The sequence below is a fragment of the Setaria viridis genome, chromosome 5 (assembly GCF_005286985.2).
Source record: "Setaria viridis chromosome 5, Setaria_viridis_v4.0, whole genome shotgun sequence".
Classification (NCBI taxonomy): Eukaryota; Viridiplantae; Streptophyta; class Magnoliopsida; order Poales; family Poaceae; genus Setaria; species Setaria viridis.
This window is the reverse complement of record NC_048267.2, coordinates 9,336,955-9,397,902: the sequence shown is the minus strand read 5'-3', so window position 1 is coordinate 9,397,902 and position 60,948 is coordinate 9,336,955. Positions and strand designations below refer to the sequence as shown.

The 60,948-nt window shown below is 45.4% G+C and overlaps 5 protein-coding genes across 8 annotated transcripts in view; 4 read left to right on the top strand and 1 right to left on the bottom strand.

Moving 5' to 3' along the window:
- Nucleotides 1–2,258: 2,258 nt before the first annotated feature.
- On the bottom strand, nt 2,259–8,617 carry LOC117857469 (uncharacterized). Of its 3 annotated transcripts, XM_034740131.2 has the most exons (12): nt 8,473–8,617; nt 7,651–7,756; nt 7,498–7,561; nt 7,314–7,374; nt 7,123–7,214; nt 6,880–7,029; nt 6,379–6,633; nt 5,878–6,086; nt 5,236–5,463; nt 4,684–4,842; nt 2,675–3,821; nt 2,259–2,562 (listed from the first exon to the last, which is right to left on the bottom strand). In XM_034740131.2, the coding sequence occupies exons 1-10, from the start codon at nt 8,562–8,564 to the stop codon at nt 4,744–4,746; spliced, it is 1,356 nt and encodes a 451-aa protein (XP_034596022.1). In that variant the 5' UTR covers nt 8,565–8,617; the 3' UTR covers nt 2,259–2,562; nt 2,675–3,821; nt 4,684–4,743. The 3 variants fall into 3 exon arrangements, with proteins under 3 accessions (XP_034596022.1, XP_034596021.1, XP_034596023.1); XM_034740130.2 differs by having other exon boundaries at nt 2,259–3,821; XM_034740132.2 differs by having other exon boundaries at nt 2,259–3,821; nt 7,314–7,371.
- A 19,390-nt stretch (nt 8,618–28,007) lies between these two features.
- On the top strand, nt 28,008–31,610 carry LOC117855062 (galactinol--sucrose galactosyltransferase). The gene is made up of 2 exons (XM_034737338.2): nt 28,008–29,373; nt 30,307–31,610. The coding sequence occupies exons 1-2, from the start codon at nt 28,150–28,152 to the stop codon at nt 31,429–31,431; spliced, it is 2,349 nt and encodes a 782-aa protein (XP_034593229.1). The 5' UTR covers nt 28,008–28,149; the 3' UTR covers nt 31,432–31,610.
- A 590-nt stretch (nt 31,611–32,200) lies between these two features.
- LOC117855064 (uncharacterized) lies at nt 32,201–36,364 on the top strand. Its single transcript, XM_034737339.2, has 3 exons — nt 32,201–32,659; nt 33,531–33,809; nt 34,906–36,364. The coding sequence occupies exons 1-3, from the start codon at nt 32,333–32,335 to the stop codon at nt 36,010–36,012; spliced, it is 1,713 nt and encodes a 570-aa protein (XP_034593230.1). The 5' UTR covers nt 32,201–32,332; the 3' UTR covers nt 36,013–36,364.
- Nucleotides 36,365–49,888: 13,524 nt separating this feature from the next.
- Nucleotides 49,889–54,067, top strand: LOC117855065 (tryptophan aminotransferase-related protein 2). The gene is made up of 5 exons (XM_034737340.2): nt 49,889–51,020; nt 51,504–51,816; nt 52,830–53,113; nt 53,209–53,510; nt 53,639–54,067. Exons 1-5 carry the CDS (start codon nt 50,482–50,484, stop codon nt 53,821–53,823), a joined length of 1,623 nt encoding a protein of 540 aa, XP_034593231.1. The 5' UTR covers nt 49,889–50,481; the 3' UTR covers nt 53,824–54,067.
- An 811-nt stretch (nt 54,068–54,878) lies between these two features.
- Nucleotides 54,879–60,948, top strand: part of LOC117856743 (protein RST1) — a 13,795-nt gene continuing 7,725 nt past the window's right edge. For both annotated transcript variants that reach the window (XM_034739124.2, XM_034739122.2), the window contains exons 1-8: nt 54,879–55,590; nt 55,960–56,043; nt 56,892–57,168; nt 57,901–58,151; nt 58,579–58,753; nt 58,845–59,035; nt 59,577–59,677; nt 60,614–60,689. In XM_034739124.2, coding sequence (XP_034595015.1) covers nt 54,919–55,590; nt 55,960–56,043; nt 56,892–57,168; nt 57,901–58,151; nt 58,579–58,753; nt 58,845–59,035; nt 59,577–59,677; nt 60,614–60,689 — 1,827 coding nt within the window. In that variant the 5' untranslated portion in view covers nt 54,879–54,918. The remainder of the gene's footprint in view (nt 55,591–55,959; nt 56,044–56,891; nt 57,169–57,900; nt 58,152–58,578; nt 58,754–58,844; nt 59,036–59,576; nt 59,678–60,613; nt 60,690–60,948) is intronic.

The window sequence follows — 60,948 nt, the reverse complement described above, 5'->3', positions numbered from 1 at the left end:
AGGATTGATCAAAAAGAAAAATGGCGACGTGTCCTTTCCTGTCCAAACTCCAAACAGTGCCAGTGATTTGACGCGGCTGCATGGCAAGTTTCAACAGAGGTGGTCTGGGCCGTGCTGCAGTGCACGCTCTGGTCAGATTCCAACTGGAGCTCGAGAGTCAAACTCACATCATCTAATGATACTAGTAGTTTTTAGTTAACGGTCTAATCATGTACTAAAAACCAAGCCGGTCATAGTGTTCAAGTAACCTGGATAGACTTCTTCAGGTAGCAAAGCAAAGAAATACAGGTAGACCATCAAAATTACCCAAAAAGATCATCATACCCTCATTGAGAAATTTTGGAGAAGAGATGAAAAGTGCTAGCAAAGGAAAGAAAAAAAATGATATCATCTTCGACCTAAGGTACCCACTATGCACATTCACACTTTGGAACTGTTGGGTATGTTGCACAAATGCTCGGCAAAATCAATATGTTTCTCAAAGTGCATGTGAATCGGAAACCGGTCTGTTTCTCAAAGCACAAGGCATGCAAGCACACAAAACCACATTTCTGAGAATGTACTTTGAAAAAGTTTGAATCTTCCTCACCCTTTGTGTGACATAAAAAAAATCCATTATTAAAGGGTTGAGAAATCTAATAAAGCTCTTGTTTAAGCAGTTTTTCAGTTTTCCTAGATTTTATGATACTTCATTTCTTTTATTACTTTCCAAGTCTGAAGGGGCATAGCGGTGCTTTGGAGGCAAAATTGACACATTGCGGATCAAAAAACAAACTGCAATTTTGGATGGCAAAGGAGAGCTTAGAATTGAAACAATGGCACAAGAAAATTTTGCCTATACGAAGTAACATATGGCTCCTTTGGCTTTCCTATTTACGGCTTTTCGCTGGTCCTCACAAACTCATCAAGAGCCACATAAATTTCGGTCAATCTTCGCAACAAAAAGTTAATCAAAGCAAAATGCCGCCAGGTTGCAGATAATCAAATTAGGAGCATATGACAATTCAAGTATACACAAAAGCAGGTTCACTGTAAAATAAATTGTGGAATATAAAGTTGGTAGATGGTCAATTTTCTGCAGATGAACCCACATATTCAGTGATTACTGGTAGATCAAGATATCGTTATCTAGAGAAGCACATTGGGACTTGAGAGCAGTTCCGGGTTTTGAGGGTGGTGGAATTGAGCCCTTTGATTTCTTTCCGCCCTAAAAAGCAACTAGGCCAAAAGAAATAATACAATAGTACTCCTAACCACTTCCCTCCTCTTTTGGGTGTGATCTCATTACCTTTTATCATATGAAGCTAACAGTATGCAGTTCCATCCAACCCCCCTTCCCCCTCTTTCATTGTTAATCACTCCCGAGAAAATGTGTTTGGCAAAGATTAATTCACACAGCAGGAAGTGCAGAATAGATGAATCTTAGTAAAACTTAATGCTGGGTCAAGGGCACATAAAGGTTCCAGTGCAGCGTTATTATGAAGCTCAACTAGTTGATTTTAAGACAACAGTCAACATACTTATGCTCCATGTCATGAGTTATGACCACAATACGCAGTTTATAAATGTAATTTTCTCAAAAAGTAGCCATAGTGTCATATTCAGATGGCATCAGATAAGATAATGAAAGTGAAATCTAAGGTACAATTCTACTACTAAAACCACATCAGTAATATCATCTCAATAGGACCAGAAACTAGCACCACAGCAAGATACACCTACGAAACTCATATTTGTTCAGCAAGTCTAAAAAGCATTTCTACCACATTACAGATACAAAAAGTGGCAAATAACAATTCCAAGTCATCAATATTCTTTAAACGAAAAATTCATCAAGATTTTATCCATAGATTAACAGCAAACATCAATAATTAATATATAAGAAGTGCTCAAGAGCACCGTGAACTTTATGTCAGAAGAAAATAAACACAAAAAACTGCAAACATGTACTACATGGGTCAGTATTAAGTTTTTTTTTAAACGAACCAGCAGGAGAGCTGCATGTTATATTGATTAGAAGAAAATCCAGACGGCTATGAGTATAAAACTTTGTCTAAACACACAATAGTTACAAGATTGAAGACAACAATTTAGGAGCGACAGTATTAAGTATAATTTAAATGAAAGGCAGGCAAGAGTGCAGTTTCAAATGACAGTTCAAAAATTGCACAGCTAAGGACCAACGGAAACCTCAAACTATGGTAGTGCTAGCACCACCACGGTGCTGAAACCATGCAGCATGCTAGGGTCCCAAAAAGTAGACAAAATCAAGATGAAGTTATCTTGTTTCTCCTACCCTTTTTGTAAAAGGAGTTGTTATTGAGTTCTGTTTCATAAGATGGGCCTTTCATCGACCCAATAATATCTAACCTTGTGCACAGATTTTAACTAGGACAACATCAGCCATACAATAAACTTCCTAGATGCAGTATGTCACAAATCAAACATAAGTCTCTAGGAAGACCTTGCTTTGAATACACTGTCATCCAGAAACGCCACAGTTCGAGCACTAAACGGTGAACACTAGTCAGTTGCATCAATTCTTTGTTGAAGCAGATGCCCCTGGATCAAGGAAACCAAATTTGGTAAGTTATTACACGTAAATAAAGTTGATGTGGAACAGCTTGTCAAGCAGTGCCACACTTGCCACCGGGCCAAGCATGAACACACCCACCCTGGTGGTCTGTTGCAGCCATTACCACTTCCCCAGGTGCCATGGCAGGATATTGCCATGGACTTCGTTGAAAGTCTTCCAACTTCTGATGGTGTCAAGCAATTCTGGTCGTGGTAAACCGTTTCACCACTTCATAGCTTTGAAACACCCATTCATAGCTCAGTCAGTGACCAAGTTGATAGTGGACAGTGCGATTCGCTTACACAGTATGCCTTAATCCTATAGTCTCAGACCATGGAAGGAATTGTTCAAACTCACAGGCACTACTTTCCTCAAAACAGATGGGCAAACAGAGAGAGTTAATCAGTGTTTGGAAATGTATTTGTGGTGTGCCATGCAGGATTCCCCAAAACAATGGAAAAGTTGGCTCCTCTTGCTCAATTGTGGTACAACTCCACCTTCCACACTGCATTAGGATGCTCTCCATTCGAGGCTTTATATGGGCATGAAGCTGAGTTGGGCACTGTAGTACCAGAGCAAATTGATGAACACATACCTGTTGTTGACATGATTTAAGAAAAGAGAAGCTCAGTTCACATCACTGAAGCAACATCTTGCAGCAGCTCGAAATAGAATGAAGTGTTGACAGTTACTGTTCTGATCATAAGTTCCAAGTCGGTCATTAAGTCCTGGTGTTTTCCAGAAGCAACATCTTGCAGCAGCTCAGAATAGAATGAAGTGTTGACAGTTACTGTTCTGATCATAAGTTCCAAGTCAGTCATTAAGTCCTGGTGAAGTTACAGTCGTATGAACAACATTCAAACTGGAGTTAACGCAAGCTTGATCCACCCAGTTTCCATGAGTCCCAACTTAAACTGTTCACGACTAACTACACCCCGGTGTATGCAGAATTGCAGACCTTTCTAAGCTAGTTGACTTGAGTGCCAGTTCGGTGGAACCAGAAGCAGTTCTGGAAGCCATCTTTTGAAGAAGTCAATCGGGCAGTGCCACAGGTGCTGATCAAGTAGTCACAGATGCTGGCTTCTTCAAATACCTGAGAGGATTGGTACGCCGCCAAACCTCACTTTCTGCAGCAGTTGCTTGGGAACAGGCAAACTCCTGGGGCCTGGGGAGCAGCCTGCCAAAGCTACAGTGACTACAAGAGAGAAGATAGCTCTAGGGAGCCATCAATGTCGGTTTGAATTACCTGTAAGCCATCATATATCAGGCACACACAAATTTGCATCATTTGCCAATTGCTTAAATAGAATGAAAATACACAACCAGCAATGTAAACACAAGCAAGCATAACATTGTCTTGGGTTTCAGCTGAGCATACAATCTCTCCATCTCCACCACTCAGCTTGTGTTTGCAGCACCACGACTGGCATCTATTACTTGGAATGTCATTGTGGATAAGATCAGTGACCAACTGACCATGATTAACCGATCTCGTTGATTAATTCAAGTTGTAATCATCCACTAAAGTACTAAACAAAATTCAGAACCCTCCACTCACAAAAGCATACGACACCATGGACGGGTACAACAATAGTAAACTACCACCATGATGCCAGGTAGTCCAAAAGTTAGACCACCAGCATAGGTACCCCTTAAATATCTAGGAGAATTGTTTTTTCTACAAAATCTTGAAAAGATAAACATGTAGGCACCAACTTCTTTTGTAATTTGTAGCCATAGAAGTAAGAAGCAGTGGATATCTAGAACAATGATGGTACATATCACCATTTTTCTACTTTGAAAAGGAAATATGTTGACAAAATAAACATGTAAATGTAATAGGACAATAAAGGGCCTTGTGTAAATTTTAAATACCAATACTCTTATCGTTAATTTTTCTATTATAATAGTGCTAATGGATACATGTCTTCATAGGGTTGCTCATGGTGCATGTTAGACGATAGTTCAGCACATTTCCGCATACCATGAAACAGATCACAAAAGTTTGCAGGTACAAAGTTCAATTTTTTAAAAGTGCGATAGGAGTAGCAAAAATTGAATTCAAGTGCAGTTCTCACACATTTTTATCTAATGCAATTAAAACTTACCTCCAGAGTGCATGAATCTCCAATTCTCCATAGGTTATAGCAGTACAGAATACAAACATCTTAGCGGGTTTGATTCCATCCCAAACCAGCACCATGTTTGTTGATGATAGGCTGTATAGGTTCTACAATACCCTTTCTGCTTTTTCCAAGGGCCTCCCCCTAGGAAAATTGAGAAAATGAAATAAATCAATGGGAGTTCATGCTTATTCCTGATAAAAGATCATGAAAAAAATGGAGATCAATTAGAAACATTCTTCACAAAAAAAAGTAGCTTAATCTCTTATTGTTCACTGGTTCAGCAAAAATATATTAGCATCACAACAATACCCAGTTATAAAGTTAGCAAAAGATAACTGCAGTCAATACTTGATATATCTACCTAGCAAAAAAATATAAGCATTGAACAAAAACTAACAACAGATATATATTCATTTTCTTCCTTATTGTCCTACAGATATGCCTTGTGCAATGTTCCCAGCGTTCTAGAATGCAAAAACTTTTAGCAAGTCAAACAAAAACATAAACAAAAGGCAAACAGAGTGGTACACATGCCTCCTTCCAGCCCATGTTCTCCATTATTCTCTTAGCAGACTGCAAACCACTGGAACGGAAATTCATATCTACTGATGCAGTTCCCATCGAATTAATGTCATCAATTGATTCCTCATATTCATCAAAACTGATGATGTTACATTGCTTCTGTCCAGGCCCTATCCCTAAGCCACGATGTAGGTTCCTTCGCTCAGCAGCTCTGTCCCTGTAAGTGTTTGTCTTCTGTTCCTGAAAATATTACACAAATCACAAATTACAGCTGACATATAGAGCACTAACACTGATGTTTATGTTTTACCATTTATGGGTGAGAAATATATAGCCATACAGGGGGAACAAATGCTACATTAATTTTTCTGTGAAAAGGACATGTCATAAACTAATGTTGTTCATGTGCATTTTGATACAATGTTAAGTTAGTGACTTGCAGAACTTCTGAAACCAAATAGTAAGGAAGTGATAGCGCAGCAATTCAAAGCAAACTTATAATCCCACTGTGTTCTTATGTCCAACAAAAGTGGGTGTTTGGGGTTTATAGCCATAATCTGGAGATGGGTTTATTGTCAGGAAAGTAAACATTTGTTAACAGTTTAAAAAATACTTTAGCAAATGGCAATGCAGTTTTACTTAAGCTTAACTTGCCTTGTCATTATCAGCTGATACACCTTCCCGGACAGAAGACTCATCAGCAACTTCAGATTCGCACTGTGCAGTTGACTGCTTATTCAAATTAATATCAGGATTTGCATATATGTCAGGAAACCCCCAATCTTTTGTCGGGTTAGAGGAGTCATATGCGGACAAAGAGGCCAAGTATTTCCTGCTAGGGTTCCTTAGCCTGTACAGCTTCCCTGATAATAGGACAAGTGAGTACTTGTAAGCTATATATTACATTATCAGGCCCAAGAACTCTGAACAAAAAACAATTAGAAGAAATCTTAAAAATCGCCTTTTCAATATTCAGGGGAACGGGGGATTTTCCACTGGTCTATTCTAGGTGATGATATATGATAGCAAAAGTTTAGTTGATATTATATAGAAAAAGCCTTATGTATTAGGAGGTAAAACCTACCATTTCTTCCTACATGAATAATGGCACAAGCGCCATCTTTGTGGAACCTATGCAGTCTTTTTAAGTCTTACCTGTTGAAACACGCACAAGGTCAAGATGAACTTCACTCACAGAAGCAGTCCTTAGACGGCCACCATGAGCAGGCAGAGAAGGATGAAGCTTACTAGAACCCCTAGATAAGCATCCCACAAGCCTAACCACAGGCTTAACATTGCTAACATTATCTTGGACCACATACCAATCCCATATATCAGTGATTGGCAGCAATGGTAGATCATCATTTACTCTCTCTACCTGACCATACTGAGCGAGCCATTTCTCTTCATCTGGAAAAACATTAAATATAACCAAACATTAGTCAGACTTGACACAACTAAACTGGATTAATAAATAACCAGAAAATAAAGATGCTGATACCATTTTAGTGCTTTGCATTTGCTATGGGCTTCATGGTATTCAATTATCAGATGATAGACCAAGAAAAAACTAAATATACCCCTACTTGCTACGGACTAAAAGGATTTGTTGTTGTGAACCAAGAAAATGAAAGCCGTACGAGAATGGTTCCTCACCTTCCCCTAAAGATTCGTCCACAGCAGTGGAATTCTTAGTTTCCGTTTCAACTTCAACATGTTGTGATGTAGCATCATTCAGAGAAGCTGATGCACCGTCTGAGGTCAAGCTACTTGGTTTGTTTACAGCTGTCTCAGTTCTATCTTCCTCTGGTGATCGTAAAAACATTAGGACTGACTGTATAAACTTTAACACCTTTGACCTTTCAACATAAGGAAGCAAAGCGAAAAATCCATACTAACCAATTGTATGTGTGTTTCCTAGTGAACTTTCAGCATTGACTTCTCTATTTGAGTAGCCTGACAGATAAAGATTTATCAGTGTTTCCTCCATCCTGTGGGAAAAAGGAAAGGGTTAAACACAAAAAAAAGACAGTAATGAACACTAAAAATTATTTATCAAATAAAAGCGAGGTAATTGATTATGCAAGAACCATTCTGATGGCGGTCCTAATGTTTCATTCTCGCCATCAGGTATAGCAGGTTGCCAATCTGCTGTTAAACATGAAAATCAATCACTTCATTGTTACAAGGCCAACTTTTTTTTTTAACATAACCATGCCAGTTAACTGGCTCAATAAACCAAACTCATCCCTTAATTTGAGTCAAGACACGTACAAGAGCTTTCCAAGACATCTTGGTTGGCCTCATCATGTGGATAATTTGCTGTGGGTTCATTGCCCTGTTTCAATATGGATGTAAGACTGCAAAAGTCACATGAGACAACAGAGAGCTGAGGAATTTGGAGGAGCTAGCTCAAGTCCTAATTACCAGATCTGTCGTCAATTGCACGTAATTTCCATTCTCGTAGATGTAGTATTGGCCATCTCTGCTGCTGTAGTACCATCCAGCAACAGGGTCATGGTAAAAACCAGTACTGAAAATTATATGTTCAAGAAAATATCAAAACCATATATTGAATATATCAATGCTACTGGCAAAAATTGAAAACTGAAAGAAAAGGGCGACTTAGGAAGAAAAATATGCTGCACCCAGGAAGACACATAAGAGGCTTAGAAAGAGGATCCCTATTATATATCCTTAATTCTATATTGCAAATATGTTTGGTTCACACAAGCACAAAGAGAACAACGGCTAGCTTAATGACAAGCTGGCCATAAACTGTATCCTGCATGAACCACACAAGTAAGAACTAAGCTAGTATTATATTTCGGCAATTATCACCAAACCTCTGCATACCACAATGAACAGATAGAAGGATGGTTGCATTTTCGCGAGTCAAAGAAGGCATCCATGAGGTTATGATGATATCTTAAAGCACATCCATATGATTAACAAACTGCTCCATGCACAGAACCAACAGCCTCTAGAACTCAGAGATTTCTACTGTTATTCCCAGACAGAAACCTCTGAAATAGGAGCCCAATTTTCTTCGAAGCGACAGCATATGCTGATATCCATCAACTATGTCAGCTCGTACCGGGAGGACGATCAACAACGCCCACAACCCCCGGGTCGCTTGAAATCCCAGACACCACGGACACCAAGCCGCCGCGACCGTTCGCGACGCCCGATCTACGAAACACGGGAGCATGCGGCGAGAAGCGGAACGGTTAGGCGCACGGCAGGAACCTGGAATGGTAGTAGAGCTGCGAGTCGGCGTCCCACTCGAAGCCGGCTCCTGCGCCCTCCGCCGCGTCGCCGCCACCGCCGCTCCCCTCCATCGCCGCCGTTCGGCTGACACGATAGGCAGTACGGCGCGCCGCGGGGGCTCCTATCTACATTGTTTTTTTTAGAAAAAGGGTTGGAATTTATTAAGGGCATGTTTGGATGCCACGTCATAAACTTTAGGACATGTCGTATCGGATGTTTAGATACTAATTAGAAGTATTAAATATAATCTAATTACAAAACTAATTACACAGATGAAGTCTAATTTGCGAGACGAATCTATTAAGCCTAATTAGTCCATAATTTGATAATGTGGTGCTACAGTAACTATTTGCTAATGATGGATTAATTAGGCTTAATAGATTTGTCTCGCGAATTAGTATATGGGTTCTGCAGTTAGTTTTATAATTAGCTCATGTTTAGTCCTCCTAATTAGCGTCCGAACATCTGATGTGACCCCTCCTAAAGTTTAGTAAAGTTCAGTACCTTGTATCCAAACACCCCTAATAAAGTGCTATCACATCCAAGCTCCCGAAAAGGTACCCCTCAAGAAAACAAAAATTACATCTAAGTCCTGCAGAGGAGCACTCCATGGCCTTCGCCGTCGTCGTTGCCGCAAGCCAGTTCTTCTCCATCTCCCGCAATGAAGAAGACCCAGGATGAAGAGCATGGCCGACTCCTAAATCGACGAAGAGTCTTCAAGATTTATGAAGCCCATCATTAGCACATCAAACACGTGCCGTAGAACCGCTAAACGCACTGGCAAACGGCCAAAGGCCGTCTCCTCATCGTCACCAGGGTCAGACGCCAATTTCAGCACTGGCGAATCCCAATCAATGGACAGCCAACCCGCAACACCAACCCGTATACACAAGAAGGTGGCCAACCAATCTCGCAAGAGAATTTCTGGTAGAACTATCTTGGAGGGACAAAACACCTCCAAAACTTCTCCACATGCCCATTACCTTATTCTGGTTTGCAAGACCAACGCTATCGTTGGCATCGTGGGCATCGATGACACCGAGGAAAACACAGAGGAATCGAACACTGGCGCAGAAGAGGAAAATAATGACATACCCGTCAATGTCGAGACCCCGCAAAAGATATCATCGTCAAGCACCACTTGCACCTCAAACAACACCAAGACTCGCTCACCTCGAACAAAGCTAATGGTAAAGAAGGTCCGGAAGTAACAAAAACTTACTGGCGAGATCCTCACCAACAAGTAAACCAACCCTAACCTAACTAAAAACTACTTTATTAGCATCACCTACCGGATCCGCAGTTCCCCAGCACACCGGTGCCACTAAGGCCACCGGCAGCGAGGAAAGCGGATCCGGCGGCGAGAATGGAAATCGCGTCGGAGTCGCCTTTCTCAACTGCTCCGGGGAAACGAGACGCTTCGAGAGAGTGTGGCAGTTACTCCTATCAATAACAGCCCATCAAATAGATCCACAGCCCACAATTCCAAGCGTACGAGCGGCTACGCATGAGTCACGCATGTAGCAGAACGTAGTGTCCATGCCCTTTGAGGAAATAAGAGACACGTGTCACGCCCTTGTAGGTGTAGGTGGTTTTTGAATTTGGAACTTAAATTGTATTTTTCTCCTAAACCGTGAACTCATTTTCAAATTCATTTAAACTACTGTGTTTCTAAGAATTAATGCAACACAATGAGATTCAACATGACTATATTTTGTTATATTTTAAAAACTCAATATTTTAGATGAACTATCTCAACATAATGAATGTAAAAAAAAGTTGGTGAGTGTCAAAAAAATGTTGAGCCAAAATGTTGGTGATTGCAAAAAAATAGTTGGTGCGTGTAAAAAAGTGTTGAGCCATAATGTTGTTGAATGTAAAAAAAGTTTAAAAAAAGTTAGTACATAAAAAAATGTTGGTCAACGTCAAGAAATGTTGGTGACAATTAAGCCAGATTTTTTAAAGAAATGTTAATAAATATCAATAAATGTTGGTGGATGTAAAAAAAGTTAAAAAAAATGTTGGTACATGTAAAAAAGTTAAAGGAAAAATAAATTTCAAATGTTGAAATTGTAGGCCCAAAATGTTGAAATTTTGAATTAAAAATTTTGGACGTTCAACATTTTGAAATATGATATTCAACAATTATTCATATTGGTATTCATTTTGTTAAAATGTTGTATAAAAATTGTTGAAATGTTGTATAAAAAATGATGAAATAGTATAGTTAAAATGTTGTATAAAAAGGTTAATTTTGAAATAGTATAGTTAAAATGTTGTATAAAAAATGTTGAAATATTGTATAAGTAAAATGTTGAAATGTTGTATAAAAATGTTGAAATGTGGTACTAAATATGTTGAGATGGTTTATTAGAAATGTTGAATTTTTAGTAATTCAAAAAATACACATATTGGTACTCATTTTATTACAGATCACGTAGTCCAAACGGTTTTGAAAAGGGATAAATGGTTTAGGAGATAAATGCATTTGAATATAGAATTCAAACTTAAATCAATATCTGCACCAATCCACCATCCACCCAACACCAGCATGTTGCCACGTGGGGCACCACCATGCTACGCCCGCAGTATGCTATGCGTCCATGCTAGGTTGCCAGCCAACCCGCATGCATGCGCGAGAATCTTCAACACCGGAAGGTTCATAATGTTGTGAATGTAAACAGAGGAAGATTCGAGATAGGAAGGAGATGAACAGTGAATCATATGTCATTATTAATCAATGATGATTACATATATATAGGCTCAGTAAGAAGAGGTTAGGGGATAAACTCCTAAAGAAGCCCCACGATGGGCAGCTCCACTTCGTCCATAATGAGGGATGTGCCCACATCGTAGGCAAGACCCGCATGGCCCACTAGCGCATGCGTGGGATTTTTCCCGCCTCCAGCTTTGGACGAGGTCAAAGCAATATTATTTGCAACACTCCCCCTTGATCGAGTCCAAGCTTGATTAAGTTGTAATTCTACTCCTCTGAAAACCCTGTGGGAAAAATTAGGAATAAATTATGCTATGATTACTCTATCATAAATCTTTAAGGTTTAAGGAGTAACTTATGTCTTGTATATCCCTAGAAAAACCCTGTGGGAAAAAAATAGGATATGACATCTTTTGTGTTACCCATTGCCTCATTAAAACTTAATATGAGAAAACCTGATGGTAAAACTCATAAAACAAAAGAGTACAATGTGATGTTGTTAACTAGGCTCATCATTCAAGGACACTCCCCCTTAAGCTTGCAAATCTCAAAACCGTCTCATACCAATGCCCTTAACGCATTTCTCGAATGAGGAAGATGGTAGGGACTTGGTGAAGAGGTCAACGAGATTATCACAAGACTTTGTTTGCAAGATATTTATATCTCCACTTAGCTGAAGCTCATGTGGATAAAATAGCTTGGGAGCAATATGCTTAGTGATGTTGCTCTCGATGTAGCCAGTTTTCATCTGTGGAACACAAGCAGCATTATCTTCATAGATAATGGTGGGTGATTTACTGGGACCAATACCACAAGATTGCTCTATGTGGTTTATCATTCTGCGAAGCCACACGCATTCACGTGATGCCTCATATAGTGCAATGATCTTAGAATGATTCGTGGAGGTGGCCACCATTGTTTGTTTAGATGATTTCCACGATATGGCTGTTCCACCATGTAGGAATACAAATCCTGTCTGTGATCTGGCATTGTGGGGATCAGACATATAGCCAGCATCAGTGTATCCAACTAAATTGGACTCTTGGGTTTTCTGAAAAAATAATCCAAGATCTTTAGTGCCATTCAAATACCTAAGGATTTGCTTTCCTCCGGTCCAATGGCGCTTTGTTGGGGCGGCACTATGTCTTGACAACAGATTCACTGCAAAAGCAATGTCAGGCTTGATACTGTTTGCAAGATACATGAGTGCTCCAATGAGACTGAGATAAGGGTATTCAGGACCCAGTACCTCTTCCCCTTCCTCCCGTGGTCGGAAAACATCCTTTTCTCGATCAAGAGATCGAACAACCATGGAAGTTTTTATTGGATATGATTTATCCATATTGAATTTCTCCAATACCTTTTGGACATAAACAGACTGGTGCACTAAAATTCCCGAGTGAAGGTGCTCAATTTGTAAACATAAGCAAAATTTGGTTTTACCCAAATCCTTCATCTTGAATTCCGTCTTAAGATGATTTCGAGTTTCATCAATATCTTGTGTGTTGCCAATGATGTTTAAGTCATCTACATACACAGATATAATGCAAAACCCCGTAGGGGATCTCTTGATGAAGACGCACGGACAATCACCGTTGTTGGAGTATCCCTTCTGCAGAAGGTACTCGCTCAGTCGGCTGTACCACATTCTTCCCGACTGTTTAAAACCATATAATGATCTTTTAAGTTTTACACAATACATATTGCGATTTGCGCTTTCATTCGGTATAGAGATTCCATCAGGAACCTTCATATATATATATATATCCGAATTTAGTGACCCATATAAATATGCAGTCACGACATCCATCAACTGCATAGATAGACACTTTTGGATTGCTAGTGATATTAAATATCGGAATGTGATTCCACTCATAACTGGAGAGTATGTTTCATTGAAATCAATGCCGGGTCTTTGCGTGAACCCTTGTGCTACAAGCCTCGCCTTATATCTCACCACCTCGTTGTTCTCATTCCGCTTTCGGACGAAAACCCATTTAAAACCCACAGGGAAGGTTTTTGGAGGTGTAGGTATCACTGATGAGAATACCTCTCTTTTCTTGAGGGAGGCTAACTCTGCTTCAATTGCTTCCTTCCATTTGTTCCAGTCCGAATGCTTCTTGCATTCTACCATGGATTTGGGATTTGGATCATTTTGGATGGTGTAGGCAACTGATGAGGCAAAGTATATGTCGACTATTGTAGTCTTATGATCAAATGATTCTCCAGAATCAACATAGTTTATGGAAATCTCAAGCACCCCAGCTGACGGCTCGGTATTTTCTAATGCGATTGCGTTGGGGCATTCCAATACCCCATCATCAGAAATTGAGTGCACTGTTGATGTGGAAGGTGGATTGGGTAAATCCACTCTTTGTATCTCAACTTGAAGTTGAGTCGCATTTACTGTTTTAGAGTGCACTGTTGATGTGGGAGGTGGATTGGGTAAATCCACTCTTTGTATCTCAACTTGAAGTTGAGTCGCATTTACTGTTTTAGAGGATTTTGTCCTCTGTTTCCTCGTGCGCTTGCGAGGATTTGCCGTACTTCTCTCATTCTCATTCTGAGAAGATAGTTGAATAGTTTTAGTTGGTACCTCTACTCTTTCCAGCACATTCCTTGCTGGAATGTAGGATTTTGTGACACTTTTGTCAACAGTAAATGAATCTGGCAAATTGTTTGCAGCATTCTGCAAATCAATAATCCTTTGAACTTGAAGTTCGGATTCTTTGGTACGAGGATCCTCCTTTAGGGTGTCTATGGCATCCCAATTTATTTCCTGGCATTCAGTGTGATATTTGAATTTTCCCCTAATGCCGAGAAATGATCTTCGTTGAAGATACAATCAGCGTACCGGGCTGTGAGTAAGTCCCCTGTAAGGGGCTCCAGGTATTTAATGATCGACGGAGATAAATACCCCACATAGATCCCCATTTTCCTGTGAGGGCCCATAGTTGTACGCTTTGGTGGTGAGATCGGTACGTATATTGCGCAACCGAATTTCCATAGATGGGAAATACTTGGAGGATCACCACGAACCAATTGCAACGAGGAGGTTGCATGGTATGCAATTGGGCGCAATTGTATTAAGTCCGCAGCGTGTAGGACTGCGTGACCCCAACATGAGGTTGGTAGATTACAATCTTCCAACAGTGGTCTAGCAATAAGCTTTATTCTCTTGATGAGAGATTCAGCTAAACCATTTTGTGTATGGACATATGGTACAGAATGTTAAACTTCAATTCCTAAGGCTATACAATAATCATTGAAGGCTTTGGAAGAAAATTCTGCTGCATTGTCCAACCTAATTGATTTTATCCAGTGTTCAGGCTGATTTGCTCTAAGTCTGATGACTTGTGCTATCAATTTTGCAAAAGCATGGTTCCGTGTTGATAATAGACACACATGAGACCATCTTGTGGATGCATCTATTAGAACCATGAAATACCTGAAAGGTCCAGATAAAGGTTGAATAGGTCCACATATGTCTCCTTGAATGCGTTCAAGGAACTTGAGTGGTTCAGCCTGTATTTTGAGATGTGAGGGTCTCAAAATTAATTTCCCAGTTGCACATGAGGTGCACATAAAATCTGATGATTGTGGGAATTTGTTATTGCTCATACCGTGACCATGTGAATTGCTAATGATTTTTCTCATCATCCCGACACTAGGATGGCCAAGGTGATCATGCCAAGTTTTGAATGCGTTCACATTCTGAAAAATCACTTTGTATGCAACATGTGGTACGGGTTTGACGTATGTGTAGTACAATCCGGACGAGAGAGAACACTTTTTCGAGTGTCTGTTTGCCATATCTGTTATCTTTAGTCAAGATGAGAAACTCATCTTTGTTTTCTTCATGTGTTTCGACATGAATCCCATTTTTACGGATATCTCTATAACTTAGTTGGGTACATGTTGAATCAGGATATAATAATGCTTTCTCGATATCAATTTGTGTACCCGTTGGAAGTATGATGGTGGCTCTGCCGGAACCAACTATCATAGCATCGCGTCCTGCGATGGTCAAAATTTGTCCCTCCCTCTTTGTAAGAGTTTGGAAATATTTGACTTCCCTAAGTATAGTATTTGTGGTACAATTGTCCACAAGCCACAACTCTTCATCCATCGGATCGACTCCCATATGAATCTATATAATGCAGAATTTAAATTCATAAATATCATGCAAGATATAGAAAAAAAATACATACTAAGTAATTAAATTGTGCAACATTACATCTGAAAATAAACTAGCAATATCATGTTTTTAATACAATCACAATACATGCAACTAAATTAGCTAAGGTACGAAGCCTAGATAATGTCTCCGAACATGTCGTTGAAAGCATATTCCATAAGCATGTTGTCCACATCCAGGAAGTTGTCCTCTTCAGTTGGCGGAATCTTGGTGTCACTCGGTCCCGCTCCATGAGGGATGGGGTCCATAGATCCAGTCTCCAGCAATTGAGAGGTGAAGTGTGCTTCATACTTCTGTGAGTTTTGTCCTTGACCTATGGACTTCATGTATAAATCAACCAGATGCTTGGGGGTTCTGCATTTCTTAGCTACATGATTGTAGCAACCACACCTGTAGCAGGTGATCTTGTTGCTATTATCATTTTTAGGCTTGGATATGCCTTTTTCCTTTTTGAAGTTCCCACGTGGTTTGCGTGCTCTTTTAGGCTTGCCTTTGCCTGAGGAATTTCCAGTATGTGTATTTTCCTTCGGTCCATTTTTCTTCACGTTCGCATGTACTTCAGGCAGAGGAGTAGTGCCTAGAGGGCGCTGGGTAGAGTTCCATACGAAAATCTCATGATTTTTTTCTGCCTGACGTAATGTCTGAATCAATGAAGAAAAAACAGACAACCCAGGTTGTGGCCTGAGGCTTGGCTTGGCCCAACTTGTGCGGCCCAGCTAGTTGCTGGTGTGGCCTGCTGTTGATGCAGCCCAGCTTGCTAGTGCGGCCACACGTAGAGCCTTAAGGCCTGGCTCGCACATATGCAGAGTCTCGCGATGCCTGGTGCACGCTCCGAAGCCTCTCGCGACTCCTCGCGTGCTCCGCCGCCGTAATAGCTTCTGCCGCCGCAATAGCTTCTGCCGCCGCCGCTTCTTCTACCGGCACCATAGCCATCGATCCTCCGCCTCTGTCGCCAGATCCACGCCCGCGCAGCCCGGATCTGCCTCCCCCTCACTCCCCCTAGCCTCTTGCTTCTTCGCTCAAGCCTCCCCCTCACCTGGAGGTGGGGGACAGCGGCTGCCGCCGCTAGCGTTGGTCCCGACCGGCGCAGGCACGTGCCCGGTCGGGATCATGTTCCAGCGAAGCCCGAGGCGGCGGTTGGCCGCTACGGTCGCAGTGGCGCGTCCAGGACAGCTCGAGTTGGTCGGAGGAGGGGGTGGAGGAGCAAGCTCCGGCTCGTCGAAGACCACAGGCGCGCCTGGAGGCGTTGTGTTGATGTACAGCGGCAGAGCTCCGCGTCGCGCGGCGATGGTGTGGCGAGGAGCTGGCGTCGACGTCATGAGCGGCGAGTACATTGGCGAGTATGTTGGCGTCAGGGTACGGCGGGGTGTCGGCGACGGAGTGCGGTGGTGATGTTCAGACCTCAGCCGCGTCGACCGTCCATGCTGCGCGCAGTAGCGACGTGAGGTCACCAGGATCCTTCCCGGCGCCAGGCAATCCTCCGGCGGCGATGGTGGTCCTTGACGGAGAGCGAGGTCGGCCTCGCGGCGAGCGGCGTCGTCGACGTCGTGGCGTCCGCCCCGCCGTCCTCCTGCGGGAGGGATCATAGGGCCACGGCCGGTGAAGCCGGCATCATGGTTCCTGTTGCGGCGAGGGCGGCGCATTGGGGCTCGGAGGAGCGCATTGAGCTCCTGGTGCATGAGGCGACGCACTCAGCGAGGAAAAAGGAAAACGGATTCAACAGATGGTGAGTTCCTCGACGGCATCTTACCCTCTACGACTTCCGGCGAACTCTTTCCTATTGCTCAGTGGAGAACTAAGGTGCTGATAACGTGTTGTGAATGTAAACAGAGGAAGATTCGAGAGAGGAAGGAGATGAACAGTGAATCAGATGTCATTATTAATCAATGATGATTATATATATATATATATATATATATATATATATATATATATATATATATATATATATATATATATATAGGCTCAGTAAGAAGAGGTTAGAGGATAAACTCCTAAAGAAGCCTTACGATGGGCAACTCCACTTCGTCCATAATCAGGGATGTGCCCACGTCGTAGGCAAGACCCGCATGGCCCACTAGCGCATGCGCGGGATTTTTCCCGCCTCCAGCTTTGGACGAGGTCAAAGCAATATTATTTGCAACACATAAATAACTTTCTTCCGGAAGATAAGATGAATAGGATTCCCGGCGCGCCGCTCGCTTCCGGCCTTCCGGCCGTTTCTGCTCCGTCGGAGCAGTTTATGATGGGCCAGAAACTGTTACGGCACGCACCACGCAGTGCGTGGGCTTTTGGGCTGTAAAGGTAGCCTCCTATTATGGGCCAAATTTTCACAGTGTGAATTTGAATTTTCTTTTTTGGGGTACACGAACGGATGATTCACTCTTGCTTACAATTTTTACCTAATGATGAAGATGCGTGCAATTACAAGACTCACAAACATAAAAGTAGGTGGATACTAGGATCTCCCACGACTACAATTTCTTTTAGAAAACATGCCTTAGCATGTATTTCATTAAGACTTAAGAGGTCCCACGACTACATCCCCTTTTTTCCGGTGCTTTCAATGCTTCAGGAGTTCAGGTTATGCATGGTGCTGATTTTGTCACTAGGAAATCTGTCGGGAGTGGAGTCGAGTACTCGAGTAGGTTATGCAAGTGACAACTGAGTGGTGACACCATGCTTGAAGAGTTCAGGTTATGCATGGTGTATTGGTGCTCTACGCAGTTTTCTTCAGGCACCTTTGCTTGCCCATGCTTTTTAAACAGTTAGATAAATTCGTCTGCCTAATCTAAGGGTCCGTTTGGTTCCCTTTGCTTATTTTTAAGCAAGTGTCACATCAATATTTAGATACTAATTAGGAGTATTAAACGTAGACTATTTACAAAACTCATTACATAAGTGGAGGCTAAACAGCAAGACGAATCTATTAAGCCTAATTAATCCATCATTAGCAAATGTTTACTGTAGCAACACATTGTCAAATCATGGACTAATTAGGCTTAATAGATTCGTCTCGCCGTTTAGCCTCCACTTATGTAATCGGTTTTGTAAATAGTCTACGTTTAATACTCCTAATTAGTATCTAAACATTCGATGTGACGGGTGCTTAAATTTAGGCAAGTGAAGCAAACCAGGTCTAACCTCCCAAGGGAGTGCTAGAATACTCCAGATGCTTCTTTTTGTGGCGTGGAGGACGTACTAAGAACGAGAAAGGAAATCTGACGCAGACTTGCGGAACGTGGAAGCTGCTAGTGCTAGCTCGAGCCCGTCGGGGCCTCGGGGTCGTTTATTCGGTTGAACCCCGAGAAAGGGCACGGCGACAGCACGCCAGTGGCCAAACACGAAAGGTCAAAACAGTGGATCGACGACCTGACCTGATTCCCAGAACAGCAGGCTATTGGATCGGTGCCTGGCTACAGTAACCCCGGCATCCACTAATCGAGATGCATGCGTGCGTGGCAGGGTCTGACTGATTCTCGGATCGGCCGGCCCTACCCGATCGAGTCGCGACACGCGAGTGTTCTAGACTTGGCAGAGGAGCCCAACGAGAAAGACCGGCCGATTTCCATGAATCCATGATGGCCAGAGACAAGGCAGAACACACTTCATTTTTTAGCTTGCTATCTCCCTTCATTTAGCCTGCTATCTCCCTTCATTCTAAATGATTCTGAATATTATTATGCATCTAAAACATACATTATACACTATAATATCTATATATCTTGAAAAGCTAAAACGATCTATAATTTGGAACGAAGGGAGTAGTTCGTAAACTGCGGGCACCACGTTGGTAATAAAAATAAAAATAAAAAATAGGGCGTTGTGCGTTCAATTGAAACTTTTTATCGGCCCAGCCTACAGGTCGAGATCCACGCAATACACAATTGAAAAAATCGACCAGGAAACGAACGCACTATGGCGTTACGAGCCGAAATTGACCTGATACCGTCCTTTTCACGAAAGGGTCCGATGCAACGGGGCCATGCTTGGATGAACACCTGGCCGAATCCTCGCCGGTGAACCCCGCCGACCATGGAGCATCAGCTGTAGACGTACTCGGTGCCACCGCCCAAGCAACCGGCCGGGTAGCGTGCCGCGGCGTTCCCGCGCCGCCCGCCAAGGCCGCAACGGTCAATTCCGCACCCCTGATCCGGTAGCGGCGCCCGCCCACCAACCAGTCACCTCGCCGGCGTTGTCCGCCTCGAGTACGTGGCAAGTGGCGCCACGCGTCGAGAGCCCAGGCGTCCCGCGCCGCGTGCCTTTTGCCTTCATCCACAAGACATGCAGGTATTACGGTATACCGAAGCTTGGGCCCGCCCGGACGCGCGCCACCGCTCACCGGCCGGCCGGCCGGCCACCCCTGTACTGCTGTACAGAGGCCGCGTCGCGCCGGCGCCGGCGTGCCACGGCGTTCGCGCTGCGGGTCCGGGCGGCCCCACTTATCCTCTCCCCTTTGCATCCGTGGCACTTTCCTGTATAAGGTATTGACCGCGCACACTAGTACTGACCCATAGCCTCGTCTCAGACCAGGTGTCGATGGACGATGGATGCCGAGGCCGGCGAGACACGGTTCCCCGTCGGTGGCGCCCGCCCGCCCGTCGCTTGCTAACCCGGCTGGTGGCGAAAGCGATCCGGGATCTCGATCGTGATCCCAGCACCGTCGCACGTAGGTACGATTCGCTTGCTGATTGGCCGGTCGTCGTCCCACGAGACGACGTGCACCGGCCAAGCATTTTCCCCGAACTGGAACCGCTCCACGAGTCTCAGGGCCCCCTGATCGAAGTGTCGCCGGGTGATAGGCAGGTCGGGCCTGCGCGCGCGCGGCTCAAGGGAAGACGCCCGGCGTCGTCACGACGGGTTACCTACCGGCCGGCCTCATGCTGCCTGCCTCTCGCCTGGCGGCACATCCTCCATTCGATCACCGTCCGCGTTGGTGTTCGTTGGAAAGCTCCAGCGCGTGGGTGGGGCGTGGCTGGATGCCCTGCGTCGGTGCAGCGACGAGCACAGTAGATCTCAACTGCCAACGACCGGCTCCCAGCACGGATCCCAGCGTACGTGGAGGTCGAGCCAGGGTCCGATGCGATCCACCAGGGATGCAGAGCCAGGTGAATCTGCAGCTTCCTTTTCATGTGTTCGTTCATCTCGAGTTTCTACTTGCGTTTCTACTTGCTTTCTAAAAAAATGATCGTGGTTACACATCACTGCATCAGCTACTATGTCAGTTCGCATCATATCGGGAGGACGATAGAGAGTCTTGGAAGCGGAGTTGCGGTGTCCGGTGGGCTACGAGCTGCGCAAAAGGATGAATCGACACCGCAACTCGTAGCCACGAGTCGGTATTCGGCAGCCATCGCCAGTATTTTTTGGTTGGGTTTTCGGCAACTCATCGCCAGTATTTTTTGGTTGGGTTTTCGGCAGCCATGAGTCATGACTGACCGGACCGGAGTGTGTTTTTGACAAACTGGCGATGGGTAAGGTCGTCAAAATCATCATCATCATCGAAAGGATGAATCGATAGGAAAAGTTGGAGCCTAGGAACCTTCAGTACTCGGTGCTAACCTTGCGGTTGCAGTGTGACAGTGTGTGGCCGTGAGGGTATGTAGGTTCTCTTCAACTGTTCAACAGGACAACGCAACCGCATGCAGGCTGCTCTTTTTTCTTTTTTGGCGGGGTCAAAATTAAGGAGCAGAGCTGTGTGGCTGTCTCTGTTAACTTGCCTGTCTAGGAGGTTCTGGATATTAGGAGGTGGCTGACTTCTCCCCGACCCCAAGTCCCGATTGTTCTGGACCTCCGGCCGGGTAGGAACCCTGCGAGCGAGGCAACGCAACGCAACGCAACAAGCCAACAACCACCAGGTCGAGAGCTTTCCCGCCGGGTGCGCGCCTGGTGCCGTCATTTTACGGTACCATCAAATGTTGCACAGCATTTCTTCCTGTCTAGCAACGTAAGCTGTGTTTTGATTTTGGAAAAGGTCAAACTCAACAGGTTTTGATCGAAATAATACTCAGTTTTCGTGCAAGTTGCATGTAGATATCCATGCGCATAGCACTTTAAAGATGGATACTGATTTTGAAGCATTTGACAGTACTGTCAGGGACTTTAGATGTCAAAATCCATTTTGAAATACTTGTCGCCTACCAAATTAAAATATGCCTTGCGCTGATGATCATGAAATAGCGGTAGTTTAGTACGCTAGCTAGCTAGCTTCAATTCAAGCGTGCTTTGTCCTTTCCACCTATCTTCACATGATTGATGTACCTTGTTAGTACTTGCTACTGCAGGTAATTTTAACGTGGTTTATTAGGAATCAGCTAGATGATCATAGTACGCCACCTGAAAACTAGTTTTGATCGCGCAAGCTTATTAAGGTCTGTCAGAATCAGTAAGGCATCATCAAGCTTATTGTGTACCGTACACACGATGCATCGTCATGCTCATGCAATGCATGGTTTCGAAATTTGCACGGCACGGTCCCAAGGTCCATCGGCATCTCATCTCAGGATTAAGGCCCATATCGGGCAGGCCGCAGGCGTAGGCCCCTGATGGCTGGCCTGCTGACGGTTCAACTTGAACTCCGGACAACGTACGTTAGCACCTCTGGAAGGCGCCGTGCTGGTGCTGCACGTCCACCTGTGCTCCACGTCCACGTACACGTACACGTGGCCACCCCGCGTGTGTCAGATGAGGTACGCATGGTGATCGACCGATGCATGGATGGACGACGTATGCGTACGCGCCGCGGGAGAGCCACACGCATGTGGACGAACTCATCCATTACCGTACGCACGCACTGCAAGAGGAGATAGCTAGCTAGCTAGGCTGGAAGATGCGATGCATATGGATCAAGATGAATCTCGCTTTCGTGTTGCTTTCTTTACCTTTGAACAAAGAGAGAGATTCCGCAAGATCTATCGCGCACATGCTCGTGTGTTGCGCGGTTGATACCTGCTGATCTGTATACGGGCATACGGCCGTACAATTTCGGAGGAGGTACTCAATAACACCGAGAAAAGCGAGCTTAGCATAGCTCGATTAGGTTCATCCTAATCGAATCTTGGATTCCTAATTCAAAAATTAACGGTACCGTTCTTTCATAGTAATTACAAGCGATGTACCATCGATAATAAGACACTAGCTAGGGTAAGTTCATGGGCGGACCCAAGGCCCGGCGAGCCTGGGCAGGCTCCTTGCCGAGCGCACAGTGGAGAAATGTACTGGCAAACACACGTGGCTAGCACGTAGAATCACGTTAGAGCTGATGACGTCGATCACGGGAAAGCCTTTGCGGCGCGACGTTCCCAGTACTGCTTGCGCCTGCGTGGCAGCACGGGGGCATCAGGCGGGCGTGGTAGCTGCGGCCGGCAGCTCAGTGGCGTCAGACAGTCGATGCGCTTGAGCGTGTGGGCAAGCTCAAAGCCGCCAGTGCAGCCTCTTACCGTACGTAGGCAGCTGCAGCATATCTTGAGTTCATTTATGGTTCTCAAATCTCAAGGAATGCATACAGCAAGCGAAAGTTCATGAGCCAAGGTGGTTACTGAATAAATTAGTTTTTACTCTTGATTTTTAATGAAAAGTTATCATTAGACATCGGTAGAAAACTCACCTTCCATTCAACATTTTTTCTGGTTGTCTTTGGATCAGGACTAGAGGATCTTTAGTCCCGGGTCAAAAATGAACCATCGACGGGGGAGTTTTAGTCCCGGTTGGTGCCCCCTTTAGTCCCGGTTGGTGTTTCCAACCGGGATAAAAGCGCTCTCTCTCCACCGGTGGCAAGCAACACTCCCTTAACTTCTCCTCGCGCAAGCCTCCTCTCCCTTTTTCCTCGAGCAGGCCTCTTTCTCTTCTTCTTATCTTCTCTCCTCCTCCTCTCCCTTTAATTTCTTCCAGGCGGAGCGGCGGGCGAGCGGGCGACCGACTCCCGACGGCCGGCTTGCTAGGGGCGGCGAGTTGAGCGGCGGGCAAGCGAGCGGCGGCCGGCGCGGGCAGCGCGCAACCTCTTTTTTTTATTTTTTTAACCTTTTTAGTCCCGGTTGTTATTACCAACCGGGACTAAAGGGGTCTTTAGTCCCAGGTGAATGACCGGAACTAAAGAAAGGGACCTTTTGTCCCGAATAGTTAGTTCCGATTGGTTTTTCAGGATATATGTCCCTTACCAAGCGGAACTAAAGTTGAGTTTTCCACCAGTGAGATAATCACTTCATCGGTGCCCTAGTTACTTGTCGAGGGTGTCTCCTTTGGAGATTATCGGTCTTTTGGTAAGTTTATCAATGGCAAAATAGGCACTTTGGTCCTTAAACTTCATGGTCAACTTCATCCCTCAACTTTCAGATTGGCCAATTTAATCCCTCAACTTTCATTTTTAGGTCAAACTCGTACTTATGTTGATGTGTGCTCTATTTTAGCATAACTCTAATGCAAAACGTCGATTTTACCCTTAGCTCATCTAGGTCAAACATTTATATGCTCATACTCTCTTAATACATACACATAACAATATTTTTTTAAACTAACAGAAAATATGGTTTCTAAAAAGTATATTTGCTCGTACTTTTTAAAGTTATTTATGTGCTCATACGAATTTGATAGGCAAAATATATTATACTCAAATAAATATTTACTCATATTCTTTTGGTATATATACAACTCAATGTTTACTCATATTCATTTGGTATATATACAACTCAATGTGTGTAGGCATGTTCTAAAATCAACATGTGCTCACGTACTTGTGGTACGTTATACATGCTCCATGCATGTATTCATACTCCCTCCACAAACCTATGTATCCTCATATTTATTTTGGATCACATGTTATATGATTCTAAAGGTGAAAATTGAAGAGAGAAAAGAGACAATGGTAAAATGGACCTTTTGTATTAGTTTCGTAGCAATATGGAGCCACGTATTAGTACAAGAATGAGTTTGATCAAAAATGAAAGTTGAGGGACTCAATTGACCAATCTGAAAGTTAAGGGATGAAGTTGACTCTTGTGTGTAAAGTTCAGGGACCTGGACACCTATTTTGCATTTATCAATCTTAAAAATAGCAGTAGAGGCCCGAAGTACACTTTGATTTAGTCAAGCTTTCTTTTTTCTCGGCCCGGCCCAGGTCGAGATCAACATGCAAATTTAATTTAGTTAATGGCAAGTACTGCTAGGCAAATCTTGTTGGGTTGTAAAATCGACGAAAAGTCTCTTATCTCTGCTAGATTAGTTTTACTCTCCTTTCACGAAAGGGGCGGTGGCATCCTGCACGTACACCTGGAAGACTCCTCGCAAGTGTACCCAGCCGACCATTCAACTGGTAGCTGCCACCGCCCAAGCACCATCGGCCCGTCAAATCATACGGAGTATGGCGTTTTCGTCTTACGGTCCTTGCTTATTTTTAAGCAAGTGTCACATCAATATTTAGATAGTAATTAGGAGTATTAAACGTAGACTATTTATAAAACCTATTACATAAGTGGAGGCTACACAGCGAGACGAACCTATTAAGCCTAATTAATCCATCATTAGCAAATGTTTACTGTAGCAACACATTGTCAAATCATGGACTAATTAGGCTTAATAGATTCGTCTCGCCGTTTAGCCTCCACTTATGTAATGGATACGTTTAATACTCCTAATTAGTATCTAAACATTCGATGTGACGGGTGCTTATTTAAAATAAAAATAAGCAAACCAACCAAACCAGGCATTAAAAAAAAAGTCATCCTTTTTCGCCAGCCCCGCACTGGTCAATTCTTATCCTTGATTTTTTTCCCCTTGTGTACCCAATGGTTCTTCAGGGACCATCAGCTTATGCCGTGCAAATTACCAATACCTTATTACCTGATCAACGGGCTGATCAAGAAACAGACAAATAAACAGTTGACAACGACATCCCCGTTTTATCTCCATCTCTGTCTCTCTTTTTCTGGGTCGGTGTACCCGCACGTCAAATCTTCAATTCCCACGGCGTGTGCATGCCTGCTTGCGAGTTGCGAAAGCCGTGCGTCGGAGTTGCCACCTCGCACCGGCCGGGTAGCGCGCGGCGCGCACCAACCGGCGACTGGTTACCTGCAGCACCACGGCGGCACCCGTCGTCCACCCAGAGGTGCCACGGCAGGCGGCCGCACGGGATGCGTCCTGCAGGAGAGGCTCGACGCCGCATGCCTTCATCCACAAGTCATGCAGCACGTCGGGTCACACGCGCCCCGCCTCGAGACAGGAGGAGGACACCGAAGCTTCGGCTCCGGACGCGCGCCACCGCCCATGAAACCAGAGAGCTCCTATCCGGCCGACCGGCGACGTGCCACGGCGTACGCCCTCCCGTGGGCCCCGGGCAGCCGGGCCCACTTATCCGGTTGTTTTGCATCCGTGGCACCTTTCTGGATAGCTAGGGTGTTGACCGATCGTCGATCCGCACGGTGACGTCGTGAGGAGGACACGGTTTTGAACGGTGACCTGCCGCATCTTTAGGCCAACTGTGGATTTTGAAAATCTAGATGGTTTTCAAGAATCCAGATTCTTAGCAAAATCTGGATGGTGTTGTTTAGATCATAGATTCCAAAATCTGATTGTATGCTAATTTGTTAAATAGATGTTTTTTATGATCTAGCTACTCAAAAGAGTGGACAATAGCAGATTGATAATTATCTAAAAGGTTGATGGATAAAATGGTAAAATATGCATGCAAAATCTGGTAGAATCAACCTTTGAGCAGCTTCTGGGATTTTGAAAATCCAAAATCTAGATCGTAGAATCAGGTCAGATGTCTGGAGGGCAATCCAAATTCTGGATTTTGGATTTTGAGAATATGACGTTCTCCGAACGGTGCCTTAAACGATGGACGTGCACACTTGCCTCCTTGGTTGCGTTGCGACGATGCCGCCGTCCGTGACAGCACGCTGCAGTGGCTGGCCCGCCTCTGCAGTGACGAGACGGAACCGTGCAAACCCAACCGCCAACGACCTCCTCCCGGCTACGTGGAGCTCTGGACTTGACCCCGGGGCCCGGGCTTGGTCGGCCGCAATATGCGCTCGGGAGATGGCCCTGTGCAAATTTCATTCTGGTCAGTGTTCAAACCTCAAAAGTATGGTTACCGGTGAACATTATCATTTTCTTTATCCATTTAGAAATGTAATCCACTCTGGTGCGTGTGCGTAAGCGTTCGTGTGCACAGGCACCTCATAAACGCACGACGGCACGAGTACGGACAAGGGGCACATTCCCATAGATTGGCAAATAAAGGAAGGAACAAAAAAGGCCTTGTTTAGTTGCCCAACTTTAGGGTGCCAAAATTACTATAGCAACACTGTAGCGTTTCGTTTGTATTTGTGAATTATTGTCCAAATATTGACTAATTAGACTCAAAAGATTCGTCTCGCAAAGTACAATAAAACTGTGCAATTAGTTTTTAATTTCGTCTACATTTAGTACTCCATGCATATATCGCAAGTTTGATGTGGTGGAGAATCTTCTTTTTGCATAGTGCTAAAGTTGAAATTTGGGGGTGAAATAACAAGACCAAAATTGGCCATAAACGAGCGGAGGAGAGGAAACAAGGATTCCAGAATTGTGGCGGAGCGGAGGAGAGCAAAGCAGAAGGTGCAGCCGGGCAGGAGGGGAGGCCATTCTCGAAAGGCCTGGAGGCGGCCTGGATTCTGGTGGTCCGCGGTCCAGGGGCTTGGACAAAAAGTCAAGTGAGCCCAAAGGGCCGAAACGTCGACGTTACCGCGACCAGGGGGAAGTCACTTGCCACGTCGACGTTATTAGCACTAAGAACACGACACGTGGCCTGCGAGACTACACGTCGCCCGAGGGCCCGGCCGAGTCCGGGGGGTTGTCCGTTGCTTGACCCAGTGCTACGGGCGGCTAGGGTCCAGTATCACCAAGATCCTGGAGAAATAAAATAAAGAAAATATCCTCAAAGTACGTGATTAGAGATCCATGCTCATGGGACGTCAACGTCCCGTGGTACTGGTACCCGCAAAAAAACGTCCTGTGTTACCCCCTGCACAAGACGCACGGCAACAGAAACGTACAAAACTTTTCCTTGTCCGATGATACAAAAATTAGTATTGAATCGATATAGGTACAAAACCAAGTATGGAGATGTTCATTGCACTATCATGCATTATTAGCCAAAACTTACGGGATCCTGTCAATTTTACCGCATCCGCACAACCTAATCTTAGGCGGATAAGTACCGTTATCCGTGACAGATTTTTTTTTTGAAATAATTTATCCGTGACAGATACTAGTGTGATATTGTCATGCCCCCATGTGGAAACAACATCACCGACATGCAGAAATCTCGGCCGTCACAACTTCACCGGGCAACGCTATCGGCTCTTGATTGCACGAGATCTCAGAAAGGATGAGGCGGGCACACGGTGCAGAGAGCTATTTCCAAGTTACAAAATCAACAGCGCGATCGGCTCGCCAGAAAATAACCCCAGATTAATTAGCGCGCGAAGCTTCGCCACACGCTGGTTTTAGGTCGGTGAAAGTTACCGTTTCCATGTAAAAGAAATCCCATCCTCCTGGTCGAGGGCACGGGCCCTCGTTGTGGGACCCCCACGATGCCTCTATAAATCCAGTGCCAATTGGCCGCCATGCTTCCACAAAGCACCAAGCTTTAGCACCTCCAGGCAAACCAGAGCCTAAACAATCCTCAACACACCTCTCGAAGACTCCAGCATCCCCAGCCGGGGCGCCAAGCCAGCCAGCCAGCCTCGTCGCCACCTAGCCAGCCATGGCTCCCAACCTCAGCAAGGCCACGCCGGACCTCCTCAGCGACGCGGCCGCCCCCGTCGACGGCCTCAAGGCGCCGTCGCGCTTCACGCTCAGGGGCAAGGACCTCGCCGTCGACGGCCACCCGTTCCTGCTCGACGTGCCGGCCAACATCCGCCTCACCCCGGCGTCGACGATGGTCCCCGCGGCCGCATCCGCCGTCGGCGGCAGCTTCCTCGGCTTCGACGCACCGGCGGCCGAGAGCCGGCACGTGGTGCCCGTCGGCAGGCTCCGCGGCACCCGGTTCATGAGCATCTTCCGCTTCAAGGTGTGGTGGACCACCCACTGGGTCGGCGACAACGGCCGCGACGTGGAGAACGAGACGCAGATGATGCTGCTCGACCGCTCAGCCGGCGGCCGGCCGTACGTGCTGCTGCTCCCCATCGTCGAGGGCCCCTTCCGCGCCTGCCTCGAGTCCGGCAAGGCGGACGACTACGTGGACATGGTGGTGGAGAGCGGGTCCTCGGCGGTGCGCGCCGCCGCGTTCCGGAGCTCCCTGTACCTGCACGCCGGCGACGACCCGTTCGAGCTCGTTCGTGAGGCCGTGCGCGTGGTCCGCGCCCACCTGGGCACGTTCCGGACCATGGACGAGAAGTCCCCGCCGCCGATCGTGGATAAGTTCGGGTGGTGCACGTGGGACGCCTTCTACCTCAAGGTGCACCCGGAGGGCGTGTGGGAGGGCGTCCGCCGGCTCGCCGACGGCGGGTGCCCGCCGGGGATGGTGCTCATCGACGACGGCTGGCAGTCCATCTGCCACGACGACGACGACCCGGCGTCGGGCGCCGAGGGCATGAACCGCACCTCCGCCGGCGAGCAGATGCCGTGCCGGCTCATCAAGTTCCAGGAGAACCACAAGTTCAGAGAGTACAAGCAAGGCGGGATGGGCGCGTTCGTGCGGGAGATGAAGGCGGCGTTCCCGACCGTGGAGCAGGTGTACGTGTGGCACGCGCTCTGCGGGTACTGGGGCGGCCTTCGCCCCGGGACCTCCGGCCTGCCGCCGGCGAAGGTGGTGCCGCCCAGGCTCTCCCCGGGGCTGCAGCGCACCATGGAGGACCTCGCCGTCGACAAGATCGTCAACAACGGCGTCGGGCTCGTGGACCCCGACCGCGCGCACGAGCTCTACGAGGGTTTGCACTCGCACCTCGAGGCCTCCGGCATCGACGGCGTCAAGGTCGACGTCATTCACGTAAGTCGTGGCCACTGTTTTTTTTTTCTTTTTGCAACTTCCTTTTTGCGATGATGAACGTCTTTTTATCTTTCATTAACTCTGATTGCGTGTTACTATTATCGTGATAATTTAGGTTAGTGGTTAGTTTGCTAAAACTGGATTATTCTACTTAATCTCCGTAGTTGAATCGAGTCGGTGCACGGGATGGGGTTAGTGCGTTCCCGAGCATTCCGGATGCGCCCGGGAAGCCAGGGCCAAGGAGCGGGACAGAACTCCAATTTTTTTAAAAAACTTTTTGGGATAATTCTAGGACCGAAGCCTGTAGGCCCGGTGCATAGTGAGTTTTAATTAAGTGCCCCACATGCGACAGAACAATATGGTTTTTTTATGTGTCCTAGAATACGTATATCAGCAAAACTGGTGTTAAAATATATCTATGGTGATGAATTGGAGTCCTATTTAATTTGTTGCATAAATTACCTCAACACAAGCCACTACTAGGTTCGGCGAACCTTTTCCTTCTGACAGTTAGATGCTTCTCGACCGCTAAATATTCCAAAAATGCCTGTTTTATGCTAAAGCTAGTGGTCTTTAATTTTTGAAGGGGGCATTGCTTAGCAAAAATATACATGAAGGGGACGTGTTTGACAGAGAGATACTTATATATCCTTTTCATGCTGTCTTTTTTATTATTACTACAAGAAAATGAAATTGTACCCGAAATCCTCATGCTTGCTAATCCAATTGACGGTAGACAATTTCGGAGGCAATTAAGCAGTAATCCTTTTCACCAGGGAAGCCAGTGTCCTGAGCTGTAGGGTGTAGATTTCGACATTTGACATGCCAGCTTGTTGTAACGGGCAGTTAAAAACATGATTTTTGACAGTTTTGATCTGAAGTAACAAGAATTGACTTGACTAACGGGTCTTGTGATGCGATTGCTTCCTGCAGCTGCTTGAGATGCTGTGCGAGGAGTACGGCGGGCGCGTGGAGCTTGCCAAGGCCTACTTCTCCGGGCTGACGGCGTCGGTGCGGCGCCACTTCGGCGGCAACGGCGTGATCGCGAGCATGGAGCACTGCAACGACTTCATGCTGCTGGGCACGGAGGCGGTGGCGCTGGGCCGCGTCGGCGACGACTTCTGGTGCACGGACCCCTCCGGCGACCCCAACGGCACCTTCTGGCTGCAGGGCTGCCACATGGTGCACTGCGCCTACAACTCGCTGTGGATGGGCAACTTCATCCACCCGGACTGGGACATGTTCCAGTCCACCCACCCCTGCGCCGCCTTCCACGCCGCCTCCCGCGCCGTCTCCGGCGGGCCCATCTACGTCAGCGACTCGGTGGGCCAGCACGACTTCGCGCTGCTCCGCCGCCTCGCGCTCCCCGACGGCACCATCCTCCGGTGCGAGGGCTACGCGCTCCCGTCCCGCGACTGCCTCTTCGCCGACCCGCTCCACGACGGCCGCACCGTGCTCAAGATCTGGAACGTGAACCGCTTCGCCGGCGTCGTCGGCGCATTCAACTGCCAGGGCGGCGGGTGGAGCCCCGAGGCGCGCCGGAACAAGTGCTTCTCGGAGTGCTCTGTGCCCCTCGCGACGCGCGCCTCGCCGGCCGACGTCGAGTGGAGGAGCGGCAAGGGTCCCGGCGTCAGCGTCAAGGGCGTCTCGCAGTTCGCCGTGTACTTGGTCGAGGCCAGGAGGCTGGAGCTCCTGCGCCCCGACGAGGGCGTCGACCTCACCCTCGCGCCATTCACCTACGAGCTCCTCGTCGTCGCCCCCGTGCGCGTCATCTCGCCGGAGCGCGCCGTCAAGTTCGCGCCCATCGGGCTCGCCAACATGCTCAACACTGCCGGCGCCGTACAGGCCTTCGAGACCAAGAAAGACGCGAACGGCGTGATCGCCGAGGTGGCCGTCAAGGGCGCGGGGGAGATGGTGTCGTACTCGTCGGCGAGGCCCAGGCTCTGCAGGGTGAACGGCGAGGAGGCCGAGTTCGCGTACAAGGACGGCATGGTCACCGTCGACGTGCCGTGGTCGGGGTCCTCGTCCAAGCTCTGTCGCGTCGAGTATGTCTACTGAGCCGGGGCGAAACGACTCTGCCCCGGCACATTTGCCTATCATCAGGCTGTAATAATCAAGTGTGAAGGGACTGAAGGGCGAAGTTTTAGAGCTCTTAACGGTTTCATTTTTTTTGTTCGAGTTTCCTTTTGTATAAGGATCCTATAACGTGTGAATTAATGGAGTGCTTTCTTCTGAAATCTCTGGTTCGTTCTGCAATTCTGTTTTGCTCAAAAGGATTGTTCTTTCTGCTCCAAATTCGACTAGGATCCGTGGGGGTGCAAGTGCAAGGTCCATATGTTGAGCTATAAGTTCTGCAAATTGGAGGGAACTAAAAGCTTAAGAACAATCCCTGATCGTGTCATCTGAATTCTGAGCCATTCTTCACCTCAAGCAATGCAGAATGTCTCCCCAGTTGTCATTACAGTTTTAAGGGTTGCCAGTGCCGAAGCCTTGGCTGTGCCGAACTGAATGACGTTGGCGCATGTTTGCCACCTGAGAACAGTCTGTGTTCATCCTAGAAGATTGATGAAAAATGAAAAACAATTCTTTCTCTTGCAGATGAAATACGCCATCTTCACATCCCAAAGAAAAGGGGGGAAAAGGGGAAAGGTATAGGGAGGAGGGGAACAAAGCCCAGCCCAATGATCCCAGCTAAAACAAGCCCATTAGTACTATAAGCTCCGGTGTGGACCAAACAGAATTTGGAGCCCATTTAAAGCCCAGAAGGTCCGATTAAGGTCCACCTAAGGAGCATCCGGAGCTGGAGCAAGCCGACCGACTCGCCGTCCCGTCTCGTCTCGTCTCGCCTCCCTGTCCCATCCGGATTCCTCCTTCCCCTTCCCCTCCCACCTCACCTCACCTCCCCACCATCTCCAGCTCCCTCCCCACCCAGCTCTCCACCAACCGACGCGGCGGGGCGATGAACACGTCGCAGTTCATGGACAAGCAGATCCTCGGCCTCGCCGCCTCCGCCTCCCCCTCCGGCGGCGGGGGCGGCGGTGGGGGTGTGGATCTCAGCGATCTGATGATCCCGATCCCACAGGAGGACGGTGAGGACCGCCTCCGCCGCCGGCGTAGCAGCAGCAGCGCCAACGGGATCGCCGACGACGTGCTGCCCAGCTACGACTTTCAGCCCATCCGCACAACTGCCGCCGCCGCCGCCCCCGCGCCACACGCCTCGTGGGGCTCGCTCGACTCCAAGGCACCCTCCGCCTCCGCCTCCGCCTCCGCTTCGTACAACCTCAAGGTAGGCCGCTTGTTTTGGTCGGTGGTGAAACCCCCGCTAGATCTCCCGATCTCGCAGTACTCCATGCCCTTAATTTTGCGAATCCAGCACGGGTCCCAAACTTTGTAGCTTTGTAGGTGATTACTTAATCAGGCGAGTAGGTGATCACTGTCGAGATTTACAATTACTGGTTGTGCACGCTATAAGTTGATGCTTACCTACTAGAAATGGGATGGACGGGCTGAGAAGGCAGACCATTTTGTGTGTGGTCTATTTCATTGATCAAGCATAGCAAACTGGTCAGGGTAATTGAATGGACCCCTTACCTAGGTGTAAGTGCTATTGTGAAACGTAGTTTGCTGAGCTTCTAATACACGTTGTGTCTATGCTATTTTGTTAGAGAAAAGGGTTTGTGTCGCTCTACTCATTGGAATTTTAATGTTCTTTTTCATACACTGCTAGTAGTTGCTATGACATCGGCGTTTTGTGAACTTGGGAGCATATTTTGTCCAAAGGGTACGCATGAATTTTTGTACAGGATTGGTTGGATAGTTACTCCATCCGTGCCTGCTTTGAATTAAGAACAAGTGAGTTTATATATGGTCCCTGTTTCTTCGATCTAACAAATTGACTCTGTGTAATCTGTTAGTGTGATTTAACTTTAGTGGGTATCAGCTATCTGTTGATGTACTTAGAGACATTTCCTTTCAAAGGCATGTGTACTTGTAAAGTACAGCTCCATTGAATTTATTTAATTGAAGCAATTGCACCAATTTTTGGGAGGATTCTCCCCAAGTAAACTGTTCGTGGTTTGTGGTTTTGATTGATGGCATCTGCATTCTCTCCTTTCTCATACAAGTAACCAGCTCACATTTTCTCTTATGGTGGCTAGACTGCTGGTATATTGGAGCCGCATGTGCTGAAGAAAGTTAGTCATGAGGAGGACAGGAGTAACTTTACTGCAGTTACAATGGCAGATATTGATCGAACCATGAAGAAGTATTCTGATAATCTTTTGCATGCACTGGAAGGCGTAAGCTCAAGACTTTCGCAGATGGAAAGCAGAACACACCAACTTGAAAACTCTGTTGATGAGTTGAAGTTAACAATTGGTAACTATAATGGCGGCACTGACGGAAAACTCAGGCACCTTGAGAACATGCTCAGGGAGGTAAGTTTCTTTGGACTCTCTCTCTTCCTTTTTCTCTTATATAATGCCTGTTAACCGTGTGCAAATGTCACATTGGAAAAAAAAAGATTCGGTAATGGAAGAATGCATACTTTAAGTTTCTTTGGATGTGTTTTGCCTTTCATAAACCCGTTGCATACTGCTGCTTTTATTCGTACTGTACCATATTGAATAGAAGACCCTTTTTCATCACAATTCGATATGTTTCTCCAAGGTCTTTTGCTGTACAACAAAGTCATATACTGTGGGGGCATATAGGATTAAGCACTGCTGTCTGCATTTTTTTGGGTACCTTGACCTGTTCTTACATGCCACTAATCCTTGCCCTTATTCATTATTTACATGTGATTTGTTCTGTTAAACTGTGTAATTGCTGGCAGTATGGGCTTTGGTGCTGCTCGTTCAGTGTTGGTCATTGTTGTGCTACATATTGTTCATGCTATGCTTTGCTGAATTTTTCTTAACCCAACTTGTTAGATGCACATTAACTTCATATTTACTGGCTTACTCTCTCAGCCCCACACTCATAGGATTAAGCACTGCAGTCTACATATGTTTTTTTTGCTACCTTGACCTGTTCTTACATGCTACTAATCCTTGCCCTTATTCATTATTTCCATGTCATTTGTTCTGTTAAACTGTGTAATTGCTGGCAGCATGGGCTTTGGTGCTGCTTGCTCAGTGTTGGTCATTGTTGTGCTACATACTGTTCATGCTATACATGTTAGATGCACATTAACTTCATATTTACTGGCTCACTCTCTCAGCCCCACACTTAACTGCATCTTTACTGGTTTGGACCATTAGGGGCTTTAGGGGGTGGGCCCATCCAACATCATATAAGTAAGATTTTAAGTTACTTCCTCTTGTTTGATGGCCATCGAAGTACGAATCTTCTAATAGTCTGAATCTAATCATTTGTTCTGCTTGGTTAGTTTTTATTAAAAAAGGGATGACAATCATATTAACTTTTTAAGTAGTAACCACTCATGCTATATTTTCATTGTGTTGTTAGTCCTATAATTATATGATTATATCATGAATGAAGACAGTAGCTTAAGTACTTAATAATGTGCAGGTCCAAGCAGGTGTGCAGATTTTGCGAGACAAGCAGGATATTGTGGAGACACAACTCCACCTTGCAAAGCTCCAGACACCCAAAACTGATACCCAGTCATCAGAAAATAGCGGGTCTGGACAGGCTGCCTCACGGCAGCAGCTGGTGGCTCCCCCGCAAGTATCTATTCAGCCACAGCATCAAGTCCCGACCCCTTCACAACCACCAGCACTTCCCACCCTTCCTGCTCCAAATGCACCACCTCCACCTCCAACTCTTCAGAGCCAGGCTCCATCACAGTTTCCGAGCCACATACAGCATTCACAGGTACCATCAGTCCCTTCTGTTGCACCGGTTCCCTCAGTCCCAGCTTTACCAAGGGATGCTTACTACGCACCATCTTCTCAGCCGACTGAAACCATGCATCAACAGTATCAAGTGCTACCAGTTCCTCAGCCACAGGCACCCCCAGCGCCACCCCAGCAGTACCAATCCCCGTCCCAATTTCCTCAGTATTCACAGCCACCTCAGGTTTCAAATGTTAACCCTTCAACTCCCCTTGCACCCCCTGCACCCCAGCAACCAGAGGAAACCATGCCCTACGCACCACCTCAGAACTACCCACCAAATGCACGCCCCCCTTCACCTTACATGCAACCGCCTAGCGGACCTGCTCCTCCTTACTATGGACAACAAAGCCCTAGCATGTATGAACCTCCTGCAGGCCGGCCTAACTCTGGTCCGCCATCATCCTATGGTTCTGGTGTGTACGGGCCACAGGGTGGAAGCGGTTTCTCTGAATCGTACGGCTACACTGGGTCTCCTTCCCACCGCGGCAACGCTGGAATGAAGCCGTCCTCACCTTTTGCTCCATCCTCGGGGGGAAGCGGCAGCTATGGCAGTGGCAGGCTCCCCACGGCTCAGATACTGCCGCAGGCGGCGCCGATCAGCTCCTCCAGTAACAGCGGCTCTTCAGGCAACAGGGTACCGCTCGACGACGTAGTGGAGAAGGTCGCGACAATGGGATTCTCAAGGGAGCAGGTGAGGGCGACTGTGCGGAGGCTGACCGAGAATGGGCAGAATGTGGACCTGAACGTGGTGCTTGACAAGCTGATGAACGGGCGATAAGTGGAGATGTGCGTCTCAGCGTCTGGGCGATATTCTCACTCCCTGCAGTATGTGTATAGTACCGAAAGTGTCATCTGAACCGTTTCTTTTCCTGTCAGCGGCCCTGTAATTCTGATTGCTGATCGTCGTGGTTGCTGCTGGAGTTTCCGTCCTCGCCTCAGCCCTCGGTTGCTCTTTCTGAAATGGAAACAGCTACAGGTGTCAGGTGTGAGCCTATCTACCAGGCAGTGAAGGATAGTATTACAATCTGAATACGGTGCTCATTTTCTGTATATGTGGTGGTGATATTTTAAGAACATATACCGTGGTTTCTTGTGACCTGTTAATAAACAGTTTTTTACTGCGTTCTCAAGCTCTGCTCATCCATCTGTTTTACTATCCCCTGACGCATCACGCCTGTACGAAAAATTTGTACAGTCGACAGCGCCCGGTTGCGCTTTGCGCCCCCCTGTGCTGTCGGTCGCAGGCGCGATTACTCCGGGGCAGCTCTCGCTCGCTCTCAGCACCGCTGACTCCGCCGACTCCGACTGGCCGGCCAGCCGGCGAGTGGGCGGGCGTGCGTGCGGTGCGCGGACACGGCACGAGGCCACCAGCGGCCGCAGGGGACGGTCCCTATCTATCCATCGCTGCCCTCGCCTGGCGCTGTCAGCCACGCCGCACGCGGGCATCAGCCAGCCCCCGCTGTTGCGCGCAGGTGGCCGGCGCCTGCACGGCCACTGGAGCGTCACGTGCGGCCATGTGTCCGCCATGCGCGGCGGAAGTGACTTTGGGGGCGGGCAGCATCGACGGACGATTCGATTTTGATGGGAGGCGTCGGGGTCAGCGTATGGACGGACGGATGGATGGTCCCGGTCGATGTGATGAGCGACGTCACGTCGACCCACGCACGATTCGGAGTACTCTTCCTGTACGACTGCCCCATAACTCTCTCCATCGGCGGGCAGCGAAGGACGGGGCTAAGTTCTCCGCGTAACATTTAATATTTAGATACTAATTAGAAGAATTATATCTAAATTAATTATAAAATTAATTGCACGTATGGATGCTAATTTGTGAGAATCTATTAAGTCTAATTAGTTTGTAATTTGATAATGTGATGCTACAGTAAATATAATGCTAGCAACACTTATCTTACTAACTTGATGCTTATGTATGATCACCTTCAAAACATCCTGAATCAACCCACAGGATACTTGTGAGAGAAACCATCATCAAGGACGATATCTCTGTGAACCGTTTATGAAACAACCATTTTTTAGTCTGCATTAGGTGTGTCCATACACTCATGTGGGGCACTTGAAGGCCTCGATGCCCTCTCTAGTTTCTCGATCTCCACAGGATCAACAAGCAATTAAATATGCTATAGTAAATATTTACTGTAGCATCACATTGTCAAATCATGGACTAATTAGGCTTAATAGATTCGTCTCGCAAATGAGCCTCTATCTGTACAATTAGTTTTGTAATTAATCTATATTTAATACTTCTAATTAGTATCTAAACATTCGATGTGATAGGAACTGAAACTTTAATCCGTAGAACCCGACCTTCCATGCTGGTTTGGTCGGAGTCGGACCGGCCCATACCCATGCTCCCCAACTGCAAAATCATATTTCTTCCTAGCCACACGGGGAAGGTCGCCGATGGCTTTACTCAGCAAGCAAAATGAAATTCGCCAAACTAAAGTTTTTTTTCTTCTTTGAGAGGTAGAGTTTTTGGCCAAACTGAAAGCATTTGGTTTAATAATTTTGGGTCGAACTTATAGGATTATTATAAAAACTCGCTTTTGCGCCAAATAAGCCCTAACCAGCCTTACAATCAAAGCATCTAGGGCGTGTTTGGATCTTCGGACTAAAGTTTAGCCCTGTCACATTGAATGTTCGGATGCTAATTAGAAAGACTAAACATGAGCTAATTATAAAACTAATTGCACAAGCTCTGGGTTAATTTGCGAGATGAATCTATTAAGCCTAATTAATCCATCATTAGCAAATGATTACTGTAGCACCACATTGTCAAATCATGAACTAATTAGACTTAATACATTCATCTTGCGAATTAACCTCCATCTGTGCAATTAGTTTTACAATTAACTTATATTTAATACTCTTAATTAGTATCAAATATCCGACGTGACGGGGGCTAAAGTTTAACCCTGAGTCCACCAAGGACCTTAGCTTGAAGCTTTGTTGAATTTGACTAACCACGTATACCGGCTAACTGGTGAAGGTGATAGAGTGACTGTTTACACGGGTGTCGATTACATGACACGACGATACATGGAGGCGATATCTCCGGAGATGCGCTTCGTCTATGCTGGGGTCAGTTTGGTTAACACCTGACTTTAACATGATTAATGGTAGATAAAGTTTTGTGCAAATAAATTGCGCACCACACTTTTTTTCTAAGTTGGCTAAGAGTATAGTAGTAGTAAGGGGCTATTAGGGAGGACTTGTCATGAACGCTTCGCCCATGAAGTGGAAACCAAGAAGGAAAAATATTGATGTCACCCAACTTCTAAATAATTTTTTATCTCGATTTGCAAAATGACCTTAGGCTACTGAATTTTTATCCGGAGCCGATAAAAGTTCTCCTAAACCGGACCTAAGTTTTTGCGTGCTGTATTTTTTAGGACCTAAACTGAACATTACGTCTAAAAGAATCTATAATCCGGTGGCACGGCACGTCGTGGACATGAACCAACCAATCATGGCCCTGATCTGACCGTGCGACCGCTGTGCTTGGATCGTACGTGTGGCCTCTCAACCGCTGACACAACCAAAGTGCACACTGTCCGGAGAGACTGGAGGACGACGGGACGGCACCGATGATCCGTCGACCCACACCGCTGTACTGCCGTGGCGCAGGGCAGCACGCTCGCCGTCGCTTGACGGATGATGGCGACCGCTCAGCTCGGCCACGGCGTGCCCGGCCCGGTGGTCTTGGCCGTGCTGCGGATCGTGCGCCGCTCGCCGTTGCAGATGGTCCGGCCGGCGGTCCTCCGGTGTCCGGTCCCTGTGGGGTTCGTGGCAATCATTGGTATCACGCTCCATACTCCTACTGACCCTATACCAGCTCGAGCAAAATACTAGTGGAAAATGAGAAAATTATGTGCACATCAGCACGTGTGCTCGCGAAAAATGAATAAGTATTCATGTGGATAATGTGAAGCTGTGGACAGTTCCATGCATGGTCGTCGCCGAAATTTTGGAAAGTGGCTGGCATGAGTTTCTAGGCCGGTTAAGCAAGGGAGATTATTAGAGGGTGGAGTGGCAATGTGGTTGGTTCTCGCCTCGCCTAACAATGTCTGGGATGGAGAACAAAAGGTGTTGCTTAGACATGACCACCCTGTACAAATCACTTCTCTTTGCACTCGACCTGTACTTCTGTACCAACACGTGGACAGCATCTGCCCACTGCTCTTTGCACTCGACCTGCCCACCTCGCATGCCGCTCTGTCACTTCTTGGCAGCGGCGGATCTAGGAATGGAACAAAGGGGGTGCTAAGTGTTGGTGATGCTTGCTTGAGAGGATCCAAGTTAGGGTTGTTTTATTGGAAGCTAGAGAGAGGGAGGATATGAGATGGGAACTCAGGAAGAGTGAGAGTGTTGACGAGTTAAAACAAAGGGAAATGATGTTCTGAGTTAGTCTAATAGCTTGAGGCCTTGAGCTACCGGGGCGTTTAGTTCCCTTTGCTTATTTTTTAGCACGTGTCACATCGAATGTTTAGATACTAATCAGGAGTATTAAACGTAGACTATTTACAAAACCCATTACATAAGTGGAGGTTAAACGGCGAGACGAATCTATTAAGCCTAATTAATCCATCATTAGCAAATGTTTGCTGTAGCAACACATTGTCAAATCATGAACTAATTAGACTTAATAAATTCGTCTCGTCGTTTAGCCTCCACTTATGTAATGGGTTTTTATAAATAGTCTACGTTTAATACTTCTAATGTGCTAAAAATAAATCAGGGGAACCAAACCACGCCATAATACTCGTAGTTTTTTTGCCAAGGGGGTGCTGCGAACGCTGCCATGGTCTCGTGCACGCACGCCGACCCATGCACTCCGAAAATATCTACCTCATGTGGCGGCATCAGCGTGGCTCAAGCAGGAGCTGCACACGGGGAAAACCAGGCCCTCGAGAACAGCCCCAATTCGCTTCGACAAGAAGATCGACCCATTCATCCCGGCCCCCGATAAACACATCGTCACAAGACACAAGTACGTGTTGCTCCCAGCACGTGATCTTTTATTTGTAAACTCAAGAGCTCTCCACACAAATGTGCGTCCTCCGATAAAACCCACTAGCTGGGCCGGCCTATACATCTAAGGCACCTTTTGCGAGCAGGGGAGCAAAACTTAAGGATGGAAAAATCTCCACTAAAAACTAGGATGATAATTAAAATTATATCCTCATGGACTACCTACTCAGTGAAAAGTTCAGGATCCAATAGGAATTGGAGTTTCCAAATTAGGTCTAAGATAGTGACATGATCTACTGCACTGGAAATCCGTCAGCACAAATGCTTTGATCAGCAATATTCTATCTCGAAATAAAACTTTTGCTTAGTGCAAAAGAAACTTGCCATGATCAACTTAATGACGAAGACGATGACACCGGCCGGAATATACCTCCGGTCCGGTCCGGCCCACACGACCACATCCATCTGATAACAACAGAGACGTACGTTAGGTGCCGGTGCAACGCAACTGTTCTGTTCGTGGTGGTCCGATCCGATCCAATGCACGCGTGCATCGTCGCAGAGAAGGAACGTCACGTCAGCTACATGGGATGGAGGAGGCGTTCGCCGCGCGCGCGTTTAATTTAGTTGACCGGAGCGTTCCAGCTTACGGATGTTTGACCTGGCTCGCTAAACTTTGACTGGCGGCGGGATTATTGATTATTTCGCGGAAAATAAATGGCCTTGTAGAGATAAGTACTGCTCATTTCATATTCGATACACTGCCCCAATTGCTAAAATCTATTCCTAAAAGAAATGCTAAAATCCCGTATCATCGCATCTATGGTTCTAAGTTAGCTACATGATCAAGGGCGCGCTCGTCGAATGGTGGCACACATTAATAACAGCTTTTTCTTTGACAAACACAAGCGTACAAAGTGAATCACATTAAAAAATTAAAATTGTATTCTTCGTAGAACGGAGGGAGTATAATACCTTGGAATAAGAAAATTGGTCGCAATTCTTTGTATCATGTTAGTTAATGAGGGTCTATCATTTTGGATTGATTTTTCTTTCTTCATTGGTTAGTGTGTATAGTGGGCTATAGACAACGTAATGAAACAGACAGAGTACTTGAGAAAACGAAGGGGCTCCTCGCACTCATGGCGATAGGGCGCAGGACGGGCAAGATGATAGGCGCAGCGCAAGCTCAGCGTTCGTGATGGAGGAGGCGAACATCGCGCGAGGCGGTGACACGGCGTGAGGGCTAGTGTCGGTGTTTAGATTTGACAACCTACCGAGTAGTTTTCCGGAGGGTACGCTGAAGACGCACTTTGTTGGGTTGAGTTTCCACCGGAATGCTCACAAACTTGCGAAAGTTTCTTCCAAATCTGCAATCAGGTTGTCAGGATTTCTGGTCTTTACGACCACGTCGTCCATGTACGCCTCTACGTTGCGGTGTAGCTGCTTCTTGAAGCACTCCTGAATTGCCCATTGATAAGTAGCGCCTGCGTTTTTCAATCCGAAGGACATTGTTGTGTAGCTAAAAGCTTTGTATAGGGTGATGAACGCAATTTTGATTTAGTCTTCTTCCTTGAGAGCTACTGGTGATACCCCGAGTAGCAATCGAGAAAACAGAGTAGGGCGCATCCAACTGTGGAGTCGATGATTTGATCAATCCTAGAGAGCCCGAAGGGATCCTTTGGACAGTGTTTGTTAAGGTCCGCGTAGGCGACACACATCCTTCACTCGTTGTTATTTTTCTTTCACACTAGTACGAGATTGGCAAGCCACTCTGGATGATAGACTTCTTTTATGAAACTCGCCGCAAGTAGTTTGGCTAGCTTTTCTTGATGGCTTCCCTTCTGTCTTGGACCAATCGTCGTAGGCATCGCCTTTTTGTGTAGCTTTTGGATTCATGTTTAGTGAGTGCTCGATTAGCTCCCTGGGCACTCTTAGCATGTCCACTGGTTCCATGCCAAGATATCTCGGTTGGCCTGGAGAAAGCTGATGAGCGCGCTTTCCTATTTAGGATCTAGCCCTGTGCCAATTAGGGCTGTCTTGGAGCTATCACAGTCTCAAGGCTAATAGCTTTGATGTCTACTTCACTTGCCGACTTGATCTTGGTTGCCCCCGACTTCTTTTCTGGGATCTCGAGTTCAGACAGGGACAACTTTTTTGATGCGACGAAGAGTTGCATCATCGAATTTGGTACTTGTGTAGTTGCTGCTAGCTCCACGGCTTCTGTGTCGCAGTCATACGACCTCTTCAAGTCTCTGCACAGGGAGAGTACTCCCTTGGGTCCCGGCATCCTGAGTACTAAGTACACGTGGTGCGGGATGGCCATGAATTTGGCCAATGCTGGTCTTCCGAGGATAGCGTGGTACAAAGTTTCGAAGTCCGCTACCTTGAACTAGAATCTACGTAGTCATACGACCTCTTCAAGCCTCCAGAGCTTGACGCTGGAGTTTCATAGTTTGCTGCTTCTTCTCCGGGATTGTCGCAATGTGGAGGTGGAAATTTCCAGCGCCGTCTACAACGCAAACTCAGTAGCCGAAGATGAACATTGCGCCTGCTTTGAACGTGACGATTGGTTTGATGATGACTTGTGCCATCGAGTTCGCCAGTGGATTCTCGGTGAGATCCCCTACCTGGCGCGCCAGCTATCGGTGTTTGGACCCGGCAACCTACCGAGGGGGGTGCTCGAGGTAGTGCTTTGGTTAATGGGGTTAATGGGGCTCGCCGATATTAGGAACTCGAAGGTGAACACATACACACGATTTAGATAGGGTCGGGCCGCTAGATTGCATAATACCCTACGTCTTGTGAGTTGGTTGGATTGAATTGCCTTGGAGGGGGTTCCTATCTTGCCTTATATTGCTGGGGGCAGGGTTACAGGTAGGTTGAGTTACAAGAATAGTAGTTGGATTCGACTAGGCGAGTCCTACTCTGATTGCTATGAGTACTTTTCCTAATCCTTGACTGGTTACTATCTTCCCACGTAGACTACGCCATCCTGTGCCATAGCCTCCATGTTAGATACATTTCGGTGTCCAGCCCTATATTTAAGACTGTCCAAACCTTCTGGTGGGTCCATATATGTACGTACGACAGCTAGGGGCTGGATCGATCAGGTTTAGGTCCGATCCCTAGCGAAAGAAAGTCCTACTGCATGAGCCAAATTACATAGTCCAACTTGGGTGAGGCCCACCTAGAAACTCATCTATTGCCACACCTAGAAATATCGTTGCAATACTACCTTGTGTGTAGCAACGATTTTGGTGTCCGTTGCTACATCTAAGACTCATTGCAATATCTAAGACTTATTTGCAACAATATAGTTTTGCATTGATATATGTAAGACTATTCACAACAACTAATTTTGTGTTGCTATATGTAAGATTCTATTCGCAACAACTCATTTTGCGTTGCTATAACATAGACTCTTTTGCAACATATGATAGTACTAAATAGCAACGCTTTATATTCGTTACGACATGGACATCTATTTGCAACCATTACCGTTAGCGTTGCAATAACGTCGCCCTAATTAGAACGCAAATATATTCGTTGCGATATATCCATCTTATTGGAATCGACAAAATTTATATCGTAACATAACACAATTGGTGGTAACATATCACCCTATCGCAACCAAAATCGACTACTGTTGCAATAATCACACCACACAATTGGTGGCAATATCTCACCCTATCGCAACCAAAATCGACTACTGTTGCAATAATCACTATGTATTGCAACGAAAATCAACTGTTGCTAAAAAAACCTTGGTATTAGGCACAAAACCTTTCAGTGTGCTGATGGTTCCGCGAACCAGGAATAACGAGAGTGTAATAAGCTTCAGGGGCATATAGATGCTTGCCTTGGGATTATGTGGCGATTAACTTAACACGAGGATGTTTCGAGTAGTTTTCACGTCTCCCTATTATATTGGCAGTATGGTCACTCATACCGCTAATGATGCTAGGGGATTTAGTTCCACTATTTTATTGGGCAATTTTTTTTTATCTCATGGGCATTTGCACTCGTGAGTACATGAGTCGATGAGAGACCTCTGCGTTATCCGAGACCAATGTACAGAGCCACCTCCAAAAATTATAAAAATACGAGGATATTGAAAAAAATATTAAAGTGGGGCGACCTTTGTTAATCGGCTCCTGCAGAAAATGCTATGTACAGTAAACATTTACATGTTCGATGTGCCAAACAAAAACCATAATAGTTCTATAATGTTTCGTAGTAATATATATTTGAAGGAATTAAGATGCTCCAAGGAAGAATATGAACGTCAGATCATATCAAGGGCCAAAGGTTTATGAGCTTGAGAAAAGAAAATTGTGTCCTACAAGCTATCCCATTTGACACATCCCGTCACAAAGAAAGCTTAGAGACGGCTGTGGCCCAAGTACTAAAATCCTAGTCCTAGCCACTCTATATCATGAACCGCCCATTCCAAGGGACCTCAAGATTCTTTCAAGGTGATTGCACTACGTTCAACTCCTCTGCTTCCCAATAACATGGAGCACCATGCATATATGCATTGAGGTCTGAGGAATAGTTATTTTGTTTAGACTTGATTTTATTTCATGTTTTGTTGCATATATACCATGCTTTCAACAAAGGCAACTTCTCATGAGATGGTCAATGATAGAGGTGATGAGACCACATAAAAAGTGACTGCCTAGTATGGTTTCATAATTTTATAAAATCGAGTGTGCATGTATGTGAGCATTCACGTCTCTACTATGTTTCTTAAAAACATTACTAATGGCACCGCTAGTTTGAAATTCTACGAAACTTCTATGTTACAGATGCGGCTAGCATCTCTCCCCATATTTTGTGATATGTTTTTTCTGATCATGGGGCGAATCATTGTCTGATTGATGCTTTACATGATTGAATGGTCCTTTCCCTGAACTCATTCACCATCTTTTCCCACATATCATCATATACAAATGATGGGATGCTGTTGCATAGTCTCATAAACCATAAACTAAGAGAAAGCCACCACAAAACTTTTAGAAAGGCGAGGAATAAAAAATAAGAAAAGCAAAGCACTAGCAACTTGATATACAAAACATGGAAAGAATCAACCCGAATGGGTTGCACTGCATTTGCACTTGTGGCTCCCTACCTTACACGGTTTTCAAATAGAAAACAGAAAAGAATCGCAAATGACGATGAGTGCACTTGCAAAGCAGAGGCTCCTTTTTTGTGCCTCAACAAATTTCTTTGTGCTTTATTTCGATATTCGGTAGAGATGTAAAGTGTTATACTCGGTTTCCTTCATCCAATTATTATTTTATTTGGAACTTTGACTTGCTGACTAATTATCTTTTACGCCTAGTAGCTAGGAAAACTCGCAACTTTATCTTTATACCAGAGAGAGCCATTTGGCGAATGGCCGGTTTCTGAAATTTAAATACAGGGAATACTAGAAAATGGATCTCACAGGCAATCAGTTGTTTATTAGGAGGCGAATCAATAAGTAACTCAGGGAAATGATCAACATGATCAACATCAATATGTGCAGAGGACCGATTTGGTCGTTATATATGTTGCACAATGAGAAGTTGATTAGTCTTTCTCTTCGTTTTTTCAAAACTTTATTGACGTCACGAGAGAAAAACATAACTCATTGACAATAATAAATTTCAAGGCTTTCACAAAAGTGAGTGACGCGAACTCTTTTATCTGAGTTAGACAGGTTTCTTACTGTAGAATACGCTCACTCGAGTTTGAATCAACGACTTAGAAAGATATTCATGGTTTTAGTTAATAGTTCTTTTGGTTGTATCGGATGCACCCTCTCCGACTAAGAAGGGTGTTTGCATTTTCAGTTAATTATTCTTTTTTGGCATATAATTGATATTTCCAATTGGTAACGACAACGAGTTGTCTATGTTAACTTTGTTAATAATATAGGATGTGTCGGTCAATCCTACAAAGATACTCGTGGGGTTAAGTGCATGCGTGTATAAGAGTGTTTGTTCATCGGATTTTGAAAAGACGAGTGATAATACACTCCACTAGCTTAAAGGTCGTGGGACTGCAGCTACCTTGCAGGCACTTGCAATATGCAAGCTGAAACAAGCGTGTTTCAGATTATAACAACTAGTCCATCAACCGTGCTCCTGCACGGGTTAATACTTTTAAAAGTTATTGTATTTGAAAATTATTTAGAAATTAAACTTATAATTAATAGTTAAAATTATTTACCTATTACTCTCTCATTTTTTAATCCTTTGACATAATACTTATATAGATGTCCACTTATATTTTTCTAGTTATGATTGATTTTTAATTAATAATTACTCTACACCTTTCATCCACATCCACACTTTTTTTCATTTTGTATCGCACCTCCATATATTATGTTTAGCATAAAAATCAATATTTTTCATCACTTCCTCACATACATGTATAAATGGTCTATATGGTGTCACTCATCATGTGTGTATAACTTTAACTTATATTTCTATATTAACAATGTCTAGGTAATTTAGAATCATCTATTAGTTTACTTTTGGACATTTATGTATGATGCACATGAAGATAATTAGATTACGATTTAGGTGCTTACTTTAGATTATTTTTAATAACAACATACGTGGGTAACTTAGATATAAATTTAGAATGGCATTTTAAGTTATGCTTTATACTGATATCCATAAGTAAATTGGATTGGAAGAGCTCGACAATTTATATAAAGGTTTAGTGTTTATTTTAGAATATTTTCATAATGAAAATGGTGGGTAACTTTTTTAAAAGTATAAGAGACCAATGACTATGATTATTAGAGTTTACTGGATTGGTGTTTGATGTTTCTAATTTTTGTGAGAATTTTTTAGGATTTGTCCTGTTTTTCTAGCGTGTCGCGTAGAACTTAGTCTCCAATGGAAAAAAAATGAGGCCGCGTTGCTACAAAACTATTACCCTGAGGTACCTCTCATTTGTTAAATATTTGAACATAATACTTATATAGATATATACTTATTATCTTTATCCAATTGTGATAGATTTTAGTTAGTAATTACTCTATAATATTTTCATCCACATTTATAATCTTTAAGTTTTCAAGTTGCATCGCAGTTACGTGCTTAAATTTTTTTAATAATAGATCCTAAGTTTGAGCTATAATTTTAACACAGAAATCAATATTCTCATCACTTGCTCTATATCTTTATAAATTGTGATGCACATCATGCATATGAACCTTAATAATTATATCATATACTAATATATGATTTAGAACCATATATTAGTCTATATTTTTAATTAAGGTGATTTGGATTAAAATTTAGGTTACCTCATGTTTTTTTAATAATAGCACGTGTGGGTAATATAGATGCACATTTATGGGTTACTTTAAGGTTTTTTATTTAAGTATTAGTGGTGGACAATTTAGTTACTAATTTAGGAGGTAATTTTAAATTATTTTTATAATGATATAAGTGAGTAATTTTTATGGCGGACGTACACCTCTTACCTCCTGGAAGGCAAGACGTGAATTAAATCTGGACCCTTGATTATTAAGAAAAAAAATCCAATTAGAAAATAGAAAAAATTACTAACCCACTTCTTTCCAACTACCGGTGACATCCATCCAGTCTTTATCTCTTTAAAGTCTCGTCAGCATGCGTGCGTAGCATCATAAACATTTTAATTTTTTTCCACAATTTTTTTCTCTACTACCGTGCAACGGCATGTAGGTCCCATGTCTGCCATGTCTCATAGTATGATTTTTATTCGTCACATCTGCACATGTATGCTATTTCTGATGTTGCTAACAATTTAATCTCATGTCCAAGCAATTTCTTGTTACAATTTACGTATGATACAATTGTCACTTCACCTAAAAATTTGACCTGCCACATCTCATTTGAAATATGTTGCATATAACACAATTATTACATACCTAAAGAAATAATACATTGCAACTCACATGCAACCATTAGTATATTTTTTTAAAAAAATAGATCAAGTACATACGTGCATCTGTCATGTAATGGAATTAGATTTGCATACATATTTTTTGAAGTTTTTGTACACATCACGTTAGGGTAGTTAGATTAGGGGTTATTCATATGCAACCATAAGTATATTTTTTTAGAAAAAATAAATCACGTATGTACGTGCATCTGTCACATAACAAATTAGATTTACGCACATCTATTTTGAATTTTTTGCACACATCATGTTAGGGTAAGTTAGATTAGGGGTTATTTAGTTTATTATATATAATGATATGGGTGGGTAATTTAGAGGCACATTTAGGGGTTACTTTAGACTATTTTCATAATGGTATAGGTGGGTAATTTTTTTAGAAAACATACTAGATCCAATGGCTATGATGATTCGAGACTACAAATTGATGGCTAGATGTTTTGTTTTTTTTGTGAGAATTTCTAGGATTTTTCTCTTTTTCTAGAGTGTCCACCTAGGATTCTAGGTGGCTTCACCTGAAGGTTTCAAAAGAAGCCTCCAATTAGTAATAGTAAGACTAGCAAGGTGACCCGCGCAAATAGCGCGGCTAGATTTTTTGTTTTATCTTTTTAATTCTTTTATTGCAAACATCATAAATTTTTACAATCAATCAATGCACACTATCTAGATTTTCTTGATGAATTTAACAAACATGATTGCATATGTCTTTTCATGATGCTTCTATTTCCACCCTCCCAATCAACGTTATTAGTGTTATGTAGTTTGGAGAAATGGTGTCATCAAGAGCAAAACAAAAAAAGCAGAGGGTATGTTTTACTTTTTCTCATATTGTATTCAATATATAGACTCTTCATCTTTTTTTAGTATAATTTTTTTTGCAAAAAAATTGTACATAAGCAGCCACTCACTTACACGTCTCCACGCTCATCCCTATGAATACACACACAACACTACCCCTAGGAGCACCTTTAAGAGACTGAGCTGGCAGATCTCTAGTGACGGTTAATTTATGGAATAAACTCAAAAATTACAAACTGCATACTTGACGTAGAGGGATAATGGTCGTCTATGTATCAAAGGGGCAAGCTAGTTCCTATTTCTTTCTATATATGTCCGTTTCCTACTCCATGTAAAAAGAGACGGAGATTGAGCTGTTATTTTGGGAGGAGATTTGAGTTGATGTTTGTTTGCTTGGAGAAGGGAGACATACATCATGAACAAACATATATATGATTCGGCCATCATAAGGATTCTTTCTTTTTATATAAAGCTTTCACCGTTGGATAACATCCAACTGTCTATATTTTTTTCTTTTTTCCGATTAACGTAGAAATTTCTAGATCCTCTTGGTGAAAATGGTGGCTTCTTTTAACACTACTATTGTATTAAGATAATAGATGCGTGGTAGCCTAGCTACTAGGAGAAGAGTTCAGCACAGATCCGAAAAGCAACCACCCAATCATAAGGTCATGGTACGTTGAGTAATTGAGTTGCACGAACCCTCATCATAACAATACATGGCGACATTGTTGTGGACGATCGACGGACCGTCCGATTGCCACGCAACGGCCTGAAAGCCCCGAGCGGCATTATTACCAGCCGTGTGCTCGGGCGCTCTCAACAGCACAGTACTACTAGGAAGAAAGAATATTTTGTATCCGCGGGGGGATCGAAGATTAGTGGGGCGACCCTATAAAATGCTGCATCACCACCCTCCTCGCTGGTCCCTGCCTGCGCCACTCTCTCCCTCTCTCTCTGTGCTCTGAGAGCTTCTCCATCTTGAGCATCACAGCACTTTCCCCCCCTCTCCCCCTCCCCCCTCCCTCGCTTTCCCTTTTCGTGGCCATTTGCTGCTGCTCACCTGTTCTTGCCAGCCACTTTTTCGAGCTAAGCGTACTACACTGTTTAAGCTCAGCTGTTACAGTTAATCAGCTCGCAGCAAAGCCCTTCGTGCTTGTACCCTCCTCTACCACGAGAGCTTAGCGAAGTACAGCTCGAAGCCTCAGAGGAGCTAGAGTGTGGCTTGTGGTCTTGTAGCCAAGTTTTTGCTGATAGCAAGAGAGCCTTCGATCCGATTGCAGCGGCCTCCCACCGCTCCAGCTTTCCAATCGGCGGCCAGCGCCCTCCAGTTCTCCCACTTCGCTTCAATCCAAGAAGCGCTTCCACCTTTTTTTTTCTTCCCTTTTTTCTCCCTCAGTCCTCGCCCGTTTGTTTCCTTCCCCCAAGAAGCTTGGAGTAAGGCGCCGCCGCGGCCCACCACTCGCGGAGGTCGGTGTGCCTTGGTAGCACGCGCTGTCCCCGGGCTCCACGCATGGCGGCATTACAGCACCTTGGCAAGGCGGTGGACGGGAATTTCCGGGGGGCGGCGGCGGCCGGCGGGATGGTGCGGCCACCGCCCCCGAGCCTCATCGCCCCGAACGGCACCGCCGCCGCCCCCAGGTCCTCCGCGCCGCCGAGCCGTCGGGAAGAGGGTGCGGCGGCGGCGAACGGCGGCCCTGACCTCCCCGCGCCCCGTTCCGTCAGCAAGCCGCCGCCTGGGAAGAAGTTTTCCACCAGAGCAGCTGGCGGCAACAAGCCCAGGAAGCCGGCGCCGCCGCTCTGGCAGTGGCAGGCTGCCTTCTTCGTCTCCGTCGCGCTCAACGTCGGGCTCTTCCTCCACACCCACCCCTACGTCAACAGCACGGTCCCTCCGCACCACGAGGAGCACCAGCAGGCCTGCCTGATGCATCTCGACGCTGCAGACAACAGCGGCAGGAGAACGGCGAGGCAGCAGGAGGAGCCCGTGGCGGCCGGGGCGCCGTCGACGGGCAAGCCGGCGGTGACGCCGGAGTCCGTGATCAACCTCGACCAGTGAGTTTTCAAATCCTCCCCTTTTCTCTCGCTGCCGCGTTTGCCAGCTCGTTCGTCCGTTGTTACTCCTGCTAGTACTTGTGCTGTTGTGCTTTGCTATGCGAGCAACACCCTTTTTGTTTAGCGGAAACGGGAATGTTAATTTACTCGCACCACCCTCCACCCCTACTATATTTGCAATTTGCTGCTGCGGGGGGAGAGGTGTTCTTCCCTACGGGGCATGTCCCCTGGGCAATGCCGTCGCCAATGGAGAATGAACTCCGATGCGCGGAGCAAATCTACCCATCCCAAGATCGAAGATTTGCTCGCGATTCATGCACCTACCTTGTTTTGATGCTTTAGTATTAGTTGTTATTTTTAATTTACTTCTGCTGCTAATGATGATGCGAATTACTTAAATGAGAGGCACATGATGAGTGTGGTCTCTGGCTGGGCTGGGCTACAGCACCAATGGGGGTTTGACATTCGCGTTGTCGGGTGCAGCGGTGACCCGACCATGTTCGAGGAGTTCTGGCGCGGGACGGGTTCGGCGGCGGAGATCGTCATCCCGGGGTGGCAGACCATGAGCTACTTCTCCGACGTCGGCAACGTGTGCTGGTTCCTGGAGCCCGGCTTCGACCACGAGGTGCGCCGCCTCCACCGCCTCGTCGGCAACGCCGCCGTCGACGGCTACCACGTCCTCGTCGGCACCGGCTCCACGCAGCTCTTCATGGCCGCGCTCTACGCGCTCTCGCCGCCAGCCGGCGCCGGCGCCGGCGCGCCCATGAGCGTCGTCTCCACCGCGCCTTACTACTCGGTAAGAAAAAAAAAATCACTGTCACCTCCGTCGCTGTGGATTGCTCGGGTAGCCTAATAAATAAATTAATTAATTAAGAGAGGAAAAAAATCAAGTTAATTAACAATGCGGCCGGCGTGCCGGTGAGCCCATTGTTGGTGTGACAGGGATGGCAAGACCCGTCGTTATCTTATCATTCCCCCACTTAATGATGAGGAGATAGAGGAGAATTCAAGCCGTGGAGGGGGACACCGATGGCGCCACTGGGCACTCGCCTTTGTTCCCTCCCCCTTGTCCCCAACAACACGCACGCTGCCCTGCCCCAGCTCCCACAGCCACCCGGCCTCTCTCCCTCCGGTCATGTGATGGTTGGTGACCAAGCATATGGCGTGCTGCTCTGCTCTGCTCATGGCGGCCGGCCGATCTCGCTGCTTCGCTGTAGGGCCGTCCGGCCCGGCATTACAGCGATCTGCGGGTAGCCGACATGTCCCTTCACACAATATGTGATCCATCAGTAGCAGCTAGTGGGTCCCTTCTTCCAGAATCAGGTCGCCGGAATGTTAGTGGTTCTGGTCTTATGGATGGTTAGCATGCGTGTTAGGCGGGAGGGAGGCTTGCCGTTCAAAATTGAGCTCCATGTGCCGGCGGCCGGCAGGAATATGCTCACACATGGCGCGCGCGGCGGTGAATATGTGCGATTCCCGGCTATGTTCATGTGGCATGCTTCGTCTCTGCTAAGCTGGGAGGGAGAAGAGAGAAGCACAGGCATCCTATTATATGGGTTCTGTTTCAGCATCATGTGTCGGCTCCATATCTAGTGCTAAATCATGTGTTCAGTAATGGGCGTCGGCGCGCCGGAGCTCATAGTTTAATTGTTTGCTATATATTGTTCCCATGCTGGCCCTGAATTCTGAACTATACTAATAATTGATGAGAAAAATAAAAGTATTCCCATGCCCTGAAGTCTGAACTATCTGATGATAGATGGCGAGTCAAGGCGCTGACTTGATCTGAATCTGATGATCTGTGTGCAGTCCTACCCTGCCGTCACCGACTTCCTCCAGTCGGGGCTCTTCCGGTGGGCCGGCGACGCCAACTCGTTCAAGGGCGACGCCTACATCGAGCTGGTGTGCTCCCCGAACAACCCCGACGGCACCATCCGGGAAGCTGTCCTGTCCTCCGAGTCCGGCAATGGCATAGCCGTCCATGACCTGGCCTACTACTGGCCCCAGTACACCCCCATCACCAAGCGCGCCGACCATGACATCATGCTCTTCACCGTGTCCAAGAGCACAGGGCACGCCGGCACGAGGATCGGGTAATTGGTTTGTCTTGGATGCTGCAAGCATCAGACATGAATTGCAGATTTGCCATGGCCGATATTCTGAATTCTGATGAAACGTTTCCACACAGGTGGGCGTTGGTGAAGGACCGCGACGTCGCGAAGAAGATGACCAAGTTCATCGAGCTCAACACCATCGGCGTGTCCAAGGACTCGCAGCTGCGCGCCGCCAAGGTGCTCAGGGCGGTCTCCGACGCCTACGAGCTCCCGGAGGCGAGGGAGGAGCACCGCCTGTTCGACTACGGGCGCCGCAAGATGGCGGAGCGCTGGAGCATGCTGCGCGAGGCCGCCGCCGCGTCGGGCATCTTCAGCCTGCCCGACGAGACCTCCGGCCACTGCAACTTCGCCAAGGAGACGGCATCCACTAACCCTGGTAACGCTCGCACCATGTCTGAAACTCTGATCTGCCATGGCACGAGATGCAACTTCTGAACATTGTTCAGTGATGTTCGTTCACCGTCTCACCGCGCTCTTCCATGGCCGTCGTGCTTATGCTCGCAGCGTTCGCATGGCTGCGCTGCGACAGGGAGGACGTGGAGGACTGCGCGAGCTTCCTCCGGGGCCACAAGATCCTGACCCGGAGCGGGAGCCAGTTCGGAGCGGACCCGAGGTACGTCAGGGTCAGCATGCTGGACAGAGACGACGCCTACGACATCTTCGTGAGGCGCCTCGCCTCGCTCAAGTGAAGTGATCGAGGAGGACGACGCGTGGTTCGACCATCGATGCCGCACACCTCCGGATGTGGCGTCGCCGCGTCGGCATGCCCGTGGGAGCATGAGTAGAGCAGAAGTATCAGTAGAGTAGGAAAGAAGCGGAAGAGGAGCAGCGTTTTGTTTTGCTCTTCTGCTGTGTGTTGTGTTGTGTTGTTGGGGATGTAGCAGCATCTCGAAAATTTCTTATAAAGGTTTTTCATTTTTTCCTTCTTGCTAATTGCTAGTATGTGAGACTGAACTGACGTAACAAAAAAGATCGAACTGGAAATACACTTGTGAGCTGGACATAAATGGCAAAAAATAGCTGGAGCCTCACAATTCAAAAATGGTACTCCCTCCGTCCCAGAAAGAATGCAACTCTAACATTCTTCATACAAACCAATAGATAGGTAAAATGATGTATATACCCCTACGCTATGGGCGTTTGGATACGAGGGGCTAAAGTTTAGTCCTGTCACATCGGATGTTCGGATGGTAATAGGATGACTAGACATGAGCTAATTATAAAACTAATTGCAGAACCCCTAGGCTAATTCGCGAGACGAATCTATTAAGCACCACCTTATCAAATCATGGACTAATTAGGCTTAATGATTCGTCTCATGAATTAGACTCCATATGTGTAATTAGTTTTGTAATTAGACTATATTTAATACTCCTAATTAGTATCTAATAGAGCTAAAGTTTAGCCCTTAAATGGAAGATACTCTCAAAGCACCAACTTACTTCAAGAAGTTACTAGAAATTTCTATAGGCAATTAACTAGCACAAACTCACAACTTAAATTGCTATACTAGAGTTACATTGTTTTTGAACAAATTTTGAATCTTAGAATTGCATAGAAATCGTAGAACATAGAAGCTCCATGTCATGTGCACATGGGCTGGATGGAACTGGCCTGGCCCAGATACAATACTACTGATGAGCTAGAGGTATATGGGCCGGAGGGTCCCAATATGCACGCTGGCCATCAAGACAACAGGCCCGCAACGCTACACAAACCAACCCCCAAGCTAATTCTCTGCTCTCTTCAGTGACTACTTCCCCGTCTCCGGCCACCGCACCACCATGGCCTCCTCCGCCGCCTCCAGCGCGGCGGCGCTCTCCCGCCTCGTCGACCGCACCCGGGTCCCGGACCCCACGCTGCAACGCCACGCGGTTGCGGCCGTCTTCCGCCACCTCCTCTCCCTCCCTGCGCCCCTCCCCGAGGCCGCCCACGACGCCGCCTCCGCGCTGCTCGCCTCGCCCCACCCCGCCGTCGCCGCGCACGCCGCGGCCTCCGTCGCCCGCCTCGCCGCCTCCCGCCCCGACCTCCTGCCCCCAGGCCTCGCCCTCCCGCTCCTCCTCGCGCCCCTCGCGGCCTCCCCCTCGCCCCGGCTCACCTCCTGCCTCGTCAAGGCCGTCTCCGCGCTCGCGGCCTGCGCCCTCCGCTCCGGCTCCCGCTTCCCGCCCCACGACCACCCATTCGTCCAGGCGCTAGCGTCGGGGGCGGACGGCGCGCGCGCGGAGCTGGCGCGGCAGGCGGCCAGGATGGTTGCCGAGGGGCTGGATGGGACTGTAGGGTTCCTGAGGCCGTTCGTGATGTTCTCTGTGGTGAGGAAGGGGGACGCCGCATTCGCGAGGGATTTGATCGGCGCATTGACAGCAGCGGCCGCGGCAGCGGGGAAGGCTGGTGTCGCGATCTCAGTGCTGAAGTTGCTCGAAGAGGGCATGCTGCATTTCGGGCGCGGGGATGATCAGGTACATGTTGCGGCGTCATACTCGTTAGGATGATATCAGTTCTCTGAGTCAGTGATGCTCAATAGTTGGCAATGCTGTGATCGATCATGCAAACCGGAGCTTGACCAGGTGTATTGTGTTGTGTTCCAGCAGTCCTGATGACAGTTGTGGACTTGTGTTGCACATTTCATCATGTAGCGATGGCATTGTCAATAATTCCATGTTATAGTCCAGTCCAGATTAGTTGTAGCTAACATAAAGAGTGTACGAAACTCCTTGGAGGCTTGAGAAGCTTACATGTCATATGGAAGTGTATTATGTTTGTGTTATGCATTCTCAATAGAAGTACCTACTTTTGGTGATTCGTTACTAACGCTTAATTTTCTTCAGGAAATGCAGCTCTGGCTTTGTTCTGCGGAGTGCTTGGTTGATGCTTATGTGGTGTTGTTGAGGAAGTTGGCTAATGCTCACATGGTACTACTCTCTGCCTTTTGCTTAATTTGTACAATGAAATGTTGTAGTGGCCAATATCTGCAAATCAGCCAGCGAGATCTTCAAATGGCATCTATACTAGGTTGTGCTTCTTGTTAACACTGTAAAGTTTGTTTTCTGCAATTCTGCTCATAATAGTAGACATGTTACCTGCTGGTGCCTAGAGCTGTTTAAATGGACCGGGGATGATCATTAGTGGAGTGTTTATCACTTGATGAAAAATTACTACTGTTGTGGCATCCGGCCAATGGACTTATCCATTTTGTCAGGGTCTGTTTATACTTGATGCATGCTACTGACATATATACCTGTCAGTATAATGCTCTACTTGACTTATTGTATGCTGATGTATGAATCGAGAATGTATCATAAAAATTAGATTATGTGTGAAATATTTTCTGAAATTTTGGGAATTTTGGTGTATATACTCCTGAATGGCGCCATTACATTACATTGTTTCTTTGCAGTTTGGACTGTTCTGTATTTTTTTATGCGCAGATTCCTTGTTGTAGTAGTACCCAGCATATAGTTTATCTGTTCATGAAACCTGTGACGTGTTAACTGTCAGCAATGGGTTTTCTTGTACTTCTGAATGTCTCTTTGGTGAAAACACTAAGATTTATTTGACACATGAACTTCTATGTGTTAATACTCAGTGATGAGGTTGACTTGAAATGTGGACTTCTTTCATGTTTTATTTTTTACTCTTTGATGAGGTGCAGCTAATCGCTGCTTTGTTTTCTTGCAATTACTTTAATTCAAATGCTTATATGGTTGTTGTGCATGGGTAATGCAGATATAATATACTGATGGCTTTCTTCTTTTAACAGCCAACATATGATGTTCAAGCAAGTAGTGCAACATTGATGGAAGCACTCCTAACACAATGTTCATTTCATAAAAAATTTCTGGGAATCACTTCTTCACTTCTTGGGCTATCGAAACATTTATTCTCGGTGCAAAAGGACCTTGGATTATGCTATCTACCTGAGATTTCTGTTGTTCTTAGTTCTCTTTCTTACTCTCTCAGTGGGCTGGAGTTTGAACACGAACAGCTAGCTGGCTTGAAACTTCTGGCCTTTTTGATTGAATGGAAATATGAAAACGGTACATTCCTAAATGTTTATAATCCCTCCTCCTCCCCCTAAATTTTCAATTCCTGTTGTTGGAGGCACTAGGAACTTGGTTCTTATTGTTTTCCAATTTCCTTAAGTTACTGTGTTTCATATTATAAACCTTTGTTAGAGCCATAAGTGAATTTGGAAGTACGGAATGGGTATCATCTTCCTCTGCTCTAATTTTGATGAGAATTGCAAAGTGCTTTGCGTTTTTTTAATGCATTAGTCCTCATGGAGAGGTTTGCAGCATACAAAGTACTTGTGTCAAAAACACTGGTACCATTTTAATATGGCCTGAATAGAGAATCATCATTTTAGGGTGCTATCTATCTATATTTGGAGTAAAACTCTAAACCGCATCATTCAAATATTTTTCCATCTCATGTTTTCGTGTACGTGTTCCATGTGGGCCCCCCAAAAAAAATCAAATTTGCTGTACACAAATATGATAAGTGAAACAAAAATCACTCTAGAGAGAAAATATAATTATTTAAGTTGTTAGCGGAAAATTTTCAGATTTTTTATGGCAAACATACCATGGCCATTTACATTTAGAAATGCTGGGCATATTTGAAAACAGAGAAAGTCATGCTGTACTTATCTCAATCCTTTTTTGGAGGGAGCTTAGAGTCAATCTAATATTCCTTTGGTTACCATTGACATAAGATACATTGTGTGTTATCATCGAAAAGTTTCATATGTCATATGTGTATGGCTGCAGTGCTTGAACGGAAAGAACAAACACACGGCCTCAGTGAGGAGCTTCTCTGTGTTATGGCAGTAATCAACCTTGGAATTTCTCCATCTAAATCTGTGAAAGCAGTGGTATATCATGTTCTGTCAAGGTTCAGCTCGCTCATTTTAGACTTGCCTGCCTCTCATTCATCAGAGCAACAAGATATTTCAACGGATTACCACATAAGCAAACCTGCACTTATTCTTCCTAAACTTCTGCATCATATATGGTCTCAGGTGATCTTTTGATCCTTAGTTTTTTTCCCCCCTCTCTGTCCTGTTATAGTTCCGCCTTGTTTTATCTATTTGTTGAAGAAATGAATTGTGACTGTTAAACTTCACAATTTGAGTATGAAGCATCATATTCTGTTGTTTTGCTTCATATTGGTAAAGGTTCATATTTTTTTCAATGTTACTATTGATTTATTCATCTCTATTTGTTTCTATTTTGAGTCTGTGTTCACACATATTCTATGCATGTGTCCATATCTGGAATAGGGTAGGAATTTCTCATGCTGTTTTCCCTTAAAAAGACATGTAGGTTTATCGTGCTTGCTCGATATCCACTCCACTTCCATCTCTAGAAATCCTGCTTTATATTTCTTGTATTCTATGTACTCATATAAGTTTGTCCAATTTCTGCTTCTCATGATCCCACCCGCAGCCATCTTCAGCAGGCTTCATTTTTATGAAGCACACAGCTATCAAGGTTTCACCTGATTCTGGTCCGAAATGTCTGGAAGCAAGATATTGGACTCATCAACTAAATGACTATCTGGCAGTCCTTCGCAGAGAAAAGCTTACATTGGATGGTTTGTCTTCAAAAAAGACATCTTCAGGTTGAGGAGTTTACTTGTGCCTTTTTTATGCTCCCTCTATATTTATCTTTATTTGATCCTCTAACCTGTTGCTCCATATAATTACTTGCAGTAGCAATATCATCTCTGATAAGCTCTGTAGCATGCGTTTTGGTAATGCATCCAAAACTTGGTACTTCTGCTGCAGAGTCTTTGGCCGTGCTTGGTGCATCAGACCCAAGATTGGGTATGCCATTGTTTGTAGTTATCCTCTTCTATAGCAAGATTCTATGCAGTAACAAAAATTTTTCAACAGAGATCTTGGTGAGTACTACAAGTCCATGTTCCTTTCATATTTGAATGCACATGATGAGGAATTAAAGTTCACTGGGCTTCTAATAAAATGTTAAATCCTCACTAGTTTCAAATAGATTTTCAGTCTCCAAACCGAGGCCTTTGAATTGAGAATCCACGTTTGTAATGACAATATATAGCAGTTTGCACTTTGCAGAAGGGGTCATGGTCACTTATTTTTAGGAGTTAGAGTTAAGAAACTCCAAAAATACTTGTGCACATGCACATGTGATTCCTAAAGCTGAAATGTGTTGAGATCTGTGCAAAGTTACCGCAGTGATTAGAAGATGGGATGGTGATTTAAATTTTGGTACTTCGCATAAACATGGGTAATTGGGTACATTCAATTCTAATATAGATTTACATTAATGTTGAAGTGCTAAAGTCGTTTTGATTTTGGAGGGTACCACATTTCTTTTCTTACCTTAACTGTAAAGCAATACATACATGATTTCGAATCGTAAAAAGAGTAGAATATTTGATATATGTATTTTTGACATATGATTTGCAGCTCAGTTTGATAGAGTCATTGCCATCACTTGCTATACATGGTTTTTTGCTTCCACTCGCTCTGCAATGGATATCACCAATGCTTAAAAGGGACACAAATCCGTAAGTTAAATGCATTAATCACAAGTGAGCCCCAACTTCAGTTTCTTTTTTATTTTTTCTTGTTTGTTTGTCCTAATGAGCTTATTCGCCTTGTACTGACACATATGGACCGCCTGGTCTTTGGTTTCATTTTTTACTTTTATCTCTGAACACGAATGGAAGCAATCTTGTTCTTTATGATCTGGGGAAAGAAAAACAGAATTCAGCATTCAGGCATTAGCAGCCAAACACATGACATGGACAATTTTCAGAAAATTTAAGAACAAACACAAGCCATCATACATTGGTGCAGGTTACATACTATATATTTTATGGGACAAAAAAGATTACGCCTGCGTTTCCATCACATAAATAGAAAATTTCATGCAATGCTTAAATTTTAGAACCTAAGGATTTTAAGTATTGAAAACTATCTATATAAGATACAAAACTTAGTTTTACGAGTCTTTAACCCAACATCACTAGAGGATCACGAGCTCTCGTGTTGCTTATGTGCTTGCTTAGCTTCTACCTTTAGGATGTCTCCATTTCTGGAACCTTGTCCAAATTATCAGAGAATCACACATCTTATATTCAATCTCGTTAGTATTTTTAACTTACTGGTGATGAAAGCAATGGAAGCATATCATTTCTTATCTTAGCAATTACTTTAATATTTAACATAAATAAGCCTCATTTTGACATGTTTGTTTGTTTTGAACATCTAGCTTGCAGGTCTGTCCTGATTGCTGTGTTTTATTGTGTATGCATTCTTTATTTGGTTGAATAATTTTTAGCTTATGGATGTTGCATTAATGGATTGAGTTCTGATCTTCACATTTAGCCATATTTATCAGTTTTAATGACTGCAGACCCTTTCCTTTCTTTATTGCATATAAGGGAAAAATATGGAATTACTTTCTTGTGCTTTTCTTACAGTACATGATTTTTCTGCAGGGTTCTATATGCTATAGCTGTACGATTACTCTGCAAAATATGGGTTGTCACTGATTGGGCATTTCCAAACTTACAAGTAAGAATGCTATTTCAACTGGATATTGAAATCTTATTTTATCATGGTGAGCTTTCATACATTGCATGTGGCATAGAAAACCTAAGGTGATGTTACAAAAACATGACTTTATTAAACTATTAAAATGTTTGTTCCGAACAATTCGTGACTAGCAAGATTGGTAAATTGCGCCTTTGTGTTCCTTGATTTTGAAATATGATGTATTCCTTACCTGCCATTGAAAAATTTTGCAATCCCCGAATGTGTTAGTAAGATGTGA

Coding starts and splice junctions, on each gene's coding strand:
- LOC117857469 (XM_034740130.2), bottom strand. CDS start 8,564: ATGGAGGGGAGCGGCGGTGGCGGCGACGCGGCGGAGGGCGCAGGAGCC. Junction 7,757..8,472: donor CAGCTCTACTACCATTCCAG/GTTCCTGCCGTG, acceptor TATAATTTTCAG/TACTGGTTTTTACCATGACC. Junction 7,375..7,497: donor AGATGTCTTGGAAAGCTCTT/GTACGTGTCTTG, acceptor CATGTTTAACAG/CAGATTGGCAACCTGCTATA.
- LOC117855062 (XM_034737338.2), top strand. CDS start 28,150: ATGGCTCCCAACCTCAGCAAGGCCACGCCGGACCTCCTCAGCGACGCG. Junction 29,374..30,306: donor TCAAGGTCGACGTCATTCAC/GTAAGTCGTGGC, acceptor TGCTTCCTGCAG/CTGCTTGAGATGCTGTGCGA.
- LOC117855064 (XM_034737339.2), top strand. CDS start 32,333: ATGAACACGTCGCAGTTCATGGACAAGCAGATCCTCGGCCTCGCCGCC. Junction 32,660..33,530: donor CCGCTTCGTACAACCTCAAG/GTAGGCCGCTTG, acceptor TATGGTGGCTAG/ACTGCTGGTATATTGGAGCC. Junction 33,810..34,905: donor TTGAGAACATGCTCAGGGAG/GTAAGTTTCTTT, acceptor AATAATGTGCAG/GTCCAAGCAGGTGTGCAGAT.
- LOC117855065 (XM_034737340.2), top strand. CDS start 50,482: ATGGCGGCATTACAGCACCTTGGCAAGGCGGTGGACGGGAATTTCCGG. Junction 53,114..53,208: donor CACGCCGGCACGAGGATCGG/GTAATTGGTTTG, acceptor GTTTCCACACAG/GTGGGCGTTGGTGAAGGACC. Junction 53,511..53,638: donor GACGGCATCCACTAACCCTG/GTAACGCTCGCA, acceptor TTATGCTCGCAG/CGTTCGCATGGCTGCGCTGC.